This window comes from Megalops cyprinoides, chromosome 2 (genome assembly GCF_013368585.1).
Source record: "Megalops cyprinoides isolate fMegCyp1 chromosome 2, fMegCyp1.pri, whole genome shotgun sequence".
Lineage (NCBI taxonomy): Eukaryota > Metazoa > Chordata > Actinopteri > Elopiformes > Megalopidae > Megalops > Megalops cyprinoides.
In genome coordinates, this window is record NC_050584.1 from 27992675 (window position 1) to 28064763 (window position 72089).

The window sequence follows — 72089 nt, forward strand, 5'->3', positions numbered from 1 at the left end:
CTGGTGTGGCAGGTGTATTACACCCGCAACCTATAAATCAAAATGAAGCTTAGAACCTGTAGTTTTTAGCTGTATGTGCTAATCTCCTCCATTTAAAAAAAAAAAAAACAGTCAAAAGTTGTTTCATTTACTACACATTATTGAAAAGTGATCGCTATATTCCGTAGTCACCCACGCTGAGTCAGCACAAAGCAGGCAGAGGACTGAGAGCTGACCGTTCCCGGCTATCATCACTCAGGCAAACTCTCACATCGAGAAGGAGGAGGAGGCATCATGTGTGGGAGCTAGCGAGACAAAAGCCTGGTGTGGCAGCTGGATTTCTTTCAAACCCCTGCAACCTATACATCAAAATCTTTTGATTTATAAAAGTTTTTTTTTTCAGTTTCTGATTGTTCAATGTCCCCCAGTTAAAGGGGGGGTGGTTGTGGTGGGCTTCAGACAGTTCCTAAAACTTAGTTTAGTTAAAAATTAAAAAAGAGAGAGAGAGAGAGATGAAAAGTACAGTATGAGGATTTCATAATTAATTATATGCCAATATTACATCAATTTGATGCTTTGAAGACAAAAAAAATTCATTTCCGATGAATTAGGTTAGAAAATACAACATTTGCCCGATTTAACGTGACTTTTGGTATAAACCACACCCACTTCCTGTTTATCCGAATACAGATACAGAGACAGATAATTTTGTTGGTCGAACAGATACAGATACAGATACAAATAATGACTTCTCTGTACACCTCTAGTATGGGCGTTCACCCTCTTGCCTGATGTCTGTGTGTATTTGTTGACTTATCTTATCTGCCCTTGGTCTGGTCCTGAGTAGGGAAAGGAATCATAAAAACCCAGACCAGGGCAAGGAACCATAAAACACCTGGTACTCTGCCGACAGTCCCTACCAACTCTGTCCGAACAAGGTCTGAGGTTTTAAAACCAAAGAGACTTGATCTGTAAGAGGTGACATTGTTCTTGTTGTAGTTAGTTTATAAACAAAAGTGATAAGTTACAAGAGAACACACAGCCCGCTAACTGTCCTGAAAAGTAAAAGTTTAAATGTTAATAGAAATAAGATAGGGACCGGTCCTTCAGCAAAAGGACAGAATAAACTCCTTAAGAGACAAAGGTAGTCCACCCTTTGTTCTCAAAGAAAGGGAGATGTGGTATTGTGAATAATGCTGGAATGATTATGATGGTTGGTGATATATATGAAGCGGCTGTGATGTCAGAGGTCAGAAAGCAGTTAGAAGCCGCTTGCCAGTTGTAATTGATTGACACAATAAAATTTTAACATGGTAGTTGTTCAAGAACCTGCTTTATCAATGGTAATGTGACAAGGAGAATAGCAAGATGCAAATCGCAGTCTTCAGATGGGATTTTATTTAATTACAGGGTGAACAAGCTACCACAGACAAGGATAAAATAAATATATCTTCTTCCACTCATATGTTCACTGATTGACAAGCTAAAAATAAGAATCTTTTTCTAACTGTTGTTCTCAGTCCCAACAGATCCTCATGAACATGAAATGTTTTACAGTGATGACTGTCTACTTTGAATTACAGTTAGTGTGTTTGGAAGACAAACAGAAACTCATGATTGCACTGCTTCATCAGGGTATGTTTTTGAGTAGTGACTCAAGCAAGTCTTACAAGAGTAACTTGTAACTTACAATGTAAAGGGCCTAACTCTCAGTGCTGTATAGGTATGAGGTAAAGAGTCTGATTCTCCGTGCTGTATGGGCATGGTGCAGAGGGCCTAACTCTCCATAAAGCATAGGCATGTGGTTAAATGGAATATTTTGGATCTAGCATTTGGACCTTTGGATCCTGGAAGACCACACTGGGTACAGAGATCCTATGTCTTTAGATGTATTGCTAATCTTTTAGGTTTTTATGACTTTTGTAAATGTTGGCTTAGACTCCTATTTTGTTTTATTGTTTACTGACAAGGTGTGTAAAGCTGTTAAAAGTCCACACAAAAAGGAGAAAGAAACAGGGAGAGAAAAGGAATTTCATTTTCTAAAAGATCATGTTGTTTGTGGCATTTTCCCAATGAATGAACCACCATTTTTCTTGTTTGGGTCTTATCAATGTATCACCCTACAGACAACGCAGTTTGCATGCTGCAAAACATAGAAGCATTCCCAATGTAATTTAATTTAAGGGGGTCTCTGGAACTGCCAATCGGCAGTCCAGAAAGCAGATTTCATTTCCTCCTTTACGCTCTCTCTTAATTTGCTCTTCCTAGCACTTACAGAAACCTGGATCACCCTAGTGAACACAGCCACACTGCCAGCCCTCTCAGCTACATTCTCAGTCTCCCATTCACCGCAGAGCACAGGTAGAGGGGGACTGGACTTCTGCTGCACAACAGCTGGCATTTTTCTAAAATCCAAGAGCTGACAAGCTACTCCTCGTTTGAGTACCATGCAGTATCTGTCTCCCATCCCTCTGACCTGTACATCATTGTGGTGTACAGGCCACCAGGACCACTTGGAGCATTCCTTGAAGAGACATACATGCTCCTAAGTGTTCTGCAACCCCCCCCCCCCGCGCCCCAACCTTACAGAAATCTGTCAACAGTTTGTTGAGAGAAATGATAGGGGGAAACATGTGTTTGGGTCTTTTTCAAAGAGTAGATGAATAGACTTGTGTGACAGCAAGATTTTACAGCCATTACTTCATGCATGTTGGTGATACGGGAGGTGCAGTAAATTAGAATCAATTTAGAGCTCACGTAAGGTAAAATTCATCTGTATAATCATACCAGTGACCATTGGATATTTTCTATTTTGTTTTGGCCAAGAACCGGTAATCATCTATGTCTGTTTATTTGCATTTTCTTTATTCCATTAGAAACTCCTCTGTGCTGTCACAGAGTAATGGTACAGTCTGAGTTTGAGTGGGAGAATGGTTTTGATTTACATGTGTGGTTTCAGTTGCTCAGGGGGCTGGTAAAGTTCATACAAGTATGTCTGCTTACGCTCTGTCTCAGTTGAATGGCAAGCACTTTGTAACCCGTTGTAAATAGTACTATTTTGAGCCTGCTTATCTAGTGCTCTTTATTTCGTTTTATTTTGAAGTCAGTTTTCTTTTTTGCAATTATTTTATACATATATTGTTCAGTAAACCCATACTTTTTGACACCGTCAACCCTGTCCTCTGTGAATGCTTTCCTAAACATCCCCTTAAGATGCATCTACCTTTGAACACATGATGGCACTTTACAGCAAGCAGAAGTCATTATCAGGAGGGTGTTCCTTATATAATTTTTTTCCAAGAGACATTTACAAGATTTTATTCTGTGATTTTTTTCAAGATGTGAGTAAAGAAAGTAGTTGAAAATGTCCTTTTCAGGACAATATTCAGGAAAATATTTGAAGCACACCAACATTAATGCCTCCAAATTTGTAATTATTGTACACTATTATTGATCTCTACAAGTAAGTAAATCTGATAGATTAGATCCTATGTAATAATGCCATTCACAATATAACATATTTAGTAACATTTATAATAGAACCAAGACCCTGTGATGTATTGCTGTCCCCGTCAGATCTCTACTGTAGTTTGTTTACAAAAATAACTATATTATAACCTCTGGTTTATCTTCCTCCTGCATATTCCACCCCACCCATATGTCCCTGCCAACTTTCAAGCCAAACCTATGCCCTTGGTGAGGTACATAACCCATAACTGCTTTAATAAATGTCCGGGTATATAAATGGATAACATGTAAAAATTGTAACCTATGTAAGTCACTCTGGATAACAGTGTACGCAACATCACAATAATGTAACATGATTTGAGGAGGTAGTGTATCACGGTGGTAAGGAGCTAGGCTTGTAACCTTGGTACTTAAACTACCACAGCCTCAGTAAATGTCCTGCTGTGTAAATGGATAACATGTGAAACATGGAACCTATGTATGTTGCTCTGGAAAAGAGCATCCGCCGACAATAACAATGTAATGTAATATTGTAATGGAACAGCTGGCTGCAGCTACAGCATCAGAAGGTAGAACATCAGAACACAAGCAGGTAGAACAGCAGGTAGGTAGGCTGTGTCTTCTTTGTAGACAGTAAACAGTATCTTATGTCTTTTCCAACAGGCATGGTTGGATTAAGACATAAAAATGAAAGTATAAAAGTTAGGATCACCTAAGCGCACAGAAAATTAGATGTAATTAAGCAAGATTACTTTTAGTAGACCATTCCCGGAGTTTGTCAGCTTTATTTTTGCAGTAGAACATTATAATACAACAATAAAAAATAAAACAAAGCTGTGTCATTTCCATTTGCCAACTGGGTTCAAACCAGTTGTTTCTTTTATACATTTGCAGGTAGTCTACATGTGTATCAATGCTTGTTTTGTGTTGTTCCCCTGGTTAACTGAAGATGTGCGAAGTGCACAGTAGGAGGCGCTACAGGCTGTTAAAGCTTGAGTAAGTTAGCATAAAGAGTTTGCTGAAGAAACAGTAGTGAGGTAGATCGCAGCAGGAAAAGCACCAGTGTAATACAGCTCGCTGTATTACACTGGTGTAGCTGGTGAAGCTGTATAAACAACTGATGTTCTGCTTAAATAAAATTTGACAGAGTGAACCCACCATGAACCATACACGCTTGCAGATGACCTCATTCTTCAAGTGTGCAATAATGCTAAAAGGCTAAATCTACTGTAAATGTGAGGTGAGCATATGAATGTCACATATGCATTGTAGTGATAGGAAATCAAGGTTTAAAATTGTATAAGAAGCCCAGTGCAGAGCGTGTCACTGTCACTCAAGCCTTAACATTCTCTTTGAATACTGCAAAACCGACTTTGGCATATAATTCAAAACACAGGTGATCAGAGGTTTTTTATAGGACAATGTGCATTTCTTCCTCTCACTATACACCACAATTCATTCATCTTAAAATAGATGAATCACCTACACCATGGGAAAACTGTAAAGGTTTTCAGTTCTGTAAATATTTCCAGAAATCTGAATAATACAAAAAAACAAGAAGAAATGAATGGTGCAGATAATGAAACTGGTAGATTTGCATTTTAACATTGAATATAAGCAATTGAATTAAGAATCATTTCAGAATGGCTGTCTTAAATTCATGACATGATGTCAGCAGCTTAAGATGAACATTTTAGAATAAAAGCCAGCTCAGACACTATTAGACATACTAAACGGTTATGAATACTGTTAAATAAGATTTAATATTTACATTCGCATGAAGTTGTGTAACATAAATAAGCTTGTAATGATGTTTTTCAAGACTGAAGTATTAAGAAGAATTGTGTTCTTTTCATAAACATTGTTTTCTTGACCGAGCATATGCTCCTGTGGCTTTGTGCCCATATACTGAATTTAATTTATTATGTAGTTTAATAGCTTTATCTCTGTGATCAATGTCTGATTACAGTGGCGGCTGGTGAGCTGGAAGGAGGGGAAGCCCAAACATTACCTTTAAATCTATCATTACTTTCAACCTGTTTCCCTTTATCATCCTTGATTAACAATAAAAGAAATAATTCACAGAATAATCAACACCAATCGCGTAAATAGAATAAATGATTATGCTCACGAAACACCGCAGATTGTCTCTAGTTTCTGTGCTTGCGAAAGCTACAACATGAGATTGTTTAATTAACAAGGAGTAAAGGAGCAAGCAGTTCCTCTTATTCTCCCCCAAACATTGTGACAGGGCTGATGATGTCACTGGCTTTGATTGGCTGCTGAGGACCAGTGAGAGGAGGAGGGATCTGTGCTTTGAGTAAACAGATGCCATCTGCTGCCAGCTTCCTGCTTCTTCCTAACCACATCCTAGTATGACATATCATAGCAACACATAATTCAACAATTTAGCGAATATGGGAATCCAAACAGAAGACATTTCTCGTCACCAGGGAAATACCAGGGAGAAAACCCATTTCAGGAACCACCCAGAAAACAATCACGCAGTCATCAATAAAAAGTCCCAAAAAGCAGTACCTTCCCCTGTGCACTGTAAACTTATGTAGTCTAAGTGGGATGTAAATATTTATGACCAACAAATGTTTTGGTTTTATTGCATTATTATTTTATTGCAAGGAAAAAAAATAATTTCACTTATATAATCAAAAAGTACCTTTCTGCCCAGCTCACAAGCTCACCGCACTTTCACTTTCCTTCCCCAAGTAAGCTAGCAGCTGCAATCATAGGAGAATGTTGTGAAGTTGTGTAAAAAAAAAAAAAAAAACAGCTGAGAAGGTACTGTAAGAATTTTTCTCTTTATTGTATTTTTATAAGGACAAATATGCATCTTCCAAATAAATCTGAGCATTATCCAAAACTTCACTTAAGATTAAACTCACCCCTCATAAAAGAGCATGGGTTAGACGAAAGTGATATGCGAAGGGAAATTCCATCATAGATAATAACGCAAATTTAGATAGATGGGTTTTTGGTTTCTCTTTTCTTTTGGAGTATAAAAGGCAGTGCATGTGCAAGACAGCAGACTGCCTGAAGAACAGAAATCCATACCACACCAAGTAAGATTGCTCTATATTTTAATACAGCTAATATATAAATGATAATAAATACATGACTGTAGAGGATATATTTGTATACATACAACAGCACAACAATAATTTAGCACAATGTAAGTAGTAAAATAGCCATTGGATTATATTTCTATTATTGATATTCAAAAAAGTATTTCAAAAGAATCAGTAATTCTACCTCAATATTTTAAACCTTTACTGTAGGCTTGAAGGTTTAAGAAATTACGCTATCATAGAATATGTAAAATACTACAAACATTGCTATACAAGGAACGTTAACCAAATATTGAAAACTTTCAATGAATTTTCTTTATATACAGTATATATTCTTGAGTGCATAATTTTATCAGTTTAATGAAGCTAAAATCTCTGAATACTTTCAACAATATGAGTTGTGTTTTCATTAAATATGTAATGGAGATTAGATTTTGTTTTGAAAATGTTTTAATTTTAACAGTGAAATCTCATAAACAGCATACAAACTAAAATTCAGTTTTCAATACAAGTCACAATAAATACAGAGTGAAAATCTGCTTTTCTCTTTCAGTTCGTCCATGGATATTGCTGACATCCTATACAAGGAGCTGTGCTCCCGGCTAAAGCTGCGAGAGAAATGTGTGGAGGAGGTAAGAGCTTTGGCAGAGGAGATTGAAGGGTTAAATACAACTTCCAGAATAGCAGAGGTGGGTAGAGTAAGCAAAGCCTTCAAGTAAAAGTATTGTTACTTTATAATAATAATGACTCAAGTAGAAGTAAAAGTACTCATCAAAATAGACTTTAGTATGAGTAAAAAAAGAACCTCATAAAATGACTACTCAAGTAGTGATTAACTTCATATGATGATCTATTACATCTGTAATATATTACATTCAAATGTATCAAATTATTAGTTATGCCCAAAATAAAAGTGCTTATAAATAAAGTGCTTGTTTAATAAACACAACATGAAATCTAAATCATATTCCTAATAAAAAATAATAAATTATATATTTACCAAAAAACATAAATTAAGGAAATTTTACCACAGACTAGCTTAATGGTAATAACATCTCTTCCATTTTTCTTAACATAAATCTTTTGAAACCAATACCAAAGTCACAACACTGTTTAATTTCTTAAACCTTAACACAATCCTGGTCTTTATTTATGTTTGTCCATTTCTGTATGTCTGAACCTTTGTGTGTGTGTGTGTGTGTGTGTGTGTGTGTGTGTGTGTTTGTGTGTGCGTGTGTGTGCGTGTGTGTGCGTGTGTGTGTGTGTGTGTGTGTGCACGTGTGCAGGTGTGGTGTGTGTGTGTGTGTTTGAGAGAGTGAATATTGATCCTGGGTGCAGGATCTTTGCATTCTTTGCACCTTTGTTGATCTTTGCAGTCTTCATAAGAGATAGCTGCTTAAAAATGACATTATAAAGTTAGCAGTTCACAGCCATGACACAGAGTATAAGTACATTTTTTAAATCATAAATGTTCAAGAGTAAAAGTGAAAAGTATAATGCATTGAAACTACTCCTATAAGTACAATTTATTGGAAAAAGTTACTTAATTACATGTAACGGAGTAAACGTAACGCGTTACCACCCACCTCTGCAGAACAGCGATAGTGACCGGCAGCTCTGTGGCTGTGGCAGGAAGCTTGTCAATTCTTGGGGCTGGAGTTCTAACACTGGCCACTATAGGGCTCTCTGGCCCCGCCCTAAGCATTGCCATTGGTGGGACAGTCGCCACTGTGAGAGGGGGCACTGCTACTGCAGTTGGTTGTGTGGTGGACGCAATCAGGTCTTCAATTAAAACACATGGGTTGAATGAGATCATTAAAAACGATGCAGCAAAAGGAGAAACAGTTAGAGAAGCAGTGTAGACGGTCTCTATCAGTTTCATCTGTCATGCCCCTGGATAAGTCCTTCAAGGAGGATTATATCTCAAATGACCAGGCACTTTGTGGATGCTGTCGCCAGGCAGAAAGCTTTACCAATGCCTGGAGGCTTTTATATGCACTTGTCAAAAATTATGGACAGCAGCCCCAAATCCTACAATTGGGTTGCTGCAGGAATTGCTACTACAGGCTGATACTTCAGCTCCAAGGTATTATTAAAAGAAATAACAGAGGAATGGAATTATTGGATTAGTACAAGGGGTAGCAAAGGTAGGATATGGGTGTATGGAGAACAATCAGGATGACACGGGTATTTTACAGCTAAATAAATGAAGGACAGGTGTCCAACGAAAATAACCTCAACGATTCTAAAATTTGAATTAAACATGCATACTGGTAAAGAGTAAGATCTCAGGGTTAAAGTAATCAAGGGTCTTTGCTTCCCCTATATATTTGCAACCAGTTCCACTCATTAGTAACTGAAATTTCAAACACTGACAAATCCACCAAGTGTGCTTTTCCTGAGATAAATTGCCTTGAGTCTGTCTTCATGGCTTATATGTTTAACACATGTAACCAGTCTCTCCAGTAACCAGTTGTCTGTACTCTTTCATGAACTTTTCCTTATTATAGTGGGCAGAGCTGGGTTCATTACTCTAAACATAACACCTGAATTTAAGGTGCAAATTTCCTCTACTGATTTCTGAAACTTTTTTCAAAGGTTGCAGGTGGAGCTCTTAGACTTGGGCTTGTGCGCAGTGATTTGGTGAACTCCGCCTCTGAGCTTGCCAAAAATGAGCCAAATGAAGCATGCAAAGCCCTGAGAGAAGCAGCCAACAGAAGAGAGAAGGGCTTGCAGGCACTGAGGCGTACGCTGGATCCCATAGAGTATGAGTCCATTTCCTTCACTTTATCAAAACATACATGTTATAACAGTTAATATATTTTAATGTCAGACCAAGGTTGTTATTCAATGTTTCATGTTTGTATTGTTATGGAAATAATACATTTTCCCATGTTGACATAGAATGGGAGTGTATTTCAACTACATTCTTTGCGCTCATCTTCCGGTGTTGGTGGCTGTGAACTGCTAACTTTATAATGTCACTTCTAAGCAGCTATCTCAGCTATGCAGATAGAGATACCATTTAAACAGTTTTATTCAGACACAGAGTATATACATAAATGTGGAATATAAAGTATGTGAGTATATATGAAATGTGTTGTGTAGATAATTTTCATTTTATATGTTAGGCAACTACATTGAGCAAAAATAGCTTATAGTCACACAAAAGCACATAACTGTGGCACAACAACTTATTTTCATTATATATACACATTACATTTTATATAAAAAACACTGACTTTTGTCTATCAGTATTACTTATTAGTTTACACCTTTATTCAAGCCTTACCTAACAATATTGAATTAATATAAAAAGATTTTTAATCCAAATCAACCACTTCTCAATTTTGTCAGTTCATTTTGAGTTATCAGTGTAGACACTGTGGAGCTACCTGATATATACTGCCACTCTTGGCATTGTTTTAATGTTTCAGTCAGCAGGTGCAACTGTAGGAATCCATATTTTGCACTCCTTGATTTAAAAAAAAAAAAACTGTTTTGTTGTTGTAACTCTATAGGCTTAGCTACATCCTCTGTCATTTCATCAAGTGCATTGGGTGGCCACACAATTTTTATTTTTTCAAATGAGTTATATAAATTGTATATGCATTCAATTTGTTGAGAAGGCACTGTGGTGTCAGTAATGGTATGACTTAATTCATAACTTGATTTAACGGAACTAATCTCTGTCCCCCCCCCCCCCCCCCCCCCCCGAAAACTCAAATGTATCCACAGGAAAGCAGTTGAAGAAGACATGGCCTGGCTCCAAAATTCCATTACAGACAACATTTACTCCTCCAGCTCATATGAGAAAGGGAAAAACATTGTGACTTTTGTGAAGAAAAACTGCTTCAACCCATCCATACAATCCTGGTTGGACAAACGGCAGACTGATCCGTCTTTTACACATCATGTTTGCTGTTTTTACAACTGCATTAAGACAGCATTACAAAGAAAGGATCAAGCCTCACTTCCCTATCACCTGGACATTGTGCTTGTGGCACATGGTGAAATCACTGCAGATTTCATACCTGCCAGTCACCTCATGTGTCTGAGCTCAGTTGAAGATGTCGTCTTCTACTCCCCATGGAACTGTACCATAGATTCCACTGTGGCATACCACATTGCTGTAGGAGACATGCAGCCCAATAACAGAAAACTCACCTCTGGAAAAACGGAGACATTTATCTTGCCCCAAGGCTGGAATAATATGAAGTCATGTGTAAACAAAGAAATACAGATACCCCAAATCATGCTTAGTCCCATCACTCGCACTGATGCTTATTGGAATGCCGTAAGGAAGCAACTTGAAAAACAGCCAATCGGTGAACGTGGTCGCATACTTCTTCCTTATCTTGTTCCAGAATGTTTAGGTAAAGATATGTTTCCCCGGGTCCCATTACACACCATTACGCTTGGGGCAGCAGCAACCATGAGGGAATTGGGACACAAAGCCACTATTCACCTGGCAGCCTGTTTGAGTTATGGGGAATTAAAGGAGACAGAGCCTCTCTACAGGAAGTGCCTCTCACAGTACACTGTTACTCTGAACAAAATGCATATGACCTACAAGAGATGACCTGAGAGTGCACCAGGTACTAGGACCAGTGCTGGTGATCCACTGTACAGAGCACTCAAGGATGTTTCTGAATTTTAAATTCAGAATCACAGTATAAATATTCTCACTGATGTCAATGCTAGAAACTGCTAAATTCACAGATAACAAATAATATAATGTGCAACTAACATGGTAGGAGATATTCAAAGAATATGAATATGGCAAAAACCATAACACTGTACTTTGTTTAAATACATAATTATACATACTTGAAAGATTGCAATAGTTAAAAATGTCTGAAATAATCTAGCTCTTCAAAAATTAGGAGTGATAAAAGAAACAAAGGATAAAATTACAAGAAAATAAAAATGAATGGTGGCAAGAGGGCAGCAGTGAGACTGACATCAAATTTAATTGTGGAGCTCTGTTAAAATATGACATGTAGGCCTACAGTGTACTTCCAATACATCATATTTTACAAATGTCAGCTGTATACAATACTTGCTAATGAAGTCAATGTTTGTAATATCTTCATATTTATTTCTGGTAGAGTTTGGTTGATTTCTGATTCACCTGAAATGTGTTTAGTTGTCCTTGTCAGTGTTGTCAGTGTCAGTGTTTAGCTGCCCTTTAAGCAAAACAGAGACACAAACTCCACTCCTGAAACAGAATTTACTTCTTTTCACAATCCATGTATTGCTAGGGGAATTAGGGAAAAAAAATAAATAACAACTAAAGTAACTGAAATTAGATCATTATGCATGGATATTTTGGTAATTACATTTTTATTCAATTTGGTTTCAGTTACAGCATAGATAAATAATGTCATTTTTCATCAAGTTTAAAATTAAATTTTAACTACATTTAGTTACAACTACTACTAACTACTACTAACAACTACAAACTCAAGAAGTGCCTTAATATTCATTCTGTTGAAATCTTGTTTATGAGTTAGAAAGGAAACTCATATGATCTTAATCTATATATTCAATTCTTGAATTTAATATATGTTCTTTGATTTGCAGTGCAAGGTTTTATTGATTAGTTTTATTTCTGTCTTATGTAAGAAAAAATGGAATGAAACAACAGTTACCCCTAAGGCTTTCACTGTAATCAATGACAGATAATTTGTGTTACATGTGTTGAAATAGTTGTCTTTTTAAAAATTTGTATGCCATGTTGTATTTTTGTAATCCTTGCAAGACAAATAAAAGCAGCAGATTTCTAAGAAACACAAATGCCTAAACTCATTTCACACATTCCAGTACATATTTAAGCCAAACTCAACACTCACTCCCTCATGCAGAACTTCAGCTATGAATTGTGGTGTTGCCAAGGGTTATATCCACCTCTTTGTAAGAAACAGTGCAAACCAGCCAGCCAAATCACTTCAGCAGGGGTCTCTCATGATTTTATAGCTCATCCACTTCGTTGTTATTATAGTCAAAGCTTTTCCGAACTTGCTGGACCTCCAGTTTTGAAGCCCTGTGTAGGCCACTGCAATTTTCTGCTCCTTTTTCCAGGATCAATACAGAATGCTCCAAATCAAATAAAATGAGTATCTAGGTAGTCTGACCCAAAACACAATACACAAGTCCCTCTTGTACTGTTGATCTCTGGAAGAAGGATGTTCACAGCAAAATATCTTATGTTGTGAAAATTTGAAAATGAAAAAAAAAAATGTTTGAACAAACAGAAAGGGTGTACTAGGTTGTCTTCCAACGAAACACAGAGTGCTCTACCGCTGTATTTGAGTGTACATCTGGGTTCTGTTTATAGCTGTGCCATCAGAGGTCGAATGAAAGGGTAGGAAAAAGTTGGTCCTGTTTTGAAGTAACTTCCACTTGTAAACTGGGGTTGTGGATGAGTGGTTGGGACACAGGAGCTGTGAGTAGAGGCTTGCTGCTTCATATTTCAGGTGTGATTCTGCTGTTGTGCCCATGAGCATTGTGTCTGCATAAAAGTACTGTACAATCCAGCTGTATGCACAGACTACGTGTATGGTCTCAGCTCTAATACGTAATCGTAATCGTATCATTTGCCCTCCAGCAATACACTTGGGTTAGATCTGTGAAAGACAAATTATCTTCATGTGGAAAGCAATTGCTACTACACTTCAACTGGACAACATTCGTTACTCCTTGTAGCAAGAAGGTATACAGCTTCACCTTGGAGCTGGTAATGTTGAGAGGTAGAAACTTTGTGGATTCAGTCTCTGACTTTTGAATTTTTGCAGTTGGTACACTAGATTGAGTGCCATGCTGATGATGAAGTCTTCATGAAGGAGATTTGCTGTGGGAAAGTTTTTTTTTGCTTGGAAAAGGTGAAATAAACGTGTTCTGCTTCAGCGAGAGGTCTACTGCAGTCCTTCAATAAGAGAACCAGAGAGGTTCTGGGGTCCCAGGATGTTAAGTTTTGAGTTCTTTGGGCTCTTTTTTTGGCTTAATGTTGTTTTCTGACGTGGAGAGGCCTCCTGGCTGGAGTCTTCCCTACACTGCTGTTTTTTTTTTTTTTTTGTCAGTGTTACATTGCTTATTTGTGTACATGAACTTAACAATATGAGTGCCAGGGGACATGTGTATAGATTCTGGCATTTCAGTTTTTATGTGCCATTATTGTGCTTCATGCTAGGCTTTTACCATGTCTCCACACTGTGTATGTTTCATTTGAATAGGGATATGAATTATTTCTTAATATTAAGGTAATTAAAAACAGGTGGAAGTGGTCTTTTTGGGCTTAAATAAGTCCTTAAAACAGGACTCGAACGGTAACACCCTAAATTAGTACCTGTCCTCTAACATGTTATATAAGCAGACTCAGTGGGATATTGGTTAAGGCCTTGAGCTCAAGAGCACCAGGTTATGGGTTTGAGTTCCCTTGGGGTAGCAGTAGAGCACAGAGGTGTGTGTGACCTTCTGAGAGGAGGTAAGCCCCTCCTATTTAGGTACTATTACTTGTATGGCCTGGGCCTCAAATAAAACTATAACAGCAATTTTTGGCAATGGCCAGGAATGTTATTCTTCACTTTTCTAGCTGAAAAGAATTTGATCTTTAAACTGTACTGTATGTGTCACTAGAAAGTGTACAATGCCACACAGTGTTGGCGGTTCAGCTCTATAAGCTTTAGACTTCTGTAGGAACTGTGACAAGGCTGATGATATCACTGGGTTTGAGTGTCTGCTGATGACCAGTGAGAGGAAAAGGGATCTGTGCTTGGAGTAAACATATTTCTGCTGCCAACTTCCTGCTTCTTCTTAACCACATCCTATTGTAAGATATGATAGCAGCAAGTAATTCAACAATTTAGAGAATACGGGCAACCAAACAGAGGACATTTCTCATTGCCAGGGGAATACCAAGGAGAAAACCCATCTCAGCACCCACCCAGAAGAAAGCCAAGAAAGCCAATCAGAAGTGCTGATTTAGGATAAGATCTTCTTAACCACAAACCACAATTGTTTCATTTTCTCATAAACTGGGAGTATTATGAGCATGTGAATGACTTCCTGTAAATAAAAGTTATGTTTGTTTATGTTGGGACACATTGATCTGAGCGATCTGAACCACAGACTGCATTACATTACATTATTTTCATTTAGCAAATGCTCTTACCCAGAGAAACTTACTTACAATTGTTTACCTGTTATCCATTTATACAGCTGGATATTTACTAGGGCAATTCTGGGTTAAGTGCCTTGCCCAGTGGTTCAACAGCAGTGCTCCAACAGGGAATCAAGCCAGCAATCTTTTGGCCCTGCTCCTTACCACTATGCTACACAGCTGCCTACGTTACCACTGCTTTGTGAGCATGTATGTACCAATATCAACAATCTATGTACAATACCAGTAATGCCTCCAAACACTGGTAGCCACTGACTGACGCACACAGGTCATTGCAGTCACTCATAACTTAATTTTTTTTGTCTCATTCTCATCCAGGAAAGCACTGTGTCATAAACAATGGGACTGGTCCTCCAATTACAATACAAAACGATGCCCAGAACTGACAAAGGTGACCAAAAACCAGCTTTCTAAAAGATGTTTTCAGAAGAACTTGTCTTCATTTAGAATTGTAATTGTTTCTTATATCTTTATAATTATAATTAATTATAAAAATATATGAAATAAACATAATTTATTGTCTTCTAATATACATTCTTGTTTCTTCAGTTGCCGTTGATATCATCTTACATACATATGATATGCTATAGTATTACTATATGCCTGTGAGTTTTCTAAAACTATGGAGAAACAAATGCTATAGTGATATGATATAATCTGGACTATGCCCCAAAAAGGAAAAGACATATTTTTGATTAAATAATTATATACAATATCATACTGAAACTGGTGAAATATAAGCATTTCAGATATAAGTGTGAACTTCTGAGCGCTTTTCTCAAAAAAGACAAACAAAGAGCTCTAATAACACAAATAGCACAGTAATCCATCTCAAACAAGACATGCAAACTGTGGGGTATTCCACTGCAGAGGGGAATTTTATTGACAAAAAGTAAGTCACACCTCTGGACTTTCAGTTTCTGTCTTATTTAAGAGCGCTCTCCCCTTCAGCACTTTGTTCATGTTTGTGGTACAACTGAAAGGTTATTCTTCCTGGCATGCAGAAAGCAAACGAAAAAAACAAGACAACTTGAAGAACTGAGGGACATACCAATTCAGGTAATATTTCTCCATGTTTCATTTTTTTTCTCTGAATCAGGGACGGCTGGTATAGATGGGCTAACAGGGCTAAGCCTCCCTATCTTTTACAATAAAGATGAGAAAATTATTGTTAAAAAACCTTGGAACAGATGTTTTTAAATTTTGGTGGAACCTAGAGGAGTAACAGCACCAAACAGTCACAAGAAACAAACAGGATATATCTAAATGGGCTTATTTTTTTACAGCCCAAACACAGTAGAATCTGCTTCCATTCATCTTCTTAGTGTCAAGTGAGTGAAAGGTGTCGTGGCACGCCCCCTTGATTTGCTTATCATGTGGGCTAAATTCATCCAGCCCAGAGCCGTTGAAGTACCCGGAAGTCTCAGGCGGTCATGTGTTTTATGGAGGCTCAAATTGTTTCTCGCCGGTTAATTTGAATGCCGTTTTCCATTGGAAACTATTGAGAAGTATCTGAGAATGTCCAGCGGAACTAGATCATTTACTGTATCAGACTATATATTTGTCATCTAGAATACATGTAACGGACATCTATTGACTGTCTATTTTGCACATTTCTTCGAATAATCACATGATCATGACAAAAGTAGAGTGGCTAAAGAAAAGTGGTTGACAATAGCTATCACTAGCTCTCTAGCTAAATAACGTTTTCACTATTTATCAACCAACGTTAGGTAGCTAGTATTGTCAAATAGCTATCAGTCAGTCTAATATAGCCTAGTCATGATATACTGAAGGCTTATTTTGTTGGTTAAAATAAGAGGTGATTTTGGACCTATCCCTCAAAGCTTTTAAAAACGGCCGTTAAATGAATCCCTAACTGTTCTTCAAATTTAACTTATCGATCTAGCAAGTAGAATATTAAAAAACATACTTTTTATCTTGTTGCCGGATATATTTTCTTCGGATTATACCTCAAAGAATGGCAAACGCTGCTTGTGACTATAGCCACTATTAGGAACTATTCGAGCCTTCCTGATACGCCGCACATTACACCTGCCCCATCGTAAATCTGCGATCATACCATACTATCATGTAGCCTATCATTCCATCAATCTTGCATATTTTGTTTTTGTAAAAAAATGGTGTGCTAATGTGAACAGAGAAAAATAGTCAATGGTATGTGTGTGTGCGTGTGTGTGTGTGAGAGAGAGAGAGAGATACAGGGAGAGATTTTTGACATCAGGCCATTGTTATGGATACTCCTCTATAGTGTTGTTAGAGAGCACTTGCTATAACAACGTATATAGTGTTGTTGCTGTAACTTGGTATCTCGGATGTGATGCTGCTGTTGCTGCAGCGTGAACTATGGATGGGTCCTATAATGCATCTGTTAGCCCACCAAACCAATATCACCACCAGCCATCACTGCTCTGAATAACCAATTTTAATCATATTCTAATGATTAAATAAATAATAAAAATAAAAAATCTGTTTATTTGTTTCATCATTTTTGATCACCAAAGATAGCACCAGTAAATTGGGTGGAGGGGGCAAATGAATCAAAATGACATCCCTCAAACTGTACACCCTTAAAAAGTTGGGAAAACAATAAATGAACTAACACAGGGCATGGCGGGATGAGGGGATAAAAGAAAAAGATTTTACCAGGTGTTGTTCAGGATCGGAGAAAAATTAAAGCAAAGCATTGCCATTGACTGACACTTGCAAACACTGTCGTTACTTAGCTTAATGCACTAGTCAGAGAGGTTATTGAGCAAAGATGACTTAAGATGTTGAGTTAAAAGCCCAGGGAAAACAAAACAAAAAAAGAAAACTACAGAAACAACCTCATTTGGCCTCTTTTCTAAGGTGAATAAGACCTCTGTGCCATCATTGTCCAGTGGGGTGGATAAATCATGCATCCACTGCACACTCTTTGATTTTATGCTTCCTGTTTTAGAGATCGCACTGAGCTGCTTAAATGGACGCAATCTAGATTATGTTGTTGTTCCCCTTCCTCTTCGTACCTCAAGAACGACTTAAAGATAAATTGTTAATGAGCCACTGTATTGAAACCTGCCCCCAGGTGGACAGTGCTGACGAAAGCAGAGGCATTAGTGCTTTTCTGTGATGAACTCTGTTACCAATCGGCTTTGTACTTGTGGTATTCTCCCATTCGCGCGTAAATCCTTTTTTGCGCGCCTCCAGTTACGCGCATTTCTGTTAAGGCCAGGGACACACTCGAGCCACACTCTGCAGCTGCGAGTTATCTAGACTTTCGGCGTGGAGCCTATTTTTTTTCCGCGTGACGCGCGCGGTTCTCAGCAAAAATAGACAGTAAAAACGATCTGTTGATAGTCATATTGACATTATACCAGCAACATGACATAACTGACACCTTTCACTGTAGTTTCAATGTCTAGGCTATATGCCACAGACTTGATTTTTTAAACCATTTTAGCAATCGCATGTTATCAGTAGATGATTTGTTCATTTTTAGCAGGGGGGATGGCAGATGCACACTTATCTCTCTCTCTGCTACTAACTAGGGGATGGAGAGGGGGGATGGCAGGTTAACAAAGGGGATAGCGTCCCCCCTCAAATCGCCTACTGCATGTTATTAAAGGGGAAAGTGGAGGCTTCATGTGTACTAGCCTTATATAGTCAAGGAAAGAAGATGATCCGTTTGCTCAGCGCTCATTCTGAAATACTTCAGATGTTTGTCCTTGTCAGGACGCAGTTCAGCAGCAAGATGGTGAAAAGCTCCAAGGTGCCTCCTTCTCTTGTTTATTGGGTGAACCCACATTCTTCGCCGGTTTCTGCTTCGGAGCAAAAGATAAAGCGCGATGGCTTTCCTTCTGTCTATAACTCGCACTAAAAACCAACGAAAAAATGAATTAACCACGGTAATGGTGTGGCCCTTGGGTAAGGTACTTAACCCACAGTTGTCTCAGTAAATATCCAGCTGTGTAAATGGATAACATTGTAAAGAACTGTAACTTATGTAAGTTGCTTTAGATAAAAGCGTCTGCCAAATGAATAAATGTAATATTATTTAGGAAATAAATGCAGCTGGTGTGGTGTTGGATTGAAGCCAGGCAGAAGCAGGAAGTGTAAAGGGTGGGTGGATTTTCATCCACAAACACAGATTATGTACAGCCACACAATAATATTTTTCCCACAAATGTCACCAGGGGGGCTCTGTACATATGTGCTTACTGGCACTCTCACGACTGTGCTGTTGGTCATAGCTTTGGGTCTTGAAAGATCAATGTCTTTGATCCAAACTGAACTCAAGTAGTCATACTTTATCCAGTTGTTAAATGTATCTTGAGGCAAGTTATGTAACATGTAATGCATAATGGTGTCTGTTAAAAAAGAAAATAGATATTCAAAAAAGACACCAGTGACTCCCCCCCCCCCCCCCCCCCCCCCCTGTTTGCCAGTCTTCGGAAAACCTTTTGTTTGCTGCCTGCCCCCTCCACTGCCATCATAAAAAACACACAGATTCATACAAAAAAACAAACAACGCTTGTTTAAACTAAACTGAAACTAAAATGTCTTGTAGCTTACAATGAGCTGTCCATACTCACTGCCCTGCTGTTTCAAGTCTGCTTACACCCAGGAAATCCCCACTGGCAAACTATTCCCAGGTGCTGCAGGTTACCCTCAGCCACACGCTGACCCCACCCACCTGCATACGACTGCTGTTATTCCCAGACCTCAGCTGTGCCACATTGCTGACAAACAGGTAAGAGCCATCAAAAGTTTTGTTTTCTTGTAAACTTGTGTTATTAGAAAGTAAATAACTTCCTGTAAACAAAATGTTTGATTGTGATGAGAAGCGTCCATTTTTATCTGTATTGAACACACAATACAACACTGTTGTATTGTGGAGTCGAGCTAAAACGTTAAAAGTACTAATACGTGCTGATCTACCACTGCACACTGTCACATGCCATGGAGCCATGGAGAAGAATAAAGTCAGAGAGACCCAATATCAGTCCAATATGGTGGTGGCAGCACCACTGCTCATGTTAAGAACATTTTAAGTCCTTTTTAATCAGTCAGTATTGAAGTGAAGAAGTGAAGTTTTACCTTCTGGAGCTGGCATAGTAAGAAACCTGACTCAACACAAGGAAAGATAACTATGTAACTAGTTTAGACCATATGTATTTGTTGTTGATGAGATCCTCCTCTTATATACATGTCATATTCTATTGTAGAGCTATATCCCTGTAATTTTTCTAAAACCATAGAGAAACTAATGTTACATAATAAAGTCTGAACTGTGGTGACCAGCAGTGAAAAAATGAAAGAGTCAAATATGTTGAAATAAATATGCTCAGTACAGTACAGTACAGTACTGCAACGGGTCAAATAAAAATACTAAAGATATAAATTTGAACTTTTGAGTAATTTTCTGAAAACAAGCAAATAAATTCTCTATTAGCATTCTGCAAATCTGATATCACAGTAAACTATGGATTGACAAACTTTAGGGACTTCCAGAAGAAAATTTTACTGACAGTAGAGGAAGCCTAACCTTTGATTTTAGTTTCTCTTTTAATCTCTTATTCAAGAGCACTTCCTCTATGATGTTCAGTACTTTGTTTATGTTTTTGGTCCAAGTGAAAGGCTGATCTTGCTTTCACTTTAAAAATTACACAGTGTGCAGAAAGCAAATGAGAAAAAGAACAGGACAACTTGACAAAGTGAAGCACATACCAATTTAAGAAAGATTTCTCCATATTTCATTTTATATTGTTAATTCATTAATAATAACACATGAAAACACACTCAAAATGAAAACAGCCCAAATCACATTTGTAAATAGAATAATGCTGTCTTAATGTAAGCTGTAAAGAAATAATCTGATTTATATTCTGATGGGATAAGAACACAAAGGGTAAACAATTTTTAAGCATTGTCCAGGATTGGAGCAAAAGGAAAGCCAAGCATTTCTCCTTCTACATTAAACTGATGCTGACTGTTACACAGCTGTGGGCAAATTGCAGCATTCGGAACAGAGGTTCTTTAGCAAAGCTGATTAAGCCCTTGAGTTCCACTCTTTGTGAAAGCAGTCAAAAAAGGGCAGCGGTGTGACGTAGTGAATCCTAACCGAAAGGTTGCTGGTTTGATTCCCCACTGAGGCACTGGTGTTGTATGCTTGGACAACGTACTTAACCCAAAATTGCCTTAGTAAATATCCAGCCATATAAATGGATAAATAAAATTGCACTTAAAACAAAACAAAAAGAAAACCACAAAAATTTCATGTGATAAGGCCTCTGTGCCATCTTTATCCTGGATTAATCGTACATTCAGGTACTGTACTGTCTTTGATTTTAATGCGTCCTGCTGGAGATTGCAGTGAGCTTCTTAAACTCAACACACTTTAGATTATGTCACTGTTTCACTTCCTGTTCACACCTCATGAATGAGTTACACATAAATTGCTCAAGTGCCACTACATTGAATCCTAGCCCCTGGCAGACAGTGCTGATAACAGTCTGTTTTAACTGAAACATCTGCCTCTGTATCTAGTTTTGTTATTAAATAACTAGATGTTAACTGGGCTTCCATTGTACAAAGCCACACTGATAAACTCACTTCTCTATTCCTTCTACAACCCAGTATTAAAAACACACATGCACTATGCTTCCCACCCATACTGTGCATTAATGAGACATTACATGTTTGGAGTCTAAAACACTGTGTAAAAATACATTTCCATTAAATACTAGCTACACAAGACCTCAAATAGTGTATGTTCAGCTTCATCCAAGAACCATTATGTATGTGACTATGCTACTTTAACCATGATGCAAATTCCAAAGAATTATAGCTGCAGTAAAATTCATTCATTTGATGCAAGCATTGGTGTGCTTCCACCAATTCCAACTCTATTATCTGTCAGCATTGTACTTTATTGGCAAAATAATGTAATCTAGTAGCAATGGTGTTTGTATTGTTAGTAGACTAGAAATTATTTGACACACTAAATGTGTTTAATCAAAAGAAAGTCCTTGTATTAGTATAGTATAAAGTATTAGTTCTATAATGTATTTTTTGTGTGAGTTGGTGAGAATTGCTTTTTTAATGTCTACATTTGAACAAAGAGGGAGTACAGGCAAAGTGCAGTAACCCCTGACTATATTGTAAGTATTTACAAAATGTTGAACACAGTAGTAAAAAATTTAATTGATTGATAAATTAAACATGCCAAAATTGTATTATCTAAAATCTTTAAGTACTGCCAATGAAAAGAGTTGGGTTTTTAATAAATTGAAAATTGTATTTTGCTTATAGAAAAAAATACACTATATGGACAAAAGTATTTGGCCACACCTGTTTTTCAGGGTTTGGGCTAGGCCCGTTGTCTCCAGTGAAGGGCTTAATGGAATCTAAAGGAATCTTAATGCTTCAGCATGCCAAGACATTTTGGACAATGCTATGCTTCCAACTTTGTGGCAACAGTTTGGGGAAGGCCCTTTTCTATTCCAACATGACTGTGCCCCAGTGCACAAAGCAAGGACTATAAAGGCGTGGTTTGATGAGTTCAGTGTGGAAGAACTTGACTGGCCCGCACAGAGCCCTGACCTCAACCCCATAGAGCACCTTTGGGATGAACTGAAACAGAGATTGCGAGCCAGGCCTTCTCGTTCAACATCAGTGCCTGACCTCATAAATGCTCTACAGAATGAATGGGCAAAAATTCCCACAGAAACACTCCAAAATCTTGTGGAAAGCCTTCCAAGAAAAGTGTAAGCTGTTATAGCTGCAAAAGGGGGACCAACTCCATATTAAAGTGTATATATTTGAATACAATGTCATTACAATGTAATGGTCAGGCGTCCGAAATACTTTTGTCCATATAGTGTAATTTTGCACTTGGTATCTCATAAACAGCAGACAAACTGAAAATCAGTTTACAGTCACAGTAAGTACAGAAAGATAATTGAACACCTTTTCTCTTTCAGTTTCTCCATGGATACTGCTGATTCTCTTTATAAGGAGCTGTGCTCCCGGCTAAAGCTGCGAGAGAGATGTGCAGAGGAGATAAGAGCTTTGGCAGAGGAGATTGAAGGGTTGAATACAACTTCCAGAATAGCCAGAGTGACTGGCAGCTCTGTGGCTGCGGCAGGAAGCCTGTCAATACTTGTGGCTGGCATTCTTACACTGGCCACTGCAGGGCTTGCTGCCCCTGTCTTGGGTCTTACCATTAGTGGTACAGTTTTCTCTGTATCGGGGGCCACCTCAAATGCTATTAGTTCAGTGGTGGAGATGATCAAGTCTTCAGGCACAATGAAGGAGTTAAATAAGATTTTTGAAGCAGATGCAGAAAAAGGAAAAAACATCAAAAAACTGTGGAAGCAGCTAGAGAAGGAGTGTATAGAGGATCAATCAGATCCATCTTTCATTCCCCTGGATACATCCCTTGAGAAGGATTATATGAATATTCAATCTAAAATGAGCAAGCGCTTTATGCAAGTTGTTTTCAGACAGAAAGGTCTACGGATGCCGGATAGCTTTTACATGTATTATTCCAAAGTTATGGACAGCAGCCTCAAATCCTATGATGGGGCCACTGCAGGAATTTTTACCACAGGGTTATACCTCAGCTCCAAGGTCCTATTGAAAGAAATAGCGGAGGAACATGGAATTCTTGGATTAAAAACAACTGTAAAAGGGGCAACAAAGGTATGATACAAACAGAAAGATTGGGAGAGAAAGATTGGATGGCAAATATACATTAGCGCCAACTGGGGCATACTCATGCATATAGAGCATTGAGAGTTAAACCCTTTTTGAATGTCTACCAGAAATCCCACAATGACTCTAAGCATTAACTCTAAATATGCATATTTGCAAAGAGTAATATCTCCTTTAATGTGGTTTAATGTGGTTAAAGGCTTTCTACCTCTATATATACTTGTAACCTGTTCCACATATTAGTAACTCACAGGATGGAAAGAAAACTTTGTAGTGTGAATTTTAAACTAATTTCCACCAATCTCCTCTTGGTTTGCTGACAGAGCTGATTTTAAAATAAGGTCAGTAATCAACTGTATTAATACCTGATTAATATCAAACTTTGTCAGATGCTCCAAGTGTACTTTTTATGAGACTAAAAAGATTAAGTGTTTTCAGTCTCTCTTAATGGCTTATGTGTTTAATACATGTAACCAGTCTTGGTGTCCTTCTCTGCACTCTTTCAAGAACTTTTCCTTATTATAATTGCCCAGAGCTGGGTGCATCACTCTAAGCATACTGCTTGAGTGTTAGAGTGCAAATTTCCTCTCGTGATTTCTGAAGCTATTTTTTTTTTTTCACAGGTTGCAGGTGGAGCTCTTGGATTTGGACTTGCACTCTTTGATTTGGTGAACTCTTCTGTTGAGCTTGCTGAAGATGAGCCAAATGAAGCGTGCAAAGCCCTAAGAGAAACAGCCAACAGAATAGAGAAGGGTTTGCAGGCACTGAAGCGTATGCTGGACCCCATAGAGTATGAGTTCATTTCCTTCACTTTACCAAAAACATTGTTTTGTAATATGTTATATATTTTAAAGTTACACCAAGGTTGTTATTCAATATTTCATGCTTATATTGATATGATAATAAGAAATATTCATAGAAATATACATATTCATATTCTATATCAAATATGCAGAATGGCAGAATATCTCTACTACATTCTTTGCTTTGTTCTTCCAGTATTTGTCCTGCATATCTGGGTGACTGTGAACTGCTAGCTTTATCATATCATTGCTAAGCTATGCAGATAGAGGTACCGTTTAAACAGTTTTATTCAGACACAGAGCATAAATGTGAAATATAAAATATGTGAGTATAAATGAAAAGTGTTGTGTAGATAATTTTTAGTTTCTATGTTAGGCAACTACATTGAGCAGAAATTACTTATAGTCACACAAAAGCACATAACTGTGGCACAACAACTTATTTTCATTATATATACACATTACATTATATATTTAAAAAAAACACTAACTTTTGTCTATCAGTATTATTTATTAGTTTACACCTTTATTCAAGCCTTACCTAACAATATTGAATTAATATAAATAGCTTTTTAATCCAAATCAACCACTTCTCAATTGTGTCAGTTCATTTTGAGTTATCAGTGTAGACACTGTGGAGCAACAAACACTGAAATAAGCCGTCCCTGTACGTTTGCAGGACAAGGAATTTTTGATGCCTTATTTATCATGAAACCCCCTCAGCACTTCTTTATGTTATTTATTGAATTTGTAAGTGTAGTGATGTTGGACAGCAAAATTTGTTATTTTATACAAGCAGCTACCTGCTATATACTGCTGCTGTTGGCATTGTATTAATGTTTCAATCAGCAGGTGCAAGTGTAGGAATTCATGTTTTGCACTCCCTCATGAAAAAAAAATCATTGATTTGTTGTTGTAACTCTATAGACTTAGCTACATCCTCTGTCATTTCAACAAGTGTATTCAGTATATAAATTGTATATGTACACAATTTGAGAAGGCACTGTGGTGTCAGTAGCAGTATGACCTAATTCAAGACTTGATTAAATTGAACTAATCTCTGTCTTTCCGTGAAAACTCAAATATATCCACAGGAAAGCAGCTGAAGACATGGCCTGGCTCCAAAATTCCATTAGGGGCAACATTTACTGCCTCAGCTCACATGAGAAAGGGGAAAACATTGTGACTTTTGTGAAGAAAAACTGCTTTAACTCATCCATACAATCCTGGTTGGACAAACGGCAGACTGATCCGTCTTTTACACATCATGTTTGCTGTTTTTACAACTGCATTAAGACAGCATTACAAAGAAAGGATCGAGCCTCACTTCCCTATCACCTGGACATTGTGCTTGTGGCACATGGTGGACTCACCAAAGACTTCATACCTGCCAGTCACCTCATGTGTCTGAGCTCAGTTGAAGATGTCGTCTTCTACTCCCCATGGAACTGTACCATAGATTCCACTGCAGCGTACCACATTGCTGTAGGAGACATGCAGCCCAATAACAGAAAACTCACCTCTGGAAAGACGGAGACATTTATCTTGCCCCAAGGCTGGAATAATATGAAGTCATGTGTAAACAAAGAAATACAGATACCCCAAATCATGCTTAGTCCCGTCACTCACACTGATGCTTATTGGAATGCCGTAAAGAAGCAACTTGAAAAACAGCCAATCAGTGAACGTGGTCGCATACTTCTTCCTTATCTTGTTCCAGAATGTTTAGGTAAAGATGTATTTCCCCAGGTCCCCATGTATACACCATTACACACCATTACACTCGCTGCAGCAGCAGCCATGAGGGAATTGGGACACAAAGCCACTATTCACCTGGCAGCCTGTTTGAGTTATGGGGAATTAAAGGAAACAGATCCTCTCTACAGGAAGTGCCACTCACAGTACGCTGTTACTCTTAACGTAACAAATATGACCTACGGGAGTGCACAAGGATGTTTTTGAATGTTAAATTCAGAATTACAGAATGAATATCCTTACTTGTGTCAGCTCTAGAAACTGCAAACTTCTCAGATAACAAACAATATAATGTGTAACTCTCAAGGTAGGAGGTATTCAAAGAATATACATATGACAGAAACGGTAAGAATAGCACTGTACTTTGTTTAAACACATAATTATGACAAGTTGCAATACTTAAATATGTCTGAAATAATCTAGCTCTTCAAAAAACAGGAGTGATAAAAGAAACAAAGAGTGAAATTACAAGCAAATAAAAATTAATGGTGGCAGCAGTGAGGCTGACATCAAATTTAATTGTGGAGCTCTGTTATGATATGTACAGTGTACATGTTATCCATTTTCAAATATCAGCTGTTGGCATACAATATTTGCTAATGAAGTCAATATTTGTGATATGTTCATATTTCTGGTAGAGTTGCGGTAAGGGATGTAATGATACACTCAGCTAAAGGTTTGATTCGATTCACAATACTATGTTTATGGTTCGATTCTTCCACAATATTTTTAAGAAAATCAATTGAACTGACACTGGAATGAAAACAATGGATTTATTTTTGATGTATTAACAATGCTGAACTATTGTTGTCTTTTTGTACCATTAAAACAAAAGTGATGACAGCTTGGAGGAATTTTTTGAAAGCTAGACAAAAATAAATAGTCTTCAAACATAAAATAATATTAAATTGAATGGGTCTGTCTATATTACATTAATATAAAATTATGAAAATTGCACCGCAACACACAACGCTCAAATTTAGACACAAGTTAATGAGCTAAGATACTGACAGATTTTTTTGCAGGAATATCAGCATATCCACATTTTCAGGCAGAAGCTAGGATCTTTGTGCATTTACAATATCCTCTCAGAAGTTGCTGGAACAGTGAGGTATGGCAAGAGGGGAAAGCACTGGGTATATCTGGGCATTTTCTCACCACCATTTCAGTGGACAGCTAGAGAGTGGAATAGGAGCATCTCTAGGAGATTTTGCAGTATAGCTCTCTTCATGTCAGCCACAGTGGTGGAGTCATCCTGGTTGGCTACCATGCTCTGCTCAATCATGTATTTCAAGGACACAATAAGTGACAGCCTGGCACTCTTTTCATCAGACAGCACAGTGGTAGTTGTTTTTATAGGTTTCAGAAGCTTCACTATGTCCTCGGCATCACTGATGTCAGAGCTATTCAAAGTATGAAGTTGACAAGCATTTTTGCGCATCTCTGTGCTTACCAGGGCAGCGGTTACAGCTGCCTGTTGCTCGAGATAGCGTTCCAGCATTTCCATACAGCTGTTCCAGCGTGTGACAACGACCATATGCACCATATGAGATTGCACAGCTTATGTTGTGCAATCTCAAGCATCTTTTCTTTGCAGTGAACACAGTTGTTGCTGTGGCACTTCAGTGAAAGAAGGCCACAACCCGTCTCACTTGCCCGAGCAAACAACTGACGAGCAAACGACTGGGTCTTTAATCCCATCTAGGTAGCATTCATAGGTAGATTCAGTGTGTGCGCAAAACACTTGATATGCAGTGATAGCCTGGCTTCTCTCACGGCCACCTCCATGTTGTGTGCATTGTCGATAACAACAGCAATACTCTGATTTGGTCTTTCAAGTTCCCATTCCAAAATGGCCAATTTTAAAACTTCAGCTGTTTGTTCCTGTGTGCATCTCAAAAACCGGACGAGTCTGGAGCACAAAACTTTTCAGTACTCACTCACTATTGATAACATGCGCCGTTATTGTAATGTAGCTCTGAACAGCCCTGGACGTACATCCATCTGTCATCATCGCCACACTCTCCGCACTTTTCAGAATTTCTGTCACTTTGTTTTTTGTTGTACAAGGCAGGTAGTACAGACTGACTAAAGTGTGGGCGTGACAGGATGTTGTATTTGGGCTTTAGGGTAGTCTAAGTAGTCTAGTCTAAGTCTAAGTAGTAGGTGAAATCCTTCATTGTCGACTACCGAGGATGGTCTCATGTCTTTGACGATAATCACTCCTATGGATCTGATGATATCTTGTGCTCTTGCACATGTATGAGGCAACGGGGATGCAAAACTTTTTTCAAGAGAAGTTTGGCCTTTAAGCACTTTCTTTTTCACATCCCCTGACTGGAGTTTGTCGTTGTGGTGGCGTTGTAGATGCTGCATCATATTCTTGGTATAACCAGTAGTGTAGCTGATAGATTTTCTACAGTGTTTGCATATCATCTTCGCTTTGTCAGTTAATTTGTCGCCATTCTCCTGTTAAAATCCGCATGGGCTAAAAATCCATCAAGCCAGAATGAAGTGTCTGGAAAAGGAGAGGCAGACGCAGCGCACAGGACCACTTCCTGCTGAGACGTAGGAGGAGTATGGCCAGGACTCACCCCACAGGGCCCAGCACCTCCAAGTAACTGCAGCCCCAGACCCAGACAGAGTCATTCGACAGCAGATAAAATTGCCCCCCGCCAACAGCAGGAGGGAATGGCAAAAGTTCAAGGAAGACATCTGTGGGACTCATAGAACAAAAGTAGTGGCTGATGCAGAGAGACGGCTGCAGGCAATGACAAACATCATTGTGAGCTATGCCTCAGAGAGATTTGGCCTCTTCGAATCAAGGCCCAGCAAGAAACCCTACATCAAGAATCGCAGGGCAACAAAGATCCACCAGCTGAGGAAAGAATTGAGTACCCTCAAGAAGCAGTACAAGGCAGCTGAAGAACAGGAATGACAGCCACTTTTAGAACTGCGAGACATCCTGAGGAAGAAGCTTATGGCCCTCCGCAGAGCAGAGTGGCGAAGGAGACGGGGGAAGGAGAGAGCCAAGAAGCGGGCTTTGTTCATCGCTAAGCCCTTTGGTTTTACCAAGAAGCTGCTTGGTGACAAACGAAGTGGCCACCTTGAGTGCTCTCTGGAGGAAGTCAACACCCATCTTCACAATACCTACAGCGACCCAGCAAGAGAGCAGGAACTTGGCCAGAACAAAGCCCTAATAAGACCAGACCCTCCGATAGCTCAACCTGAAGGAACTTAGCTGGAAAGAGATCCAAGAAGTTGTAAAAGCAGCAAGATCAGCCTCTGCCCCAGGGCCCAGTGGAGTAGTGGAGAGATTTGGAGGAAAGGAAGGTTTGCCAACCAGTGGAGATGTGCCGAGGGCGTCTGGATCCCTAAAGAGGAGAACTCTAAAGCAATTGGGCAGTTTAGGACCATCTTACTGCTCCGCACAGAAGGCAAGATATTCTTCAGCATCTTGTCGCGAAGGCTAACAGAGTTCCTCCTTAGGAACAACTATACCCACACCTGAAGATCAGCAGCTACCTGTGAAGGTGGCTTGGCTTGCTCAGGAGCTTAAGCAGTGCTGCGCTGTACGGGACGACCAACACCCTGCAGCTCCCCTTCAGAGGTCTCACAGAAGAATTCATGGTGACACGAATGAGAGAGGCTATGCAGTACAGAGACTCCAGGATCCCAAAGATAGCAGCAGCCAGGATCGAGGTCCATACGGGTAGGAAGTGGACTGCAGTCAGAGAGCTGCAAATCGCAGAGACACGGCTGAGACAGAGGGCTCTTGTTGGGACAGTGGCAACAGGAAAAGCAGGTTGCCACATCAGTAAAGCCACAGGGAAGGAGAGGCAACACCTCCTTCGGGAAGAGGTCCGTGCAGGAGCAGAAGAGGTGCGGGTCAGCAGAATGGTGGGGCTCGGACAGCAAGGTGCCTGGACAAGATGGGAGAATTTGGTGCAGCGCAAGATCACTTGGTCAGACTTCTCGCGGTCTGACTTCCATCGAATCAGTTTCCTGGTCCAGGCAGTCTACGACACCCTACCAAGCCCCACGAATCTCCATACATGGGGGAAGGCTGAGTCACCTGCCTGCCCTTAATGTGGTGGGAGAGGAACCCTGCAGCACTTTCTGAGTAGCTGTCCTAAGGCCTTGGCCGACGGTCGCTATTTCTGGCGCCGTGACCAGGTGCTCAAGGTGGTTGCAGAAGCAGTTAGCACACCCATCAAAGCCAGCAAATTCCACCCTGAAGGAGAGTGCCATCTCCTTCCTTAAAGCTGGCGAGGACCCCCCACCACGACAAACGAGACTGTGCCTGCTCTCCACAGCCCCAGACTGGCAGCTGAGGGTGGATCTCGGCAAGCAGCTCGGATTCCCAGAGCACATCACCCACACCACACTCCATCCCGATATGGTCATTTTCTCAGACTCCACTAAACAAGTCATCATGTGGGAACTCACAGTGCCATGGGAAGAACACATGGAGGAGGCCCATGAGAGGAAACTGACCAAGTACCAACATCTTGTGGAGGAGTGCAGAAGCTGTGGATGGCGGGCTCCCTGCGATGCCATTGAAGTGGGCTGTCGAGGCTTCTTGGGTCGCTCCCTCTGCAAGGCACTGACGGTGCTGGGGGTGAATGGAGCAGCAAAGCGGGGAGCCATACGCGCCATCACTGAAGCCACAGAAAGAGCCACAAGGCGGCTGTGGTTGAAGAGGGGAGACCCATGGCTTGTTGCTGCTGGGATGCAAGCTGGGACTTGATCAACCCCGGCTGGGTCACCTGGGTGAGGGGGTCTGATGTTGAAAGACCTGAAACCCCCCATGACCCCAGGCACTGTAACGGAGTGTGCCCGAGCGGAGAGGTGGTCAAGACTGAAAGAGGGACAACTGCAGACAAAAGTTTCCAATTTGAAAACTTTTTATTTTACTTTAGGCTACCGGCAGGGTTACAAGCATGCAAACACACTAGAAAAACAAACAAAACACTTCAGCAAAGAAAAGGAAAAGAACACTGAGACAATGCCCATATTCTAACTAGGCCCTATTACACAGGTCCCATGGCATGACCTCTCACTTCAGAGGCATCTCCTCGTCTGAGCGACACAGCAGCCATATAAAACCCCGGTCTCATCCATTGCACAGAGATAAATCAATTAACTACTACACACCATATTTCATAAGCACCCCTGCACCAATGAGCGCTTCCTTATCGGAGCGCGAAAAGAGCGCAGAAAAAGCTTCCCCGTCCTGCACCCCAGTTTGCTCGCTCACACCCAGAAGACAACAGGAGTACAGGAACCACCAGTAAGTAGATACATACATTTAGAAACAGCATAAATAAATAACAGCTAACTAGCAAGTGTTCTGATGTTCAATGTGCGCACTAAAAGAACTCTTACATAGCCGCTTTAAATAAACTGCGATTCTAAATGAATGTACCGTGTTTTGCGTCTTTCCTTGTTTCTGATACATTACAACTTTTAATTGCTATCTCAGACTAACTAAACCCCAGACCTACCAACAAACACATTAACATCATAGAAACCGATGGTAAAGCATTATTTGCGGTTTCATCGTGTCATTGTTCATACGGAGGCGGAAAAGCCACCGATCCCAGTGACGGACGCGCTGCGCTCCGTCACAGGCACATCACTGAGGGTGTATCCCAGTGCATCATAATGATGTTTTTTGAAACTTGAAAGATCGGAAAGCCAAAATGTTGCCACACTTCTGACTTAAGGGAGGATGGCGGATCCTCAATTTCAATCTCAGCTCCAGCCGCACACACTTACGTTTCACGCTGACGCTGCACTGGTAACACAAATAATGACACAGGGGACTACTTTCATTTTATATATTTATTTACTTCCACTGATGAATTGTAATGTAGTGTTTGTTATATTTGGTGTTTGTGTGTATTTGTATATCTAAACATTTGAAATAAAATGTAAAGTTCAGTGATGATAATAATACAAAATTTTTTTAGAGCTGACGGCCAAAACCGTCCAACTTCCGATGCATACCATCACATTTTTGCACCGCAATGAATCTTGCTACAAGGAATCGTTACACCCCTAGGTCAGGTAAATAGAATATTAAATATAATATATTTGATACAAACATCGATGCATAACCTCCTTCGAATTCAAGCATCATTTATATAGTTAACTGACCGATCTGTTGTCATTTTGTCTGTTAATGCAGGTGTAATTAAATCATGAGTGTAAGTCTTGATAAAAAGTATGATACTCTATTATTGTAAGTGGTAGTATTAGAGTATTACAGTGGATATAAAAAGTCTACACACCCTCATGAAATTGCAGGTTTTTGAAATGTAAAGACAGAAATAACAACAATGTAAATGTCAAATTGTCAAACAAAAATCCAGAGAAAAAGGCAAATAGTTAATTATTAGGAACATTTAAAATAAAAATAAAAAAAATACAACACCCTGGTTGCCTAAGTCTGCACATCCTTTTATAATGGGGGCTACAGCTGTGTTCAAAGTTAACCAATCACATTCAAAATCATGCCTGTAGGTAAATAGCATACACCTGCCATCAATGAAAGTGATTCTGATTAAGCCTAGATTAAAGTCAACTGTTGCTGAAGGATTTGCTTGAATGTTTGGGGTTGCAGCCTACTGGGAGAGCCATGGTCTGCAAAGAGTTGCCTGCGAGAGCTAATTGTTGAAAAGTACCAATCAGGAGAGGGATATAAAAGAATATCGAAGGCACTGGATATACCATGGAGCACTGTCAAAACCATCATCAATACGCAGAGAAAATGTGGTACCACAGAGACATTGCAAAGATTAGGACGACCCTCCAAAGTTGATGAGAGGACAAGGAGAAAACTTATCCGGGAGGCTACCAAGAGGCCAACAGCAACACTGAAGGAGCTACAGGAATTTCTGGCAGGTACCGGTCACTCCTTGCATGTGACCACCATCTCTCGTATTCTGCACATGTCTGGGCTATGGTATAGGGTGGCAAGATGGAAACCCTTTCTTTCAAAAAGGAACATCCAAGCCCATCCAAATTATGCCAAAAGATTCATTCAGTCACCCCAAACCATGTGGGAAAATGTGCGACGGTCTGACGAGACAAAGGTTGAACTTTTCTGCCTAAATTGTAAAAGATATGTTTGGCACAAAGTCAATAAAGCTCATCATCCAAGAAACATCATACTGACTTTGAAGCATGGTGGTGAGAGCATCATGCTTTGGGACTGCTTCTCTTCAGCTGGGTCAGGGGCTCTTGTCAAGATAGATGGGACAATGAATAGCTCCAAATATCAAGATATTTTGGCATAAACCCAAAATGGTTTATTTTGGCATAAACCATTTTGGTCTCTGTCAGAAAGCTGAAGTTGAAGAGAAATTTTACATTCCAACATGACAACGACCCAATGCAGACATCCACGTTGACCAAGGCATGGCTTAAGAAAAGGAAAATCAAAGTCTTGCAATGGCCCAGTCAGAGCCCAGACCTCAATCCCATTGAAAACCTGTGGAATGACCTAAAGAGAGCTGTACACAGGAGATCCCCTCGCAATGTGAAGGAACTTGAACTCTTTTGCACAGAAGAGTGGGATAAAATTCCAAAGTGTAGATGTGCAAAGTTAATAGACTTATTCACAAAGACTTGCTGCTGTAATAAATGCAGAAAGTGCTTCCACAAAGTATTAGTTGGGCGGGGTGCACAGATTTATGCAATCAGGGTGTTGTAGTTTTTTTATTTAAAACGATCCTAATAATTAGCTATTTGTTTTTCTCTGGATTTTTGTTTGTTGGAAGGTCACATTGCAGATGGAAAGAGTCTGACATTTATGTTGTCGTTATTTCTGTCTTTACATTTCTGCAATTTCATAAGGGTGTGTAGACTTTTATATCTACTGTAATCCATCTTCTCTCAATGGAGCGGATCATCTCAGTAAAGATCCTCTCGCTGTCCTCTACTGCTACCTGTGCAGAGCACTGTTAAGAGACAGAGAGAGAGAAAGACTGTGCATTTTAACTAGGCCTTCCACTCAGCTCTTACTGGGGCCCAGGCAACCCATTACCTACGGTGTGGCTCAGTGGGATTGAGCCCCAGAGAGTCCAATGGCTGACCAGAGGACAGCCCTGACTGAGCCCTGAAATGGCTCTTACAGTAGCCAGCTGTTGCCTTCTCCTGTGGTTAGTACCCATCGTGAGTGACTCCACAGCCTGTCTCAGACCCTGTGGTTCCTCCTCTCTCTCCTGGATTCTTTGCTGGAATTCCCTCTGTGTTGAATAACACTGTTTTCTTCAGTAGCCTATGTGAGGTTCCTTATCCAATGCAAGGTGGTGACTTCCCAATACTCTGTTGCTCAGTTTAAGACAATTAATAAACAAACCTAGATGACAAATTCATTGTGAATGTGGGAGGGATGATATACAGTTTGAATGTAACTGAATATGAGAACTTAATATTTAAAATTGCAACCCAAACTGCAATAGGGTGATATATTTTGATTTGTCCACTAGAGGTCAGTAAGCGATTGCCTTTTGGCATGGTAAACCTGTGTACCTGCCTGGTTAGCTTTACATTTACATTTATTCATTTGGCAGACGCTTTTATCCAAAGCGACTTACATAGGTTACAGTTCTTTACAATGTTATCCATTTATACAGCTGGATATTTACTGAGGCAACTGTGGGTTAAGTACCTTGCCCGAGGGTACAGCAGCAGTGTCCCAGTGGGGATTGAGCCGGCAACCTTTCGGTTACAAGTCCTGCAAGTACAAGTCCTGCTCCTTAACCACTAAGCTACAGCTTTAGCCAAATTGCGCTACTGACGCACTTATCCCCAGCTTGTTGTGTTCGTATGACCCACTAAAATGATCACTGCTATGCTGATGCTGAACCTGAAAGATGCTGATGCTGAAAGATCTCACAACAAGAGCAGGTCCTCGTTTTCCATTGCTTCCTTAGTTCCACCAAATATTTACAACAGTGGAGATCCTGAATGGATCTTTTTTGTGAAAAACAAGTTTCACCACTGGATGCCACAAAACAGCTAAACGAATATACTGACATAAATTCATGAAAAAGTACCAAGACCAATAAGTAATGGAAATTTAAATATCAAATTGCACCTGTTTAACAAATAACTACTATTTGCATTTATATTGCAGCCACTAGCTACTAAAACACAGTTCACAGTTTCACAGCTACTGAAAGCTGAATGTTTTTTTTTCTTGATGTGCTTTAAAAAATGCTAAGGCACACCTGGAATTTGCAGCTATAATCACACTGACTAAGTAACAAATAATAAATTATCCAATAAATAGCATTTTCACTGTATTCCTCATTTTGGACAATTTTGTAGTCAATTGCCACACGCTATTCACATCAAACCACAGATGGATGTTTATATACAGTATGTCACAGTTTTAATTTAGGAGAGGAAATGTTACATTCAAAGGTGCGTATGTGTGAGGTGTGCATTTGAATAAATAAAAGTGTGATCAGCCAGATTATACTTTTTGCAAGTGGCAGTTTCTCTCAGCCCAGTGGCCTCATGGATAAGGCATCAGCCTCTACAGGCAGCTGTGGGTTTGATTCCCACCTGGTTCATGATGAAGTATAGGAGAAATACATCATTGTTATTTATCCTGATAGTCCACACTTGTCTTAAAACACACAAATGTGAACGGATCCTTTTTCAAGAAATCCTTCGTCAGACTGCCGTATGACTTCACTGCAGTTTGTTTCAATGTAAAGATACTTCTACGGCTGTGTTTTGTAAATCCCACCAAAAATGTATTTTTGTTTTATGTTGTCTACTCCTGGCTTTTACCTTCTGATAAAGAAGACAGATGATTAGGTATCTGTATAGCAAAAAATATTTATTAATCTGTCCAGCCCCTGATTTTAGCTCCTGTCCTCACAGGAAAGGTAGCCTCTAGACAGGAGACAGTCAAGGAGTTGCGTGTATGCAGTTGAAATGGAGCACTTCCTGCTCTGTATTTGGTGCCCAGAATCCACTTAAATTCAGTTTCAGTTCAATTCAGTTTCAGTTCAATTCAGTTTCAGTTTCAGTTTCACATCAAACTACAGAGGGATGGTTATATACTGTAAATATCACAGCCTGAATACAGGAGAGCGAATATTACATTCAAAGGTACGTATGTGTGAGATGTGCATTCGAAACAAAAAACATGCGATTAGTCAGACTATAGTTTGAAGGCAGCAAGTGTAGGCCCAGTGGCCTAATGGATAAGGCATCAGCCTCCGGAGCTGGGGATTGTGGGTTCAAGTCCCACCTGGGTCGGCTTCTTATACTTCAGTGATGGAAGGTTGATAGACAATGAGAAATTGCCAGTGTAATGTAAACACTTTACCTCATTCCAATTGACACAGAATTGAAGAAAGACAACATAACTGAATTAAAACTCAAAAGTATATCATTATAGAAAGTCAGAGATTTTTATGGCATTAGCACTTCCTTCTAATTGGGTACTGTATCAATGAGAATTTAGTAATGAGGGATGTTATAATCACGATAGTTATTATACCTTTATAATGTGATACAGCCAAGAGAGCTGTAAATGGATAATATTCCTGTGAAGCAGAAATGGCTGATTAGCAATCCAATATGCAACACTTCATAGCGTGTGGCCCCTGAAGTGAGTGCGAAGGTAGACACACACACACACAAACATCCATTAAGAGGTGAATAATTAATGTGATGGTGTGATTCAAAAATGATATGGTTGGGTCCAGTTAAATACTCAAAATGCTTTACTGTGCACACAGTGATGAGTTTTCAGGTTTTCCCTCACTGAAATTATACCTCACTGGAAGCATAATACTAGTGGGTATGCAATACATCTTTAACAACGTCATTCCATCAACTTCCCTTCTCATAAAGAGAAAAAATATATATATTTTGCATTCATATCAATACATGGGTAAATACTACTACGAGTAGTACTACTATTACTATCACTACTATTAACAAAAGAATAATAAACATTGAATCAGGTTTAACTTTTGACTGTGGTCGTTCGACAATGCTAGTGGTAAATTTAGGTTCCTACACTTCCCGTGAAGATTGCAGGAACGGCATATGGCGACCTTATATGCAGACACACACTGTATGTACAGTATATAAAGGCTGATGTGGCCAAGTTGAGCACTCTACGACTCTGGGTCACGCTGCTATTTCCCTGCTCAACTCTCCGGTACAGTAGATGGCGGTAGCGAGGCACTTAATCATATTTTAAATATGCGCGCCAAAAGCAATCCACTGAAGAAGAGTTTGTTTCACTCGTGACATCATGGTGACATCATCGCCGTCGTCTTCCGTTTCATTTCATCTCCGGAGGCTCTCTCCTGGTGCGATTGTAAAGGGCCACAGACGAGGCACAAACAGCTAGCAAAAACACCTCGACAAATTTTTGTTTTTTATCACCTCAAAAGGTCTCGTCCTAATATCGCATGTCCTCTATCCAGAACCTCCAATCTTTCGGTAAGTTAAGTTCGTGATCTTAATCAGTTCAGCTCAGGATCAGTCGTGAGAGCTGCTGCTGTTTCTGTCGGTTGAGATCTAGCTTTACTATTGCAATGTAGAATACACGGGACTAGTAACATTTTTTTTAAATATATTATTATTATACTGGTGTTAGCAGTGCATTAGCTAACGTTATTCAGATGTGTAGCTAAATATTAGCCTACTTCTTTGTCCGATTTGAAAATGGCGACTATATTTCGTTATGGCTTTCGGTTTTAGAAAACGGCATAAAAATGTGTGGCGTATTTAAAAATGCCAACAAAATGTATAAATGTCCAAGCGCTGCGTGTTTCTGAAGATGGCGAGAAACGGTAGTCCGAGTTAAATGTGGGCGATCGCGTAGACTCGCTGGATAGCGTTAGCCACCTAGCAAGGGCTAAATCACATGCGCACGGAAATGGCATGCTAAAATGGCTGGCTAGTCGGTAATCTGGTTAGGCCTCTTTCACATTACATTACTGTCATTTAGCAGGCGCTATTATCCAGCGGAACAGACTCAGGTTATAATTTATGCCCTTTTGATACAGCTGGGTATTTACCGAGGAGATTCTTAAGTGCCTTACCTAAGGGTACAACATCAGTGCCTCACCGGGGAATCGAACCGGCAAACTTTCGGTTACGAGCCTTGCTCCTTACCACTGCGCTACGTTGCCGCCCTGTTTGTAAATATGTTTTACTTCAGCTGGTATTGTGAAATTGGCCAATGAGTCCACCCTCTTCACATCTCATTGTTTCTTTGTGGTTGGCTAGTCGGTGTTTTAGCTAGTCTAGACTCTAGACTGCCAGGTAACGCTACTGGATAGCAGTGGCTAATTGCCAAGACGTCCGTCTACGCGTCCTTCTTAGCCGGTCTGTTTAAATACGATAGCAAACTTACTTTTCATTTTGCTCGTATAGCTAACATTTGATTGCTGGTAAATTGTGTATGGTGCTTAATGGTTGCCCATGGTTGTTCATCAAGCAAACAGCAGTAATAAACATAAGAAAGCCTTCTCTATAACCATCTACAATGCATTTTAGTAAAAAAAAATGTGCGCAGTGGTTCGTAGCTAACATTACCGATTTTTAATAATTGTCTCCTGAAATAGGATTTTAAAAGGTGCAAATAAGTTCTGGTTTTGTCTGGCATTGTTCTACGCTTTACCATGGGGTGTTTTAATTGAAGTAGAAAAGACGACACACCGTAAGGGTCTTTAGTAAATAGTTTTTTTTTATTTGCATGTGTGGATTACGTGGTTGTATTTGAGATTTTTTTCCTCAACCGAAAAAAACATTATTTGTGCTTAAATTAACCATATACGTGGTATCGCTTGTCCAGATCCCTTTGCTGATGCAACCAAGGGTGACGACTTACTCCCGGCGGGGACAGAGGATTACATCCACATAAGGATCCAGCAACGCAACGGCCGCAAAACGCTGACCACCGTGCAAGGAATCGCCAATGATTACGACAAAAAGAAGCTGGTGAAGGCCTTCAAAAAGGTGTGTATACCTACGTTTATCTGAAACCCAGACACCCCGACCCCCTTTTCTCTCGTACCTAGTTTCCCTGGTGATTCCTGTAAGTCTTAGCCGGCGTCTTTCGTTTAAACCTGGAACATACTGGAATTTTCCGGCTTCAGCCAGGGGAGCGTTGCAGAGGGTATTTACGCCTTTGTAAAGGGGGGTCAAAAGGTCAGTTTGGTCAGCACTGCAGCCCATTGTCCCGCTGGAATTCACCGGCGTCCCTGCCCCCAACCCTCCTTTAATTACCTGATTGGCAGGAGTTTCCAGTTACAGTGAGGTTGCAGATCCCTTAAGTGCTAAGGGCACTTTTCCCCCAGGTCAAGACTAGGTCAAACCAGTTTTCTTCCTCAGCTTTGTCCATGCCAGTCTCCAGCTCAGTTACAAACAGACAAGAAGATGCACTTCCCGTAATATAGTTGATTGAAATTAGCCTGGGTGTGCAGTCTGTGTCCACCCCACAGCAGTGTGGTGTAGTGTGAGGGAGCAGGTTTCTGGTTCAATTCCCCAGCTGGAGACCCGCTGTTGTTCCCTTGGGCGAAGTGCTAAACCCAGAACTGCCTCAGTAAATGTCCAGCTGGACGCTCTGGACAAGATAAGCAACTAAAAATGTGAAGTGTAAATTCACGGTGTGGCACTAAAACAAATAGGGTTTGTTTTTGGTGAAATGTCCAACACTGTGTTGAGACTCTGTCTGAATCCAGAAATGGAATAGATTCTCTTACCCTTTGTAGTAGCAGAACTACCCTAACCTGTACTACTGTTTGACTGATAAGACTTGCACTGCACCACACCAATGCATGAATACGTTGTTTCTGCGCCTTGTGATTCGGAGGGAATGTGGCCTGTTAATGTTAAAATGTTGGTCGTTTGACATTGCCGCATTGCAATCACATGGCTGCAGCAATAACGGATACGTCATAATGAGCTGGTTAGCTTGTGCCAGTCTGGCTGTGGGAGGGCCCTGACGTATTCGTCCTTGTGTTTGCCTGGCAGAAATTCGCCTGTAACGGTACTGTGATCGAGCACCCAGAGTACGGCGAGGTCATCCAGCTCCAGGGAGACCAGAGGAAGAACATCTGCCAGTTTCTCCTGGAGGCAAGTCTCTCCCCTCTGTCTCTTTCTCACACATTGCCTTTCGGTCTCACACACTCTCTCTCCTGCCCCGTCTCTCTCCATCTGTCTGTCTTGCTCCTTGTCTCTTGTTATTCCTATCATACCCTGTATGGTCTCTCACTATTTCTGTTTTCTGTCTTTCTGTCACTGTCATCATTTTTTTAGTGGTTCCTTGCTGTCTGCTGTGTGATTATATTCTGTTTCGGAGGTTCATGCCTAAGGAATGGTGTTTTTCTAGGCTTATGGTGATAATGTGTGCAGTCTTGTGAGGGGGGGGGGGTGGTTGAGGTGAACAGCAGTGTTACAGCTACCTCTGATGCATGTTATCTCTTGCAGATCGGCATTGTCAAGGAGGAGCAGCTGAAGGTCCACGGATTTTAAAGCTCTGCTCACGCCACACAGCCGGGACCCAGGCGGAAGTTAGCGTTTTTCCCGCAACATGTATCTAACATTAGCGTTTAGCAATATGTCTGATGTAATTCTCTGACATAGGCAATAAAAACGCGATGCCACCTTTTATAGGCAAAAACACTCTGGGTTTCCCTGTTTTGGTTTGTTCGCTCCGTCTCTGATCTCTGTCAAAACCGTGGCGGATGGCATGACTTTAACCGGGGGGGGGGGTCTGTGCTCCTTCAACAGCTCCACTGCTCACACACCTACCTCCAACTTGAATCAGATGGAAAGCTGGAGCTTCTGCCTACACTGCTCTGGTTGGCCAAGATGAGTTAGGTGGCCAATCAGGGTAGTGTGTATGAAGAAGACAGGAAAAGGAGTGCCAGATTTACTCTATTCTGTTTAGTTTGAAAAGTAGCTGTCAACACAGGGCCCCTAATGATACAGTTCAAATGTATAAATGTTTAGATAGGCGGTATGAGTTCATGCACCTGGTGCTCTGATTTCAAGCCAAGTCAGACTTGCAGGGCTGTGGATATGTGGGCCTGAAGTGATCTCTATATCATACAAAATAGTTCTGCTGGAAAACATGAACTGTGCCTCTTGGTTTCCACATTCAGTGGTTTCTGAGTCAAGAACTGGCACTGGCACTGGATTTTTCAGCCTGTGGCCTGATTCTGAAGGTGGTGTTTGGCTTTTTATATTTAAAGCTTTGGCAAAGCTCGTTTTTTGCCAGTTTGAAAGGGAGAACTGGAACAGATCCCTGCACTCTGCACATTTGAGGAAATTCAGAATGGCAAGTAATTAAAAAAAAGCCTTGTGCTTATTTTAGCATCATTATTATAAATGGTATTTGATAAATGAAAGATATCTCAAATGTTTTCTTGCTACTGTTTTTAACATGTAATCTTTTGGTATAGTTAGGAATATTTGTATTTGGAAAGACATTTTTTCAGTTTCTTGCCATGGTGGCTTGTGGTCTGGAGAGTTTAGAAAAATGTTCTTTTGGGTTATGTCTGGCACTGTTCATATATGGATACTCTTCTGTTCTGTTGTGCTGGAAGTCGCTCTGGCCTTTGTGCCAGCCTGTTTGTCTGTATTCTACATATAATTTATGATATATTTTATTCTATATTTTATCCAGAAGTTTTTGCAGTGACTGAAAGGCTGAATTTAAAAATAAATCAAAAATAAGGCTGTAGCAATATGGTGGTTAGATTGAACAACACTCTCAGGCCTGGACAAATTTGGATCACGGTGGAACTGACTGATTTCAGCTCTGAGGAGTTTACCCAGTACAATTATTTGTTCATTTATTTCAATGAAATGCTATGAGGTCTTTAGGTTTTCAGTTAACTCATTGATTGAGCTTGGTGGGCCTTCAGAATTCCTTGTTGGCCACCAGATACTTTGCTGCTGTGACTCGGGACTTGAGACGCACAGTGGGGTGTTTGTTCATTTTCTGCTCAATGGTGTTTCACCCTTAAGTAAGATCTTGAGCCAGTGCGGTGTTGAGATTTTACAGAAAACACCCAGAATGTCCCTCACACCTGCATTAACTACAATGTGAGTACACAGACTGGGCTGTAGAGACATGCGACCACTGGCCTCTCCTCTGACTCAGTGTGTTGTGGGATGGTCAATAAGCTGGAGAATGTTGGAACAAAATATCCCATCCTCCTGGTGCCTGGCTGCTTCATCCTGCATTGTTTATCTTGTATACTTGCTGCTTGTTTTACATGTAGTATCGCAATATGGTATGGACATTGTGATCTACTGACTGTGTGTCACACTCACTGCCCTGGGAGTATTGTTAGCCTAATGAGATAGTCCCCCTTATGCAGATTTGCTTAGCTATGTTGCTTTCATTTAGCTGCAGCTTACAAACGCAGGTCTTTCACTACTACGCCATGTTGCTACTTGATTACTAATGTATATAAGGTCAAGCCCTCAAGTTCAGTGTGCCCAATCATGTGCCAGGCTGGGATTGGCCTGGATCTGGCCTCGCTGAACATCACCATTAGAGACCCACAGTTATCGTATGTCGCCTCACCGTGCATACAGTGTGCCTTTGATCAGTAGCCAGGCCCAGGCCTAGGCCTCGACACTTCCGTTCAGCTTTGTATATCTTTAAAGCAATACCGATGAAACTCCTTAGGGGGTCCTCTCCTCCTCAGAGGCAGAGCCCTAGTTTGTGCAGTACTGTCACGCCTCCCTGACGGTCTGTGGATGAAAATGAGGCACGGTGTCTCCTCTGAGGTTAGATTGCAGTTTACACAATGGCACACAAGGACAGTAGATACCTCTTTTAAGGTCAGGCCCCTCAGGTACCTCACACATCTGGGCTAGTGCTGACCTGTGACCGTTGAGATAAAAGTGGAAATTTCCCCAACTTCCTTTGTAAAAATTAAAACCTGACTGGGGTCGGAAGCAGGGGCATGCTGAGCATCATTTCCCCATTGCACCTATGGGGGATAAAGGAACACAAACAAAGGTATCCAGAGTAGGGCCTTGTGGTTAATTAACGCTAGTAAACGTTTTAAAACGTTACCCCATGGTTCCTAAACACTCAGCTCTACGCTTTGATCTGAATTATGCCGGTGATCCACCAACGTGACCACAGGAATATTTAAAAGGTGACAGAGGGTTTGTCTCGACACCTCCCGGACGCATCATAAGAAGTACGCCCGTCACAACCTGACACGCAGGAACTGATCGTCAGGACACCAATCAAGTAATTCTAATGCTGCCAGTATGAACCTGGAAAAGTGGAACTTGCAGCTTGGAGTTTTGCGTCAGCAGTTCTGTGCGCTATCGCCCCTGTGGTTTCGGAACAGACGGTGAAATAGCTCTAGGCCGTCTCCCGTTCTCTTCGCGCCACTCAATTAATTTTTGCAAGAAGTCTGAAAAAAACAACAACAAATGTCTATTCCTTATTCGAAAATTCCTTCCTTTAAAACGACAACTGCAAAAACTCTTGTATTTTAAATAGCTTACAAACACGTGTGCAAGCGTTTAAATGAAACGTTTCTTTGGCTGTTTTCCCGCAGCCTGGTTCACGTCTAAAATCTATGAATGGTATAAGGATTCAATCTGCACGCGCTTTTTAAATTATGATATTGAGTGAACGTCTAGTGAAAAATAAATAAGTAAAATAAAATTCCACCCAAAAGCCGATTGCAGAATGGTCATGGGTGTGAAAATGGCACAAATTGTCAATGTCTTCAGCAAAGCTGCTAAACTTAAGCAAAATCAATTAAACGTGTCAAAATGAAAAGGCATTAGGCCGTAGGTTAATGGAATCTTCTTTTCACTTCCTATAAATGCATAGGCTACACGCTATAGTAAATGAAAACAGTAGATGGGCACATTTCAGGAAGCATTCTCCTGCATTTCCTTTTTCTTGCACTATCTTCACCGTCCCTCGGCAGTCCACCAAATCTTGCTTTATCTCCCAAAATTTGCCGGCGGCGAGACAGCTGTTATTGTGTTCTACTTGATCGCGTTTTACCCGCCTTCTCCGCCCCTCGAAGTGTTTTCCCCTCGAACACTGTAACTTTTTTTGCCATGTCCTTCCTTTATCGCCTATTTTTCTTTTTAATTATTACGATTATCTTAAACGATAATTGTACCCACCGTATGTGCAGGCAAGAAATTAGCGTTCACGCAGAAATGGGCTATCCTAAGGCGGAATTCAAGCAAAAAGCGTTGATCGGTGCATACATTTATTTCAAATAATAGAAGGGAGTTTTGCTTCTTGTGATTTTTCACTTCAGTTCGTTCTAAAACATGCAAAAAAGTTGTCTTCATTCTTATACGTCTTTTTGATCGTTTTAAATGTGCTGCTTGTTGTCGTTAGACTAACGCAATGTATAAGGAAATTATGGGGTTTTTTTTTTTGGGGGGGGGGGGGGGGGGGACGACGACGACGACGACTTCTGTTTCGTTCCCGTTTTAAGTAAGACACTTATATCTCCACTAGAGGGCGCAGTCAGCCCGACGACACTCGAAATCCTCAGGGACCGTTTATTTCAATGGCGGAGACGGTGTTTTAGTTGAATCTCCCCCTTGAAAGAGAGGCGGAGGTGAATCCCAGTGGTTACTGAGGAATTGTGACGTTGGCTCTGGGCCCGGCCGCAGGTGCTATGTGGTCTGGCATCCGAGGGTGTTTGGACACTGCGCAAGTAAGACTTTGGCGAGTGTTTTTTTTTTTTTTGGGGGGGGGGGGGGGGGGGGGGTCTTAATACAGGACAATGGGAAACTGGTATATAACTGTTTTTGACATGTCTATGATTAGCAAATTGTTATTTTAAAAAGTATAATCAGACACCTCAGGAAACAGATACCCCTGTGAGCTGTGGGATAAATATTGAGCATTTTTTATCAAGTAACAGAGTAGTAGTCTGAAGCAGTTTAAGGAACTGAACTGTGAGGGCAGCCAAAATTCATGTGAGACGGGCATCAGTTACTAAGAACTTTATACGACAGCTCTGACCCTCTAAAAGAGATAAGGCAATCCATTCTCAGCTTGATGGCTTAAATCAGTTTAATAATGTCACTGCACGCAGAACATGTTTACACTGACAAATAAGTGAAAAAAAAGAATGTATTTAGCTGTCTCAGTCAGGCTTAGAAGTGGCTGTGTTTACTGACCACAGGGCAGTCATATGGCCAGATATGGCTTTCTGCTTTCGTATGCTGACTGTGTGCGTTCTGTTTTAGTCCACACTCCTTCAAGAATCTCAGTAATGATCCAATCTGTCAGAACACTTGAAGCTTTAACAATGGCAGGGAGAATTTTCAATGTGGCATACACCGAGCTGACTACCTGGTCCATATTTTTAAAAAGTCTGTGCTGCAGATATTTCGTCTTCTTTATGGGACTTCCAGTGAAGCATCTGTCAATTTCACCCTGAACTCTCTTTTCCTTTGTATATGTTTGAATCACTTCTATTTATTTTTTTTTTTTGAAATCATATAGACACAGTGTATTCCTGCTTGTAGACATGACTTACATGTAGCACCGTATTATTTCACATGATTTTAAACTCTCATACATAGATTTCTCCATGTTCAGTCCAGTCGTGCTTGGGATTTTTGACAGATCAATTGTTCATACAGTCCCTCGAGCACTTAAGTTAAGATGCTTCTTCAGAGGACCAAAAACACAAGACAAACAGCCAGACCACTCCAGCCTCCAGACTAAATCTGATTCTTCGTTGTGAGTTTCTCCTGGGCTGGAACATTGTTTACCCACAGCAACGTTGTTCTTGATTAAATCACATGATTAACAGGTCCAGGTGTGGATTTAATTGAATATCTATCCATCTGGCGTGTGTGTATTAGTGGGTGTGTCTGTGTATACGTGTATATGTATGTGCAGGTGTGTGTGTGTGTGTGTGATAGTAATAATACACTTTATGAACATTTTTATGCACCCACGGTCCCTGTACATAAGGCGATGACCACACATAACAAGCAGCCAAAGAGAATATATTAATAACAAACAGTCAAGAAGACTGCATGCAAAATATTACAGCAAAAAGGATAGCCTGTTTGTATGTTTGCATGTATGTGCCTTTGCATGTGTGCATACATGTGTGGGTGTACATGTGTGTGCATATATTTGTTTGTAGGTGTGTGCACTGTTACCTTCAGGACAGTTGCATTTGCTAAGGCATTGAGTGCTGCCTGTCTGTGTATTGCAGCACAGAGGCAGACCAGTTCCAGTCAAACGTCCTGTATATTTGAGTTTCCTATCAATTAGCACCTGATTCACATCTGTTACAGCAGGCAAAGGGACATCCTGCCCAAATAACAACAGACATTAAACAATTAGGAGCTGAAACAGCATAAAGACCAACAGCCACTGTGGTCCTACTAACCTGCAACTGCTCATTTCTGGGCTAAGATTTGTGAGCTCAGGTGGTGGACACCTGCTGGTGGTGTCAGAGCGAAACATTTGAGGGACAGACCTTCCTCTTCAGTAGAGAGAAGTTGCTGCAAATTCTACCATCAAAGCAGGATGTAAGAGCAGTGCACCTTATGTGTTGGGACTCTGAAGTCTTGTCATAGTCAGGGAAGGCAAAGTCAGGATCTGCTCATTTTAACTGTACTTTAGGACTCTTATTTACTCTAATGTTTATTCATGGGAGGTGTTTGGCAATGAAAACATCTAGATTCTTCATTTCACAGAGTGTCACAGAAACACTCCTACTGCACTTCACTCATGTCAAAAACAGGGTATGGTTGGACTTAAATTGCAGTGTTTGATTTTTGACACCATCCCTAGCTGTAGGTGTGTGACAGTACGATTTTATTTCATCCTGAAGGGCGGTAAGGACCAACTGGAGAGTGAAAGTGTGTGTACTTGTCTCTGTCATCACAGTTTAAATCATTGTACCACACTGTGTTCCTGGAGTATGTTTTCTTTGTGTTGAATCGTGTTTGCAAAGCACACATATTTTTCTAAGTGTTGTGGATCATAACCATGATTTAATGTAAGTGAAGCATTTGCCTTCCATTGTTGGTGCAAGCTAACTGTTTTCCAGCCTGGGGCTTTTCTGTGACAGAGTGTAATTTAATGCCCCCCCCTCCTCCCTGCCCCCCTTGCCATTTGTATATATAAATTGTTAGAAGAAGCATTCTAAACCAAGCACATCTGGCACGATTAAATTTCTCTGTATTACGGAGTGATCGGTTTCGCAGACTGAGATCGCTCGCTTCGCACGCAGCCTGCGTTTGGCTGGCTGTCAAACGCCTGCTGTCTGGTTGGATTAAACCGCCTGTCGTTTCGTTTGGCTCCACCAGATGGCGATGTCTAATTGATGGCCATTGGCTGTGTGGAGCAGAGGTTGGGGGGGGGGGGGGGGGGTAACAACAAACGCCCGTATCGACTCCAGAGACCCCCCTGCATGCCACAGCAAACACAGGCGTCGGGTTGGTGCACTCTGCTTTGTGAGCATGTGCTGGATTTTGTCTGTAGTCATTCATCGAAATGCGTTAATGGATGTTCAGTCTGGGCCAATCGGTGTTGATCAAGGTTGGAGTGGTGTACCTTGCAATCCAGCAAACTTTGGCAACTTAGTAGATGGTCGAGGGAGAGATGGAGAGAGAGAAGAGGGAGAGAGAGAAGGGAGTGGAGGCAGAAAGAGAGATGGAGGAGAGAGAGGTGGGTGGGGAGAAAGAGACAGAGGAACAGAGAGACAATGCAGGAAGGAATTATTGTCTATGCTGTTGTTGCTTATTTGTGCAACTTGTACATTTTACTGTGATGACACAGTTTTATTTGTTAAGCCAGTAAAACTCTATTTGAAGTGAACTGAATTGACATTGTGTGGGGAAAAAGGGTGAGATAGTGAGGTGGAAAGAGTGAGAGAGAGCGAGAGAGAGTGCCGGGGGGGCAGAAACAGAGAAGGGGAGGGGGGGGGTGCTTCATGAAACCAGCAGGCACTGGAGGCTTCTCCGAGGCTCGCTGTGTGTGAAGCTGTCTGTCTGCAATGCTAGACTGAGTCCATCTGATCTGCGGTAAGCGCTCTGCGAGCTGCGGGCTCTGGCTCCTCCCCCTTTCCCAGGCCTGTATATGATCTCGTGTCCTTACTGCTGCCCGCCTGCTGGATCGCCGCGCCCCGAAAACAGCTTATATACGGAGTTACAGCGTGTGGTACTCTGATCCATCAACACCTGGGTGACAGAGAACTGAGACGGCAGTTAAACTCGTCAGGTATTTTGTACCCATTACAACTGGTGTATGGTCAGTTTTCCCAGTTTTCGCAGCCAATCACAGTCATTTCATGTAACATTTTGATTCTTATCCAGGATCAGTTGCAACAAAAGTTCATATACACCTTGTAAAGACAAAACTTTGCAGCCACCAGCAACTACACTGTCAGTACAGTGAGAACTGAACATTTACACTTTTACTGTAAGGCAAAAATCACAAGTACAGCCCAACTGCTTGTTTTAGTCAGTAAAGCCTGGTGCATGTAGAGCCCAAACACAACACATTAATCTTACGGGCCAGGCTGACAGATAGACACATGCGCACACACGGGATATGCTACTGCAATGCAGCTGCTGTCTGCACAAAATCAGTAAACATTTAAAAAAAAATGTCATATATACTTCAACAGTAAGAGGGAAACACCACACTAAAGACAGTTTTAAAAAACATATGTTCAGCTGAAAAGTAAGTCTCCAGAAACGTGTTAGCCAAATCCCAGAATTTGAGCTTAGGGTATTGTGATCCACAAAATAATACATAAGCAAGACATTAATGATAATATGAATAAATAATTTAAACAAAAAGACTCATGCTTCTGGGAGGGTGTGCGCGTTCTCCCTCATCACGCCTCCCGTTGCCGCTCGGCCACCCACTGTGCTTCAGCGCCGCGGTGGCAGGTGCGGGGAGGGCGCTCTAACGTCATGCATCATCCCCCGACGCTGACGCTGTCAATCACATGTGGCGGGGGCCATCTGAGCCTCACGTTGGCACGCAGCTGTCCCTCTCTCCAACGGCGGGATCTGAGTGGCGGAGGAGACGTAGCGGTAGTCAGCAAATGTCTGTTCCGTCCAAGTTTAACTGGCTCTGCGTACTCTTCCAGGCCTAAGGACAGCTTAAACGTTCCGGAGCGTCTGGAGAAGCCGCGTACAGTAGCTTAACTTTAACAAAATCAAATGTCCACATTCCACGATTTTAACATAATTATATACAAATTAAATTTAGGGTTTAATGTTTTGAATGTCTACAAAGCCAATGAGTCCCCTACCTGCTAAGGCCGAGCTCTCTGGAGTTAATATTGTCACTGTCCTCCTAGCAGCATTAGCCAATATAGTGTACAATTTGTGCAAGTTTATCACCAGTTATTTTTCACAAGAATGGCCCTACATAAGACATGCGAGCCTAAGATCCAGTTCTAACACAACAAGGACCTCCCACCTTATTAACTAGTTACTTCACCAACATGATTTGTGTGGAGTAATATTTCATGACCAAAGTAACAATGAAATGCTAAAGTACAAACCGAATTCTGTTATAGAAAACACGTTACACGTTACGTTCTGAAAATGCAGTCGAGATTTTTTCAGAGCTAGGTCTCCTTTCCTTCTGTTCCAGCCAACTGAGAGGGCAACCAAAACCATCTAAACTGTTATAAATTTCATTCTTAATTATAGTGGATCAAAAATACTTTTTAACTGAAATTCATAATCTAGGCACATTCAGTGTTCCTGTTAGCACAGATGGGTGTATTAAACCTTTCATCACCACTTCCATTTTTATCAAATGGAAATGAGCAAGATTTAAACTTCAAAAAGAGGATAATTAATTCAATGTACAGATTAAATCGGGGCTTCCAAAGAGAATTGATTTAAATTCAATCTGTACGTCTCCCTCACCTCCAGTGATGTGCTTTTCCCTGTTTCTTAGACTAACCATCACTGCGCTGTCCTGGCATGACTTGAGGTAAATGTCCAAAATGACTGAACTAAATCATTCACCACAATTGTTACTTCCCACAATCTATTGTATTATTCTGATTTTTGGCACCTCAAATTGCTCTTGCACACTTGTGTGTGTGTTTTAAGAATATTAATGTGTGCCCATTCTAATTTCAGTTAACAGCTGTTTTTACTCTGTGAACATAAAATTATGCCATTACAAAACAAATGAAACTATGTATGGTTTACTTCATCTTGGAGAGATCAGTTACTTATTTTTTTTTCCTCAAGTCTTGTGTATATCAGCAAATAGCACAAGTTCAGGAGTAGTTTATGAGAGTCTCTTACTCTCGATTGTGAACAATGCTTCCTACTTTGATGGATTTTGGTAAAAGTACACTCCTGTAATGAATATGCATCAGTTCTCTTACCTCATGTCCGCTTGCTGCAGGAAGTGGCACTGGTGGACCAGACTTCTTCCCCTTGGACCAAGCTGACACCCAATGACCCAATGCGGTGACACTGGGACACCATGCTGCAGGAAGTGCTGTTCTTCCAATGAGGCGTTAAAGCAAGATCCTGACTCACTGTGGTGACAGAGAGCTCCCACGGCACTTATCACCGGGAACAAGGGGGTTCCCCTCTGTCCTGGCCTAATTCCCAATCTGGCCATCTCATGTTCCCCCAGATTAATTGTCTAAAACCCTCCCTTTTCTCCCATCTGAGCACTGTGGTGCTAAATAGCTGCCTCATATCACCCAACTGGATGAGACACATTTCATATTTTTAGTGGTGAAGGAGAGCACCCCCTTGAAAAGTGTATTGAGAAGGAGATGAAAGATGTAATAGAAAAGCATTTTATTTTTTTTTTTTTTCTTATAAAATGTATGTATTCAGCCTTTCATCTCCTCCTGTGTTCCGGTCCCCCCTCTCCCACTTCTAATTCTGCCAAACTTTTAAAAAGTGGACAAAAGTGATTTTAAATAGCATGGGGCATGACTAATGATGGAAACATGTTAAAATCATTGCAGAAATGTCCTTGGAAGACAAATGAATTTTCAGCAGAATAATTAACTTAATTAACAAATTTGCATGCATATTCATCAGGCAACTGAAGTCTTTCCAGCTCGGCTTGACGAACGCCGGTGTAATAACCATCTCATTTACATTCTGCCATCTACAGCCATTTGTAGATGAGAATAAAACACACACACACACACACACACACACACACACACACCCACACATGAACACACATACAAACACACAGACATCCAGAGCACACACACACGAACACATGAACACACATACAAACTTACAGACATCCAGAGCACACACACACACACACACACACACACACACACGCACACACACACACACAAACACATGAACACACATGCAAACTCACAGACATCCAGAGCACACACACAAGCACATACCAAGCATATACACTTGTGCACACACCCACACACACACACACATACACACACACGCACGCATGCATGCACACACACACACACACTTATTTTTTTTCCGTACTGCAGCCTTTAGACGATGGCACCTTCTGATCCCTGTCCTACGCCCCCCCCCCCCCCCCCCCCCCCCCCATTTATCCTCCTGCTCTCTCCTGGGTAAAAACTTGGCACCGGTTCTGACTCGCAACTCTCCCGGGCCGCCAGACTGCGTCGTGAAAATTGCCATTCCCTCCGTCTCTGCAGGGCAATCTTTTAAGGCAGCAAGGTGTGACGGCACAGACTGGCGCGGAGTTGCAGACTGGCAGCTTGGCAGCAGCGCCTCAGGATAGCAGTGCTCCCCGCGACCAGCCGCCCCCACCATCCCCGTTCGAAATAACCTATGCGCGCGTGTGCGTGCGCACCACTGTGCGCATTTGTTATGCATACATATGTTTGTATGTCTGTGCAACACGAAAACGTGTGCATAGGTCTGCGTTATATACATACGTACATATGTGTGCATACATAAACGCGTCTGTGGGAGTGAACGTGGGCTAAACAGACGTGCGTTTGCAATGAGAAATAACCCATTGTTCTCTGCTAAATCTGAGACAAATCGAAGGGAAATATCACATCTATTGTGTATACTAGGGTTTGTAGTCCGATTTCCTTCAGCACATTGTCTTTATTTTACCAATAAGAGTAATAACAGTACCGGGATCATCTGGTTTTGCAAGCGGAAGGCTGCCTTCCATCCACTGCACGAAAGCGGGCCCATTTAATACCCGCATGCCGTAGCAAGTAAAAGTTGATTTGTTCAGTTCAGAACGCATTTAACATTCCTTAAGTAATACTGCGCCATAATTTTTTGCAAACAAATATTGTTTTTATTAGTGTTTATTAGTGTTATTCCCTCATAAATGTGAGTAACTTTTGGTAGTTGCGCAACCCAGTCTATTCCCAATCGGAATCGGAGAGAGGTAATTTATAGGGACCTTAACGACTGATTTTTTTTTTTTTTTTTTTTTTTTTTTGTATATATAACTCTATTTGTATAACTATAAACTATTTAACGACGCTGTCATGCAGCTCAGTGCCTGGCACAGATTGCTGCGTAGTTAAGAACACTATGAATGAATAGTCTGCCACTTTTCCATCAATACTCATTATTAACAAATGTTTCTTCTTCATATGGTTCATACGGTTGTGCCTTGACTTTATGACGTACCTTTAAAAGCACTTAAAGAGCTTATGCATAACAGGCGCTACATATTTACATTAATAATAATAACAATAGTAATAATAATAATGATGATGCATTATTTTGAGCTGTTTAATCATTCCAAAAAAGTAGTTGCAACAGACAGACTGCTTGCTAGTAATGTATGTGTAAGCAATGATTTGATACAAGATGTTGCTGGTGTACCGCTGTATAATCAGCTCACGATGACGGTGACTCAGTCACTAATACCAATCAAAGCAATTCACAAACAAATCTGTCGCGGTGATTCATCAGTTAGAATATTTATCAGATAGCCTACGTGTATCGGACGATAAATATCAAAAACAAATATTCTCTTCACCCGTCTGTCCTAAACACAGAATGTGCTGGACCAACTTTTTTGTTTTTTTTTTTTACGTTGAGTAGCACGTTTTCAGCAGTGCCTCGGTATCGTTGAGAGGTTATAGTTGAATACATTACCATTAACCCTAACTCTGCCATTGGACGTTAATGCATTTGGTGCATTTAAAAGCTGGCCGCATCAACAAATAGGACAGCTGCAACTGGGAAATACGTGTCTGTGCGCTGTTCAACAATACAACTTGAAACACACACACACACACCGATAAATACTGTGATATTTAATGTTGTTACAGTTTCTGTAACAACGTCATCCATTTCCCAGCACCTCTCTTTATTTCAAGCGACTTATTTGTTGTTTTCCCCCTCTGCAGTTTGCAGGCCCTTAAGCGTTGTTCTTACCAAACACATCCCGTTTCTCACAACGCCGTCACATAACGCGCGGCAAACAGCAACTTTCCTCTGTTACCCACAACGAAAAGAGGAAAAAAATAGCTTTGCACTTTCAGCATTATCCTTGTTATATTCATCTGCTGAAACAGTGTGAGGTGTAATTATCACAACCATATGTGAATCTAGAATTCAGACATGATTATTCCCGACCACAGCAGACGAGAGGCTTGTGAGTTTCCTTGTCGTTGTTATTTGTTTCTTTCTTTTAGCTGTGGCTCTATCCCCCTAATGCACATTTACCAAATGCCTGTATCTGCAGCTGTAGCTATTCTGATACAGTATATTGGCCTATCTTTCACTCTCCGGCAATATATGGTAAAATATAAAACATTAAAATATAAATTAAAAAACATACACATGAGTGTCTATGCTGAAATATAAAATATTTTTAGGTTTAATACTGTCATTTCTGCAGTTTTCTGCAAGTAATGTAAAGTTTGTGTGTGTGTGTGTGTGTGTTTCATTCACTTTAATATATGAATTGCATTATATTTATATATGCAGTATATTTAAATTGCTTTATTAAGACGTTGGTCTTATTGAGATCACAGTTTACCTGTTGATTTTCATAAATGCTTATGATCGCTCTTGATATTAAGTTGACATTTATCCATATCGTTACATTATAGTTAGTGTATGGTTGCATTGTTAAGTACACTTTGTAATTGCGTAAATGGTTCTGGTTGGTTTGTGGTGAGGTAAGGTTAGTGGTTTGACAGTGAAGGGTACAGCTGATGTTGGAGTTAGGCTATGGATGGGGGGAGGGGTAAGAGTGATGAGATAACCTGTGAAAGTACATTCCACACTCTGTTCCACATTCTATATGGTTTCTCTGTAGCAATGTGTTATTACACATTACTTACTAAAGTAATTGCAGTCTTGTACATTATTATAAGGTGCAGTTGAGCTCAAAGTACTGCTACCAGGCTGACTGCTAAAAAATCCTCCTTGCATACAACTTGTAATGTACCAGAAAAGCTCTACTGTTTTATAGGGGCCTCTCAACCACCTTTTCCCAGGTCAGGAAATCATTTTCTAGTTTTCACTCAATTAGCCCAGTTTTTTAACTCCATTTGGAAAATGAGCTATGCTACATGTTCAGTGCCTTGTGACAATCTCAATTGTAAAACTGTATTCTTCACATAGAGAAGCTGCCTACAGGTACGAGTTCTCGGAAGGTTGTTTCATCATCTGCAGCATGTGTCTGTAATGTTACTGTAAATAAAAACAAAAACAAAATCAACTGAGACTCTACAAACACTACGTTACTGCTGGCTGTTACAGTTACCTGAACATGGCATCGATCCAAATATTAGCTGCCTGTACATTTTTTTTTTGTCCAATATTATAGTTATTTTTTCATAATTGGAACTGAGTGAGGGTGGTATAGCTATATGTGAATATATATATATATATGTATTCTTTTGTGAAATTGGCTATATCATTCATATCAGCCTCATTTGACAGTTTGATCTTGAACTCAACATATGGTGTCTCCGTTGTTTTGTGAAGATGGTATTTGTGTTGCATAGTGTTTCTGTGAAGAAGTAAATTTTCTTAATTTCCTCTCCCTCTCAGCCCTGTACTTGCCCTGGACAAGAAGTGGCTCAACAGTCCTGTACTATGTGCTAAACAGAGATGAGTTGTTTTCAACCGTGTAACAGACAGGGGATCATTTCTGAGGCGGTATTCAAATACATCCAGACCAAAGCTTTCTTGAGCCATCAAACCCAGAGGCTGTCACTTGTAGCTACCTTATGTCAGACAGGACAGATTGAAAAGAAAGCAGGTGAAAGAAAACCACATAAAAACACCACTCTCACACACTTGTCATCAGTTCTATGCCAGTTATACAGAGCATAGCATTTATGTAGCACTAAGCTTTCCAGTTAGCCAGAAATAAATGTTCAATTTCCTATGACTAATTTCTACATACACTTGCACAACAGTATATATGTCGTTTCCTTTTGTGTCGGAGTGGTTGCTCACTGCAGTAGACATGAAAGGTGTCTCTCAGGTGTCTTTCACAGTCAGGATCAAACATGGGAAGACATTGGATGCCACAGGATGCATGTACTTCCCATGTTTTTTCAAAAGCTTAACGAGAGAACCGGTCCTACATCACAGCAGAGGGGTAAGCGCGGAGAAGGTTAACGATCTTGGCTTGTTACCCCGGTTTGGTTGCTAGATCCCTGGCACTGCCGCTCTATGTTTGAGCAAGATCCTTAACCTCAGCTGCTTATGTAAATATCCATATATCTGTATAAAAGAATTTGTGTGTATAAATGTAAGCTATGCAAGTCTCCTTGAATAAAAGCATGTGGAGATTAAATTTAGGTAGTAACGTAGATCAGTAATGGGTTTAAAACTGTCTATCGTTAACCTACGTGTTGAGGGCTGCAGTTTGAGATGAGATGAACCATAATGCATTGAGCTCAGTGCCACAATCTAGTGTAGAACAGTTCTCTACTCATTGTGCTTGTGAATACATCTCCCTAATGTGAAACCAGGAGCCATCAGCTCCCTTGATCCTTATTAACACCTCTCTGTCTGGGTCCGCACCAGGAGCGTTCATTGAGACTTTTTTTTAACAGAGAAGGTCATGTTGTGTTTGCTTGTGTGTCCAGCAGAGGGGGTCAACACCACGAAAGCACTGAAAAGTTATTTGAAGGTGGTTTGGTCCGAGAGGACCGAAGAAAACCGCCGTCAACCAAACGTGGCTGAACTTTTCGGAAGAGGTCATGCACACGCCCCCCGTTTGGTGGATTGTGCCACATTGGGCACACGTTGGGGGTGGGGGGCGGGGGGAGGGATGCACCGGTGGTAAAGTTCTGAAGAAAGTCACATATTCACAGAGGAATTTGATTACCTCTATTCATTATCCGCACAGTGAGTGACAGAGACGCTAACCATCTGTCATCGCTTTCATTTGCATCATCAACACCTGCCTGCCTCTTTACAGTTCTGTTTGCTTTTTCTCTTATTTTTTATCATTTATGAAAAATACTGCTTTTGTACAATGAAAAAAAAAATTGTTAGAAAAAAAAAAACCCAAAAACGGATCAGTCTAGCACTTGGAAGGAGCCTCTGTTGATATTATTGGCTTTGCTCGTTCCACGCTTTGGCCTCTGACGAGCCCTCCGAACAGCAGATAATGGTCTGATTTAATTACCTCACCGTGCCTTGTTCAGCTGCTGTGATACAACATCTCAGCACCAGAGTCCTTGTCGTTTTGCAGGATACTGCATCGGAAGGTAAAGATCTGTGTTATTTTGTTTTGAGTGCATTTTAACAGACTGCACTGTAAGTCAGATGAGTGGTGAGGAGGACAGTGTGGTCCCCGTGGCCGAGCTCATGCCTGGGCGGGCAGGCGGGTGGTTTTTGGATTGACGCACGGCGGCTCGGGCTGAGTCGGTGGGCGAGGGATGTGCTTCCTCTACCTCGCCTGTCTTTTGCGCCTGTCCCACCTCGCTGTGTCCCCAGATGGTGCCGGGGGGCCGAGGGGGCCATTAAGACACCCTTGCGTCCTACCACAGCAGGCAGAACATAGCCCGAGATGACACTTCCTTGGATTGGGACCAAGAATCCCCGCCCTCCCCCCAACACAGCACAGACATGCACAGACACACACACACACATACGCACACACACACATACACATGTACTAGCAGAGAAGGTGTTTGCAGTGAGTCGTGTACACCAATGGAATTCCAGTGAGATTGGAAGCTGGGGGGGGGTGGGCAGTGGGGTCTTTTCGGAAGGGATACAGGGGGCACCATGCCAGATTGGAGGTGTCTTTGGAAGAGCCAGTGTGGCTGGTTGAAGCCTGGGAGTAGCATTGCAGGCACTGCAAGGACTGATTGTTGTATGTAATAAGCATGACAAACAAAAATTGATTATTGATTGATTGACAAATTATTATTAGTTTGATTGACTAATTGATTTTTGTTCTTAATCACAAAAACACATTTGCCCTTGATCTTGACCAGTATTGCATTTGAACAGCTATACAGTCTCTGGGTTGTGTCTCAGCAGTAAGGGCTGTAGTTTTTAGTAGTTTGGCCACTGAGCCAGTTGGAAGGAGGAGGTATCTTGGAGTTACAGACTTCTACAGTTCCAATGTCCAACATACCAGAGTTCCAGTATCTCAGAGTACTAGAGTTCCAACATACCAGAGTTAGAGGAATCCAGAGTGCTAGAATTCCAATGTACTAGAGTGCCAGAGGATGGTGGTGTCAAAAGCAAGCATTGCTTCCTGACTGCTTGGTACTGTACATATCTGGGGTCTGTATGTCAAGTACATCTTGATCTCTCATGACAGGCTTACAGTGAATTGACCAATGATATGGTGACATCAACAATTTTGATATTTCATAACAAAAAATAGACACAGAGTAGCCTTTAAATCTCCGTTGGCAATTCTAAGAGCGCACAGCACCAGTGAAAAGACAGACTTCTTGTTCTTCTTTGTCTTGTGGGCCGCGCTTGGAATGCGATGTTCACACAAATCAGACATTAAAATTCAGCGCTACATCTTCCACACTAGCAGCCCCTCCACCGCCCACACGTGCACATGCAAAAGCATGCAGCATATGTGTGCGCGTTACTCCTGGATTTCTGGCGCCTCCATGAGAAAAAAAAAAGGAAACTTAAACCCCACAGCCGATTTGCTTTAAGCACTGTTTGAAGGCTAGCTTTTAGTTATATTTACTTGCATTTTTAGTTGTATTTGAGATTTTTTAAAATCTCTTCATTGTCATTTACTGTCATTTTTATATTTTTTATTGCATTAATGTAAAGCACCTTGAGCTATATGCGTGAATTCGCTATACTAGTAATAATAATAAGAAGAAGAAGACGAAAAAGAAGAAGAAGAAATACCAGGGGGACGGAGCAGGTGAAGAACCTTATAAATCCGGAGGACAAGAAGTTTTATTCATGGCTTAAAATACAATTATACACTTTTTCATTCCATACATGATCAATGTCAGTAACATGATTTCCTACAAACTAAATAAAAACCATCTGGTAAATTATTGTGTAGGAAAAGAAAATAGGTTTTGAGTTTCTTGAGCGGCAGTGGGGTATAATGGAACAGGGCTTAAAACAGAAAGATTGTCAGTTTGATTCCCAAGTGGTGCCCTTATGGTAGTTAGTCTATGTTGTTTTAGTAAATGTCAGGTTGCGTATACAGTAAATGGATGAGGTGCAGAAACTGTAAGATGGTAAAGCTGTTCTGCGTAAGTTTCTGCGATGAACTTATAATATAATCTTACCTAAAGACAATGCATCATAGTGGTTAGACAGAATGCTCCTCTGTTTCTACACCATGAGCGAGCCTCTAGTTTTATCGAACTGTCTAAACTATTAATCTGCAGCGTAAGTTATTGATAAGTGTGTGTTTCAGGAATTATTATATATATTATTATATAATTTATGCAACTTGTTGAGAGCAAATTTTGGCAGATGCAAAAAAGTGCCCACCAGATTTCACTGGTAATCCATTCATACTAAAATAGTCTGGTGGGCACTATTTGGCGGGTACTAGATTTTTACAGCAGGGTATATTATAATGTAAATAAAGATCTGAAGTGATGCCCGGAGGACTACCAAAATGAAAGATAATATTAAAGATACTGCAAACGGAAGGTGCACAGCATTTTTTGGTGGGTAACAGCCGAATGAAGGTAGTGCGGTTCAGGCAGTCTAGTCAGGCATTGGGGACCTCGCAAATGAGGCTGTAGTTTTGCGCTAATGAGCTATGTGTAAAATATCTGCCAAAAATGAGTTAAACTTGACAGGACTGGCAGAGCTTTCCATTAGTCTTTGAAATAGCTTGGGGACGGTTACCTGGTGTGTGTTTGTGCTGTAATTAACAGGAAGGGGATTCAGAGGGGAGAGATACTAACACATTAAACTGGAACAGAAACAGGCCTTAGGGGCACTCCTCCTGGGCAGTTAATGGCTCTTTCGGTCAGGCATAAGAAAAAACAAGGGAATACACTGACTTTACAGCATTGTTCAGGCATATCTGTCTGTCTGTCTATCTATCTGTCTGTCTATAATCTATAATAATAACAACAGTAATAATAAATGGTTAGAAGTGATATTAGTAGTAGTTGTAGAAGTATTATTATTAACAGCAGGGCATATACCCTGGTATGAGTGCATGTGTTGCTTTGTGCTGTTTTTTTTTTTTTTTTTTTCTGGTATAAAACCACAGCAACAGCTCCTGGACATGAATTCACTGACAAAGACCAGCTGGTGCACTTGCTTCTGTGCCACGCACAAATGCCTGCATCCATGCACACACACACACACACACACACACACACACACACACACACACACACACACACACACACACACACACATACAGTCACACACAGACAGACAGACACACACTCTCTCACACACACACACTCACACACACACACACACACACTTGCCTCTGTGCCACACACAAATGCCTGCATCCATGCACATGTACACACACACACATATACATACATACCCACACACGTATTATACACATACATGCATGAATGCAAGTACACTGATGCACACACAACAAGCATGCATACATGTATGTAGGTACAGTGTGGACCAATATATGCATATGCTCATATACACATGTGAACACACAAATAAGTGCACACACATACTGAAGCAGACATGCAGACACACATTCCTTTAGTAAATTTCAGATAAACATTGCAAGTCTTTATTATGAATCAGAGATGAGCACAGAGCTCATGATTTTGCCATCTTTTCGTAAAAGGAGATTAATAGTCGGGTCATAAAACTCCAAATTTTGCAACTGGAAAATTGCCAGACTTATTGCAAGAAATGTTTCCTTTTCTCAGTAAACATATTTCACCAAATATTCCTTGGACCATTAAGTTTAATTGGCAGTACAAGGAATCTCAATTAGCCATCAATTTCACAAATGCTGTCGTCTGAATTTATTTATCGTAAACAATTTGCTCAAAAACTTTGCTTCAGCTCCAAATTTGAGATAGCGTATTATTAAGATTACAACTTCTTGTCTGAAGAGTATGAAGATCAATGGCAAAATTAATTTTAGTGGTTGCAGAAATGTTGCTTTTTTCACAGTGTGTGTAAGAGCCTCTCTAAGCAATATGGTTAAATGAACCTTTGCTTCCCAGATTCATATATTGCTTGTTTTTTTTGAAGGCCACAGTTAGTTATTGTTGTTATTATTTTACATTTTACACTGCTAAACTGAAGCAGAATGAGAAAGAGATGAGAACGGAGGAAAGTCACAAGAATTGAATTAGTGTAGAGGTTAGAGGGCAACTGCACACCGTTTAAACCAAACGATCGATGACCTTGAAGCAGGGTCAGCAGGACATCTGGAGATAATGGCTGGGAAATTAGGTAAATATTGAACACCATAAGTTGACAATACATGTGTGGAATTTGCTAAATTTTTGGGTGTGAGCGTTAATGCAAAAAATTGTGTTTTTATCAGTGTTAGTTGTGTGCAGGCCTGACCAGGTACAAGGAGTCATGAGCACAAGTGTACGCAGACAAAGGGGTCTTGCCAGATAAATGTGTGGTGGGTGAGGGAATGCAGTGGAAAAACTATAGACATTTGTGAAAAATGCATTTGGTAACACTAATGCCTATGGCCTTCTACCTACAGCAATAGAAGGGAATTCACAGCATCAGACGTTTTCAAAAGACGTGTCATAAGTCATTTTGCCTGTGGAGTGAATCTAGCATTGTGTAAAGCCAGGTGTCGAGCTGTTTAAGAATCTCTGTTGTCAACCCGCTCATTATGCAAAATTAGAGAAATTGGAAAGATGAATAAACAAATAAAGAAGGAACACAGCAATTACTGCGTGCTTTCACCCAGTGGTTTGGCTAAAATATGAAAAAAGGGCAGAATGTTGCTCAAGCATGCGTAGTATGTTCCATCCTGCCCATGGAACACTGGCACATTCTGATGATGTAATCCGAGAGTGCCTGTGGATAAAAACATCCTCTGTGAGGTGTTGTGACTGTTGTGACTGTCTGCGGGTGGGAAAATAGTAGCCAAGGCAAGAGCGATCTGTTGATCTGCTGATCCCCAAGGCTGGGATCAGCAGATCAGATTAACGAAAAGATTTCAATAAGTTTTGTTTCCGATTGATAATAAAATATGCTTATCAATATGCCTAACCTCCATTCAGTTTCTTGGTGCATTGTGGGAGTTGTAGCTGGAAAAATAGTCACGCTTGGTTTGCATGTGTGCCGTAGCATTGCATTCATAATGGCCAGCACTCCTGCACAAGTCAAGTGGGCCTAATCTACTATTGGTGATTACAAGAGGTTGGGTGAAAAAGTCACAAAAAGGAAAATAAATGAATACGCACTGTATGTGCAGTCAGGACGAACTGAACTCTTGCATTTGCAGAACCATCATTCAGACACTTAGGTGAGTGTCGCCCTTCCTTCCTCTGGTTCAGCGTGCCATTCTCCGCTAACAGTTGTTAAATGCATCTGTGATTAGCCCCCAGTCTAAGACAGTCACAGACAAACGTGACGTGATTTGTCCAAATGGGAAGAGAGTCATCCATATTTAATCTGCAGCTTTTTCTTATTTATGTAAATGGTCCTAAGGATGAATGAGGTCAATTTGTTTTCGATACTTGCGATCGCTCCTGTCTCGTTCTGGAGTATCCATCCGTCAAGATAAGCCTAATGTGAAAGTGACAGGTAAAGAGGGAAAGGAAGGTACAAACACACACTGACAAACAGACACACACACACACACACACACACCATTTTAGGGATGGTGGCTTCACACAGAAAAGGCTGAATTCATCCCTGTCCTGTCCTCTCCCAATAGTGATTTGAAATGTTTTGTAAAAACATGACCGTTTTTCCTCTCAGGGTCACGTGACCTAAGTTGGAATGAGCTCTGATTTGTTCTTTTTTTCCCACCTTCCGGGCTTCAATGCAACCTTCATCATCAAGCAATTTTGATTATGACTGGAATTGTGACACATTTCTGGCTGGACTTCTTTTGCTTTTCAGCCTTTGGTGAGAGAATAATTATCTGTGTTGGTGCAATGATTCCTTGGCCAGCTAGCATTGATTTAGGTTGCAGATGAAGTATTTGAAGTACTGAAGTATTAATTCTCTCTAGCAGCAGAGTGCAGAGTGTGTGGACCAGGTTCCTGTTGTGGATCTGCTCGGTCACCCTGGAATTGGAATGTTATACCAAATAAATATATCAGCCAAAGCACATGATACCTGGCACTATACTAATATTACTCAAATGAGGTTTTAGCATGTAATTCCCCATCTTCAATTAATGTATTATATAGAAACAGGAACGTATAATGTATATATTTAAAATATAAACTAATATTATGAGTTTCGATAGCAAAAACATTACCCAGAGTACCAGAGACCTGACATTGGATGTCCGAGAGCAGAAGTGAAGGAGTTCTTGATGGTCCAGGCCGGATGCCAAACTGACACCAATCTAATATGCAAACGAGTTCCTGGCTCCCGATGTGGCATGGAGAGAGTCACCTGCACCCTCCTCTCCCCGGAGAGGCCTTTCAGACGGGCTTAGCTCCTTAAACCTTCTAATTAAACTGAGAAATCCTCCCCCCCAACCCCCTCTGCCTCTGGCCCCCACTCTGCCAGAAAAAATGATTATTAGAAATTAAATGGGGAAAATTTCACATCCCGGGCCATCTGCGACCCGGGACTAGAGGAGATTTTGGGACGGATGACAAGGGAGAGAGAGAGAGACAGAGAGAGAGAGAGAGAGAGAGATGGAGTGAGATGGAGAGAGAGAGAGAGAGCAAATAGGCGTGTTTTATTCATACAATTCAATGTATTCCCCCCCCCCCCCTCCCTCACCACACACACACACACACACACACACACACACACACTAGAGCGTCGAAGTACAAGTTGCAGGCCTCCACCACAACCACACGCTGATCCATCCAGCGTTGCGGTCGCGGGAACATTTTTCACTTGTAATTACCAGAGCCTATTCATTCTGGGGGACTTCTCAGGCAGTCAGGTGCCCGTTAGCCTGTCAGGCTGCCCGGCGCGCAGGGAACGCAGTTATTAGGATAAAGCACCATTTATTTAGCGGCTGCCGCTGTCCAAGGCAAGTTGAGGAATTACATCATCATCGAGTGGCGTTGGCACCCACCCTGGATTCGACCCTGCAACCCTTGGGCCAACGGCTGGGAAGAAGGCTGCAAGGATGGTGCCTCTCTCTCTCTCTCTGCTGGGCCATTACGTCAGAGACGTGGATGTGGGTTTTTTTCCGTTTACCTCCAAACTCCCACTTGTGAAACCTCACCACCATATGCCGTTTCACGCCTTTTTCTGAGTACTAATTAGAAGTCCCCGCACAGTCAAAGTATCATTTTCCATATTCTTTGTTAATAAGGTAATACAGTATGTTTTTTTTTTTCAAATAGACAGTGATGGATTCTTTCTCAGTTTTTTCATAGGTAAATGTGTGAAATCGTAAGGAGAGAACTGGAAACCGGAGGGCTCATTTCCAAAGCCAGGGTGCACCTTGACACTCTGAACACTCCAAGCTTACTGATTAAGCACCGATGATTCAGTAGTACCTTCATCAGGGTGTGTTGAAGGCCTTCGCTGCACAAGAATAGTAGGTGTTTTGTCATTAATAAAACAAGAAATCATAAGATGAAATGTTCTTTTATATTTTGGTCAAACTTAAGATTGTTACATATAATGCAACTGTAAAAAAAATAATAATCACAGTTACTGGATATGGACAGAGCTTACATTTCTCCAGCCTAGATCACAGTTTTACTGTGGTAATTAGGTTGTGAGGCAGTATGCTTATACAGGGAAGCTCAGACGGGTGAGGAAGGTCTCTTAGAATTACTGTCCATCAGCTTTTAATAGACCTGTCCCTCAACCCATGAGGTTGTGGGTTTAGTCCGTGGTCATTTAGTTTATCTGTCGTACCGTCAGACTTGCTCTGTATGGACAGAAGCAAAAACACGTGTGAGGTATTTACATGCAGCACATCTGTGAATAATGTCCAATACATTGGAGCATCCAATTCAAATAATGTAGAAAACAAGTAACAGCTACACCGAGTTGAATGGATACAGTGCAGCTGTACTACAGTTCTGGATTTCAATGTCTATCTGTCTATCTATCTATCTTATCTATCTATCTATCTATCTATCTATCTATCTATCTATCTAATCTGTCTGTCTATCTGTCTGTCTGCTGTTCCAGTACATTTAAAAAATGAAAAATCAGATTTCAAAGTCAGAATCAAATTTCAATTGAGGTGTTAAACACAGGCAAGCACATGACAAAAAATGAAAGTAAAAGCTGAAAAAAGTAATTTACTGCATGTCAGATTAATAAAGATGACAGTGAGATGTAAATGCATGTGCTCTCCACAGATCCGTTACTGAAACAAGAGACATATGCTCTGTTATTCTCTCCATCATGTGAAACGCCACCACCATGGGGGACATCAAACACATTTATGTCCCACTGCTTCAGCAGGAATTACAAACACTTTAGAAAATCCTGCTCTACTTCTCTGATTCCATGCTCCACCTGCCAAAGCGATGACTTTACACTGATTCTGCTGTGTTTTCAGCTGTGGAAAACAGATATGGAGTATATTGCAATATATTTCAAACATACTTCATATCCACTTATTGAAATATATTTAAATATTTGCAGCCATTGCACAATATATATTTGGTGTTTGGGAGCAAGGGCAGGGCTTTGAGCCCTCATACATGTGAAATTCTCCTATTTGGGTGTCATGGACAGATCAAGGTGCAAAGAAACATTCAATAACTCCAAACAATTGCACTCATTGTGCATGTAATTATTAGCATGACTGAATAGAGTAAATGAAATTAAATATTCAGTGTGCAGAGCCTATACTCTCTCTCCCGTTTTACTCTAAGTATGTTTGCTCTGCTGTTTGATGAATTGCGAGAAGATTGCGAGAGGTTGGCAGTGTTACAATGGGAGGGGCTAGTTGAACTCAATGGGTGTGTCCTTCCCTCACAGAATTACTCCTTCAGCCAATCTCGGGTTGTATCCACCAAGAGCCATGTAGCTGTAGCATTCTGTTTGCTCTGCCCCAGAATGTAATGTGCTATGATCACAATGCTTGTCCACCTAACAACATCAAAGGCATGCAGCTGGCAGTCGTCAGGGGTCATGTAATTTCCAAGTCTGGAAGCTATTGTGATGTCAGTGCATGACAGAGGCTAGAGTCCCATGCAGTGACCAATTAGGAGAGAGATCAGTGACCAAGAATGGGAGATTCATATCAACTTTTTGCCACCAAATTTTCCACCACTAAAATAATAATAATAATCTGGCTACCAGATGAAGAGCTTAGCTTTCACCAAAAAAAGTCCTGGGATGACAGACAAAACAATAGCATTGGCAGCAGATGACAACAGATTGGCTTAGTCATACTAGGTTCTTTATAAGGAATGTCCTACTTGCATGACCATCCAGTACTTTGGATTTGTTTAGGAGACATTGTCATCTTGCATAGCTAGTTTATATACCTATTATATATTTATACAGTTGAAAATGAACTGAAACAATTCAGGTTAAGCACCCCTCTCAAGGGTGTATCAACAATGGCCTGCTGCAAATTCAAATTTGCAACTTTACTGTTTAAAGTGCTGTGACATTGCATTATATATGTGTTCCCTGATCACTGTACCTCACTGCTGTTGTGAACAGACACTGTTCACTCCATCTCACTACAGATCTGATGACTGTAGTGTAGTGAGGTGGGTACACAAATAAAGAGACACGGAGATGTCAGCAAGGACCCTATGGCGGAGGAGCCCTCTGCAGTCAAACCTGAAATGGGTTCTTGGCAAAAATCCACGCATTACAAGGAATACTAAAACCCACCATCACGTGGAATCCCTACACTCTTTGTCTAACAACAAGCGACTCTTGAGTCTTATTGAGTGACGTGATGGCGTCATCAGGACATACACATTTCAGGCTGCTCAAAAACGAAAAGGCTACGTGTTGAAGTCACGGACACTTTATCTACAATCCGTTTATCCCGCTGTAAGTCGCCAAACACCTTGCATCTGCATGCTTTCTGTTCGTCTGAAATGACATTGCAAGCGCGCACACCCGAGGATCTGCGCGACCGAGGACTGCTTCCAGCAGGAGACTGATCCGCAGTCTGTCGCTATCTGGTTGGCATCCAGCACGCAAGCAATACTATTACTTGTTATCTCGGAAGTAATGTTTAATAATAAAATTTTGGTAATTATAAAATTACATATGATATTTTCAAAAATAAGAAGTTGCAATATTTGTCTTTTTTTGTATTTTGAAATGCTTTGGCAACGCAGTCCTGTTAACTGCTAACTGTCACGCCAATAAAGCTCCTCTGATGTTTTTAACTGAAGTGTGTTAGTGTGTGTGTGTGTGTGTGTGTGTGTGTGTGTGTGTGTGTGTGTGTGTGTGTGTATGACAGTGAGAGGGAGAGCGACAAAGAAACGTTAGTCTCAAGCCACACTCTCTTCTTTGCATAACATTATGCAATAGCTGTTTCAATTTCGACTAATTGCTTTCATGCCCACATTCAATTGACAGTCTGCTGTGTTTACGCTGGCGTAGGTGAAGTGTCTTCATTGCCAGGAGAAGAAAATTGAATAGGCCCCATCATTGTTTTGAAAACGCCTTTCGAGCGATTTATTCTCACTGAAGCTAACTAAAAGGAGAAATGCATGTGCATGACTACGAGGGTTTATATACTGTTAATCCGGTTCAATGGCGCTATATCTTCAACTTCGAACACCGTTCAGCAAACCTTTACGTGCCCATTTTCATAAAGCGACTCCCGAAATGGGAAGTTTCTGTGACCAGTTTAAAATAATTGAATAATTAAATTTTCTTTTCGATAATTATTCTGGAGATTTACTTAAATGTAACTATATGTAACAAGCAATATCTACACAAATATTTTTGAAACGTATTTTAATTAAATAACATTAAAACGCCAGCCCTCTGAACATTAAAGAAAAAATTGCTTTAATGTGCGATTATATTTATTGTCAAGTGAAAGTATCCTAATCCACGTGCAAAGAGGTGTTTAACTTTTTTATCAGTTGTCTTAATAGCGTTTTGGCAAGGCATCTGCTGTAATATCATACATGAAAGAATCTTGGACCTAGCTCAAATTGAACGCCATATCCACCATTTACCGTTGACTTTTGCATAGGACTGTTTATGATATTTGGTAAACCCTTTCTAAAAAGTTCTAATTTGTCACCAAAGAATATACATGCTAAGACTCAATCTAAGATGTAACACAGGCGCCTTAACAATGACAACAACGGCTCTGTAAACACTATTTAAAACCACTGCTACAATACAACAATTACTGATAATTAAGTGCCATTCTACGTAATCAATTGCCTTTAGACATAATTATCCTCAGAAAATAAACGACAAAATGCATATTACTTGTTCACACATACACACACACTCGAACATATAGACACACGCACGCATGATTATTTTTTCGAACCACTAGTTCTATTTCTTGGAATCGACATGAGAGTATATTACTTGGACTACTTTGAAAAAAAAAAAAAAAAAAATCCAAGAACTGTGGATAACATATACTGTCTTTCATTTATTTTGTGTCCCACACTGCAAATATACATGAATGTATCAAAGTCAACGTGAAATCGATTAAATATTTACAGCTTCTTGGGTGATTGTGCTGTAAACGCGTACACATAAAAGGATGAACAAATATACGGTAAAACGAAGATAATTTGATTTTACAATTTTATTAGTCATTTTGCTGTACAAAACAATGTAATTGTCGAATAAAAATGTGCAGAGTAGTGCATAACGGTTTCTCTTCCTCACCAAAACTTTTCGTCAGAAGATCAACGAAATAAAAATACAAGGTCACGACCGATAACATCCATGCCATTGCATAACTGACACGTGCCAAGAATTCAATTGAAATTAAGGCCAGAAATTCTCACCATAGAAATTATAGGACACTTAATCACGACCCTATTCCCACTGAGAATATTCTATAGGTTTACTTCTTAAAATGAATAGGCCTATGTAGACTTGTAAAGGTGTTCTTGAATAGACTCTACGCACAAGACATCTGTGAAAATACACAACACCATCTGTACAATCGCGAGGGAGGAAAATTAAATCAAACTTCAACTGAGTGAAACACGCTAAAGTTGCATACTGACATTTCGGCAAAGCTCGTTTTCTTAAAGAATTATATTTACATGTAAACAATGACCCTCGATTTATACGCGTCGAATTGAACAAATCAGTTGTATTCACAATTCCATTAAAATATTTTTTGATAAAATTGTCAAAACGATGACGTAATCATACGAGCAAACGGTCGAGGCTTTTCTGTTACAGAAAACGTCCATGCGTCCAACGTCCATACTACGGCGTCCATGATTGTTTTTCAAATTCACATTCCCGAAGACCACAGAAGCCGCTGGAATATACCAGCTAATACATTTCTTCGCTTGCAATCAAATCCATTTGAATATATCAGTTTAAATACATCTTGAATATTCCCCCATCACCAATACATTTTTATACAGGTTTGTATTTTTCCACATTTAATGATGCATTTATCAACCCATCATTCATACGTACACTCAGCCCATTCATTATGTCTGCCACTCTGATGTAGGCCTACCACGCCAGTCTATACTGTAAAAAAATAAATAAATAAATAAATACAATAAAAAAAAACCCAAACCACATCTTTCTTTTTTTTTCTTTTTTGTAAATGTGGTCGTAATTAGGTTATGAATGTAAGATATACAATCTCCCTCGGTTATTAATAACGTCCGCTCCGTATAAAATATCCTGCTTTCAATTAATATAATACAACTGCAGGCCAGTCGCTGTGGCTACTGATGCGCGCGTAGTGCGCTAATTAGTTACGTGATATATTTAATAGCTGGTTCCAGCGATTTTATTTAATTTAGGGTGGACTAATGGGAAATGCCTAGACAAGAGAGTTCATTTATTGCATAGTTCGCTTTGAGATTATTGCTGATGTTAAGACTTTGCACCGCTCACCAAAGACCGGAAATGATTTAATTTTTGTAACAGAGCACTGGGCCTGCAGCACTTAATTTCAAAGTTTCTGACGACACTATTGTTATCCAACCAAACGCCTACAAATTACTTAAAAGGGCGAATCCCATGCTCACTTATCCCTCTCCAAAGAACACAGACAATGTCTGTAATTATGAAATGAAGTTTGTCTTTATTTTAATTGAATTCCAGATGCACGCACGATGAATTTACGCCCTGTCAGATTGTTTCCCCTTATAGGCTCAATGAGAGCGTTAAGATATCGAGAGAACGCTTAATCATTCAATTAAAGTAAATAAACAATATATTGACGTCAACGAGTCTCACAAAGTCTGACAAGTCTCACATTTCTTAGCGCAAAAATGTTGTAGCCTACGCTTTAAATAATGCACGTCTATATCTGTCTGTTTTCGATGAGTAGACAACTCAGGGTGATGACTTCATTGCGCTAATTAATTATGAAAAGCTGTGTTTAATTCGTCCTGCACGGCGTAGGACTGGCTGCGCAAATGTATGTCATATGGGAAATGGATGTCGGAAGATCCCCTGAACATCGAGCTGTGGCCGAGAGAACCGCGTGCCGGCATCGCGCAGTAGCGCATGCCGTAGTGGCACGTCTTACCATACTCTGCCGGGTCCTCGTGTTTGAGGGAAAAGATCCCGTTAAAGTTAATCGGAGGACTGAGGGGACCCTCGAATTGAGGACTGGTGCACTCCGGGGAAGCGCTCTCGTAGAAGGACTCGTAGACGCTGCAGTAGCTGTACGGCTTGTAGGGTTTGGCGCTGTCCACGCTGCCGCCGCCGCCACCGTGGCCCGTAGGCGTGCCCATCTCAGGACTGTGGTACGGCGGGTACACCGCGTCGTAAGGAGACCTGCCAGCGAAGGGCGCTTCCCCGCTGTGATCTGCGATGAAATTTCTGGCGTTCAGTTGCAGACACCCCGCCACTAAATTGGTGGTGGGTTGTGACAATCCTTTGCACAGCGTTTGCACGAAGGTCAACAGATCAGGTCGCTTGCCGGTGCTAAGAATTTCCGACAGAGCCCATATATAGTTCTTCGCCAGCCGCAGGGTCTCGATTTTGGACAACTTCTGCGTTTTGGAGTAGCAGGGAACCACCTTGCGAAGACTGTCTAGAGCATTGTTCAGACCGTGCATTCTGCTCCGCTCCCTCGCGTTGGCCTCTATGCGTCGCAGTTTAACCCTGTCAATCCGCGCTTGAGTCATCTTCTTTCTGCGCGGTCCTCTCCTTCTGGGCAAGCCGTTCTCGTCTTGGCCTTCTTCCCGCTCGTCCTCGTCTTTCTCCGACTCTTCCTCCTGAGTAATTTTGTTCTCTGAGCTGGAAATGGTTTCCACTTTTATGAAAGGGTCTTGTTTTCTCACCTTGATTTCTTCAATGCAGTCTCGAGGGAAATCCGCATTAAACTGTGTCTCCGGCATCATCGCAGGGTCTTCGAAGGGTAAGGTCAACATTATCCTTTTGGTAGACACAGGCAATAGGCAAAGTCAATACAATTTGCGCTAGGCTCGCCAGTAAATCTGCAGTGTGTTTACTGATGATCAGACGCACTTTTTTGTTGCGTTGTAGTCAGACACCGTGCAACAACCAGTTTCGCAAGAGTTTGGAAAGCTATCAAAAGCAAATGGGTGTCGCAAAAGACATACTAATTTTGTTATCCATATTATCTGAAGGTATTTTAATCAAGACGAATGCGATACATTGCAAAGGAATGTTTATCATACAGAATGCTCGGTGACAGTATGTAGACATAGAAAACCTAACCTTATTTTATAGAATTACCAAATTACTTCACTAAGAACGTACATCTCTGTGACATTAACCTGACCTAAGACAATTGGTGGTCTGACAATACTTTTTTCATGCTGAAACATATAACCATGTTCAATTAATTAATGAAGGCTACTAATTCAAAAGATTTTTCTTACCTGGATTTCGTGTCAGCATTCAGTGTTCATTTTCCAGTGCCTTTTAATTTCAGTGCCAGCACCGTCTTCTCCCTCGCAGTGTCAGTGCGATTCTCTAATCTTCCTCCTTTTCTCCGTCCCTTTCTTTCTCTTTGAGAAATGACACTGATGCCAACTGCCTGAGCTGGTACCCATGCCATCTGGTGCCGACGTCACGTGGCTGCGTTTGTCACGTGGTTTCGCCTCGAGAGGCATCTCTTCCACAGCAATCATCTGGCATCCACTTTACTGGGAACCACCTAGCAGCTCTAATTTACCGTCAACAAATCCGACCAAAGAAATGTGGATGCTCGCACCACCATACGAAGCACGCACGAGGGATGTTGATGTCCCGGGTTTGCATAAAAAGAACAGTGTGAGGCTTCACGATTAGATTAAATCTGAGATCAAACTCGGTTTGGTTATCATTAACTGGGGTAAAGGTGCACAGACACACACAACGGCAATGCTAACAGAAGAGAAATTATTTATCACAGTCATTCGTTTAAAGTTTGGTATA

At 40.7% G+C, this 72089-nt stretch overlaps 2 protein-coding genes, 1 non-coding gene and 1 pseudogene across 3 annotated transcripts; 3 read left to right on the forward strand and 1 right to left on the reverse strand.

Annotated features, from left to right (window-relative positions):
• The first annotated feature begins 7090 nt into the window (after window positions 1-7090).
• Window positions 7091-30738, forward strand: LOC118770727 (annotated as a pseudogene).
• Window positions 30739-36202: 5464 nt separating this feature from the next.
• On the forward strand, window positions 36203-36275 carry trnar-ccg. The gene has a single exon. It is a non-coding gene; the product is annotated as a tRNA-Arg (tRNA).
• A 1021-nt stretch (window positions 36276-37296) lies between these two features.
• Window positions 37297-40667, forward strand: eif1b (eukaryotic translation initiation factor 1B). Its single transcript, XM_036522231.1, has 4 exons — window positions 37297-37475; window positions 38836-38999; window positions 40017-40118; window positions 40473-40667. Exons 1-4 carry the CDS (start codon window positions 37445-37447, stop codon window positions 40515-40517), a joined length of 342 nt encoding a protein of 113 aa, XP_036378124.1. The 5' UTR covers window positions 37297-37444; the 3' UTR covers window positions 40518-40667.
• Window positions 40668-70057: 29390 nt separating this feature from the next.
• Window positions 70058-71613, reverse strand: neurod6a (neuronal differentiation 6a). Its single transcript, XM_036522367.1, has 2 exons — window positions 71552-71613; window positions 70058-71081 (listed from the first exon to the last, which is right to left on the reverse strand). Exon 2 carries the CDS (start codon window positions 71075-71077, stop codon window positions 70058-70060), a length of 1020 nt encoding a protein of 339 aa, XP_036378260.1. The 5' UTR covers window positions 71078-71081; window positions 71552-71613.
• Between the last annotated feature and the right edge of the window lie 476 nt (window positions 71614-72089).

What these genes read in the sequence shown, in the direction of transcription:
- eif1b (XM_036522231.1), top strand. Translation starts at nt 37,445, where the DNA reads ATGTCCTCTATCCAGAACCTCCAATCTTTCG. An exon ending in CCAGAACCTCCAATCTTTCG is followed by an intron (nt 37,476 to 38,835) that starts GTAAGTTAAGTT and finishes TCGCTTGTCCAG; the next exon opens with ATCCCTTTGCTGATGCAACC. An exon ending in TGGTGAAGGCCTTCAAAAAG is followed by an intron (nt 39,000 to 40,016) that starts GTGTGTATACCT and finishes TTTGCCTGGCAG; the next exon opens with AAATTCGCCTGTAACGGTAC.
- neurod6a (XM_036522367.1), bottom strand. Translation starts at nt 71,077, where the DNA reads ATGTTGACCTTACCCTTCGAAGACCCTGCGATGATGCCGGAGACACAG.